General features: G+C 40.3%; 2 protein-coding genes across 3 annotated transcripts in view; one reads left to right on the top strand and one right to left on the bottom strand.

Annotated features, from left to right (window-relative positions):
* Nucleotides 1–3,193: 3,193 nt before the first annotated feature.
* On the bottom strand, nt 3,194–32,418 carry ILDR1 (immunoglobulin like domain containing receptor 1). 2 transcript variants are annotated; one of them, XM_015544799.2, is made up of 8 exons: nt 32,246–32,418; nt 20,898–21,068; nt 19,385–19,534; nt 15,648–15,767; nt 15,146–15,292; nt 8,652–8,783; nt 7,658–8,437; nt 3,194–3,437 (listed from the first exon to the last, which is right to left on the bottom strand). In XM_015544799.2, exons 1-8 carry the CDS (start codon nt 32,298–32,300, stop codon nt 3,418–3,420), a joined length of 1,575 nt encoding a protein of 524 aa, XP_015400285.1. In that variant the 5' UTR covers nt 32,301–32,418; the 3' UTR covers nt 3,194–3,417. The 2 variants fall into 2 exon arrangements, with proteins under 2 accessions (XP_015400285.1, XP_007098437.1); XM_007098375.3 differs by having other exon boundaries at nt 7,617–8,437.
* Nucleotides 32,419–49,985: 17,567 nt separating this feature from the next.
* The window catches only part of CD86 (CD86 molecule), a 67,099-nt gene continuing 44,995 nt past the window's right edge, over nt 49,986–72,089 (top strand). Inside the window, exon 1 of the mRNA XM_007098320.3 lies at nt 49,986–50,104. Coding sequence (XP_007098382.1) covers nt 50,091–50,104 — 14 coding nt within the window. The 5' untranslated portion in view covers nt 49,986–50,090. The remainder of the gene's footprint in view (nt 50,105–72,089) is intronic.

Raw genomic sequence — 72,089 nt, forward strand, 5'->3', positions numbered from 1 at the left:
GAGGACTTTAAGGGACAAAACAGATGAACATAAGGGAAGGGAAACAAAAATAATATAATAACAGGGAGGGAGACAAAACAGAAGAGACTCATAAGTACAGAGAACAAACTGAGGGTTACTGGAGGGGTTGTGGGGGGGGATGGGCTAAATGGGTAAGGGGCACTAAGGAATCTACTCCTGAAATCCTTGTTGCACTATATGCTAACTAATTTGGATGTAAATTAAAAAAAAAAAAAGTTAAAAAAAGAGAACTATTATCCATTTTCAATTATTTGTGTACATATGAAGGGTCTAAATATATTTTTTTACGTGTGGCCATCCAAATGACCTAGCTCCATTTGCAAAAAAGACATTCCCTTCCTCACCAAATTGCCTGAACGGTTTTGTAAAAAAATCAGTCTACCATAAATATAAGGATTTATTTCTGGACTCTCAATTCTGTTCCACTGACCAATAGGCCTATTCTTATGTTTGTACCACACTCTCTTAATTACTGTAGCTGTATAGTACTATTTATTTACTTATTTATTTTAAAGGGTATTTATTTATTTTGAGAGAATGATCAGGGGAGGGACAGAAAGAGAGAGAATCCCAGGTGGGCTCCACAATGCAGAGCTTGAATTCATGAACCATGAGATCATGACTTAAGCCAAAATCAAGAGTTGGAAGCTTAACCAACTGAGCCACCCAGGTGCTCCAATAGTACATTTTAAAATTGGAAGCTATAAGTTCTCCAATTTTGTTTTTCAAGATTACTTTTACTATGCTGCGAACCAGTCTTGCATATATGGGCCAAATCCCATTTATTCATGGTGTATAATTATTTTTAAGTATTAAAATATTTGGTAATAGTCTGTTAATGATTTTTGCATATAAGTTCAGAAGAGATATTTTTTTGTGGTTTTCTTTTTTTGTAATGACTTTTGCAGTGGCTTTGCACTGGTCTCCTTAAATGAGTTGGGAGTATTTCCTCCTTTCTATTTTCTGGAAGACACTGTACAAACTTAGTGTTAATTATACTTTTAAAGGTTTGCTATTATTCTCCAGTGAGACTATCTGGCCTGCATTGAGATTTCATTTCAGAGAGCTCTTAATTAAAAATCCAATTTCCTGAGGTAGCAGTTGTGGTGACTGAGCACAGCCCAGTGACAAGATGTTGGTGTTAGTATTAAGAGACATCACACACTGGTACAACATACTGCCAGCTAAATTAAAAAAAAAAACTGCTGGTGCCAGGAAAGGTTCAGCGCGTTCTGTGTACTGGAAACCTTTGCACCAAAGAGAGTTATGACTATCTTCAAGACTGCTGATTATGCTCATAATGTGAGAGGAGACTTTGATGAAGATCTGAATTATCCAGAACAGAAAGTTGTAACTGTTGGGCAGTCCAAAATCGGTTTGATCCAGGGGCATCAAGTTATTCCATGGGGAGATATGGCCAGTTTAGCCCTGTTGCAGAGGCAGTTCCGTGTGGACATTCTTATCTCAGGACACACACACACAAACTTCGGTTACTGAAATGACACCTTTCCTCATTAAAAAAAATTTTTTTTAATGTTTATTTTTGAGAGAGTCAGAAAGAGAGTGAGCAGGGGAGGACAGAGAGAGGAGGAGACACAGAATCCAAAGCAGGCTCCAGGTTCCGAGCTGTCAGCACAGAGCCTGACACAGGGCTTGAGCTCACGAACCGTGATATCATGACCTGAGCCAAAGTTGGATGCTCAGAAGAAGGGGGTTCAGGAGATCTGACAGCATGGAGTCTGACATGGGGCTCAAACCTGCTACCTGGGAGACCATGACCTGAGCTGAAGTCAGATGCTCAACCAACTGGGCCACCCAGGCATCCCTGAATTTTATGTCTTAACTGTTAATTTCTTTTTCTGTTTTGCTATTTTAGATCCAGTTACATTACAGACATCAAAAATCCCAAAGAAACCTTTGTCCAACACAGGCATTTAACCTATTTTCTCTAGATGTAATTAATGAGATTGGGGGAAAAAAATGGATGTGTCAACGCAACAGGATCTAAATTGAGCTTAAGGTCGTACACATAAAGATACTGTTGAGGAACACAGACACACCCCTCCTTTCAGACCACCTCCTTCCCTGCTCAAGGAGGGTGTCTACATCAAGCACAAATGGGTTCATGAAACCACCAAAGGGGCTGGAGAAAATGGGAGGGAGTAGTACAGCTTATTATAGGGAGGGCATAGCCCACTCCTCCTGGGGTTCTTGGAGTGGCAAAACCTACCTGGATGCTTCTGCTTGGGAAATCTCAAATCTGCAAGGCTGAGTGGTGCCAAGACAAAGGTGACTCCAAAACTATCCAAGTTGGCTTGGCTCTACTCTGAGCTTTAGTTGGGAAGAAAACTCAATTCAGTCAAGCACATCAAAGTAGATATTTATTTGGGGCAGAATCCTTAGGTCAGTATATTTTCTTTCTAATTTATTTATATACTGTGCTGTCCCCAAGAAGCATTCAAAGTGATTTTAATGGATACATAATATGTAAGAATATATAAATTAGATATAAGCAAAAAAAAAAAAAAGAGCAAAATGAAAATAAAAACAAGGGACAGGAACAAGTTTGGTGCAAAATTGCTTCTTGTGATTTTTGACACTTGCATAAATAACCCATGAGAGAACACGTTGCTGGAGTATTTCCCATGCTGACTTGACCCTCAAGAGCACTCAGGAATGGGCATAGGTGCAGCAAAGTGTACTCCTAATATGCAGGTATGCTATAGAGATAGAGACAAGTTCCCATGGAAATTTCCCACATACTATTCAATAAATTTCCTGCACCTGAAACATGTTTGATTTCTTCTTAAAGATTCCTGAGTTCTGTGAAAATGGCCACGGTTCTGAGCGTGTAACCTAGCTGAAGACTCCAGCTACTAAGTTTCTGAGGGATCACATCCCAGTTAGGGTCCATTACATGTCAGGTACTCTAAATGTGCAGAGTGTGAGCCAAAGCTAACGCTATAGTCATGAATTCCTCAAACTCTTGTTTTTTAAACAGGTTTTTAAATGTTTATTTTTGAGAGACAGAAAGAGACAGAGCATGAGAAGGGGAGGGGTACAGAGAGAGAGGCAGACACAGAATCTGAAGCAGGCTCCAGGCTCTGAGCTATCAGCACAGAGCCCAACACGGGGCTAGAACACAGAAGCCGTGAGATCATGACCTGAGCCGAAGTCAGACGCTCAACTGACTGAGCCACTCAGGCACCCCTCAAACTCTTGTTTTTAATATTCTTCTGTTTCATTCTCAGAATCTAAGCCAGAACTGTTAGAAACGGGTTGGTAGAGTCCGTCCCAATCAGCTGGACATCTAGGTGATGCTGATGACTTGCGGAGCTGAGAAGTAGCCAAAGAAGTAGTGCTGTGCCGGGTGACTAAATGACCACACTCCTTCCACTATGGGAGCTGTCTCTCTCCTGTGGAATAGAACACAAAAAAATCCAGTCAGCTGGGATCTATTGTCTATGCATAGAACACACAAGGTGCACTTGATTGTGTTCAAATCATAGATGAGTGGTGGATGCTGGGACAGCATGTATGAATCTAAAAATTATTTCTTGACTCTTCATAAAGCCAGTGTCTTCCCCAGGCTGAAGTTTCTCTTCTTTCATACCTCCCTGGAGGCTCCCTCAAACATCTTTAATTTTTGAAAGTTTTAGTCTCATTCACTTTGTCACCTGCTGATTTTAACATCTTTAAGTGTCCCTTAGACTGAAAAAAAGTACCCTGTCCATTCATCAGCCCATCACCCTACCATTTGTTTATGAAGACATGGCCAAGTTCTTTTCCTACTCATATTCTCCTGAACCATTCCTTCTCAGCCCTTCTAAAAAGTTTAGCTTCATACCTTAGTATTTCTCTCAAGTTATTTTTCAGAGATCATTAATTATCTCTTCCTGACCAAACTCAGTGGCTTTTCTTCAGTAGTTAGTCCACTTGATCTTTCGGCTTTTTCAACTTGTTCTATCAGGGCAAGGACTATGTCTACATTTCTCATATTTCTCTAACTATATATTGTAGGGGATTTCTATCTATGTTTTGAATATCTACAGCTGTAGTCCATGAATGTGACCGTTCTTATCTTACTTGAAATGGCAAAATAAGGTTATCTGTCCCAAAACATACTGTTCAAAATGCATTGTATATGTACATACATTCATGTTGCTATAGAAAAATTGTGTTTCCATTTTATTAGGAAAGTGATTTTTAGGGGGCATGACTTCTAATCAAAATGCTATGGGATAAATGTTCTCTGATACAAAGGAAAGTAATGAAATGGGACAAAAGGAAAGTTCCTTGTGCAGGGCTTGCTGAAGAAAAACCTACACATGATCAAGGAATAGGCATTGTATTAAAAGTAGAAGATTAAGTATACTGATCAAAAAAAGGTTTTATTAAATTGAGTCAAGAAAAATGAAAAAAAATCTTGGCTTCTCTACAGAAAGTTTGAGTTTAACTAGGAGAGGAAGGAATGCAGTTTTCTTTCATATTATAAGAGGTGTGTATAGGCCAAGCTTGCAACAAACCAGAAATGCCTTGGGAAGCCCTTTATGATAAGGCAAGATTGCAAAGAAAGATAATCAATTTGAAGGAGGTCAGGAACACATGGGGCAATGCAGTGTGAAACCACAGGAGTTTAAAGCTTGACATTATAATTTCTTAGATTTCTGAGGTTTGATGGAGTGGAAAAAACACCAGACCTGAGGTCAGATATCAACTGGTTTGGCAGTCAAACGGGAGACTCCTCAACATAACTTCCACTTTCTCATGGGCACTGTGTAAAGAACAGGGTAATATTTTGGATGGAAGCCCTTGTTCCTTGGTATATATTTGTTAAACATTAATGATTCTTTAGAGAGAAGGTTCCATGTGAGCAAAAGATTTTTCGATTAATGCATATTGCTCTGAATATTTAATGAACTATTTTTAAAAAGTATTTTGTAAAAAGTTATGGTAAAACTAACTGCCAAAAGCTTGATTTAAGAAAATGGTGAAAAATCAAGTCACGGAGCAAACAGAAACTTCCAGTTATACATAATCAAAGATTGCCATCTAGTGGTCTAATTGTATTATAAGTTCTGAGGTTAGCTGCAAACTCTGAAGACTTCAGAGGCTAGGAAAGTGTGTGGGAAGCAACCAGCCCCACTGAGGAAAGATGCAAAGAGATTTTGGCCCTGGATACTTTTGCTTCACTAAAGGCATTAAAAATTCCAACTATGAACAAAACACTGTGCCCTTTCAAACCAATCAATTTTCTAAAGCCAGCTTTGGCCCTGGGCCTCTAGTCACTCAGAATATGAGTAGACAGTTGAATGTGATAAAGTAAACTGATAACTCTTTGTGAGATAAACTCAGAGATCCAAAACAATGAAGGCTTTCAAAATGATCGTTAGTGAGATCTTTGGGTCTTGTGAGCAACTTTGCAATAGAAAATTTGGTTTGCCTGTGTTAGAATTAGTGGTGTGTACATCTTAATGATAAAGGAAGCTGTGATACTTTCAGAAAATAGGGAAGAAATAAAGTTACGAGGAAGAAATATAGAAGGAGAGCATCATTGCCCCAGACGATTCTTCTTTCTTTCAAATGAGGCATTATGAGTTACTGAAAGGGTACAGGCTTGAGAGTCAGAGAGCTGTCTGTGTTCAAATTCTGGTTTCACTCCCTACTGGCTTTGTGACTGAGGGCATGATACTTAATCTCACTGAGCCTCACCTAATGTTATAAAGATTAAGTGAAATAAGGTTTAGAAAGGGCTTACCCCAGTGTCTGGAACTTAATTAATGTTCCTTTTTCCCTTCTCTCACTTACAAGAAACCACATAATTGAACTTAAAGAGAAGAAAATGAAAAAAAGAAAAAATTAGAAGAAAACAGGGCTTGGATTTGAGGCCAAACATTGGCTTTTACATTACACTTTTTTTTTTTTTTTTCTGTTAAAATAAGAGACAGTTTAGTCACTAATGACTAAAGTAACAGCTGTTGTCCCAGCTCTAACTGGTTCCGGGTTTTCTTTCAGGATATAATTTTCTTACTGGTAACATGGAAGAAAGAGCTGTATCCACTGTAAAATGAAAATAATAGTAAAAACCTCACAGGGTGCTGTAAGGATTAAATTAGATAGTGCGTAAATGCCCATAGCTAGGTACCACTTAGTAAGGATACTAGTAAGTTTCATTGTTACTGGTCTTTGCCTCTCTCGTGGGACATCTGTGAGAATATGATATAATTGCCATTATTTCAGAAGTGCCTGCAGACCTTGCTCATGAATTACTCTCTCACCAAGGCTCTTTTCCTGAAAGACTAGCACCATAGCTTCCACAACGTCCCTGTTTCTTTGCACACTACATGTGATTGTTTTTTAAACAAATCACAGCAGTATTTGCATTTCCAAATGACAAATATATCCTTGAAGGTATATTAGAGACTAAAATTCTTCTTCCTATGATATCTTCTACTCTGGGAACTTCCCTCAGAGATATCTCTATCTCAACAGAAGCAAATAGAAGAGGATTTTGGTCAAATACAGAAATATATTTTCATGTAAATTGGTTCTAAAGGCAGTTCGTGAATATTTTTGAGCAACGGCAGCATAACTTTGCAAAGTGAAAACATTAAGGGAATATCATCATTTGGATATATTAATTATAAAATGATTTTTTAAGTCACATCTTAAAAAACAAATTAAGGCCAGGGCACCTGGGTGGCTCAGTCAGTTAAGTGTCTGACTTCAGCTCAGGTCATGATCTTGCAGTCTGTGAGTTGGAGCCCCACACTGGGCTCTGTGCTGACAGCTCAGAGCCTGGAGCCTGCTTTGGATTCTGTGTTCCCCTCTCTCTCTGCCCTTCCCTCACTTGTGCTCTGTCTCTCTCTCTCGCAAAAATAAATTAAAACAATTTTTTGTTAATTAAAAAAAACAAAACAAATTAAGGCCTATAATCCCTCTTTGTGCCCCTTTTAGGCTGGTAAGCTTTGACTAGCACCTTGCCTGTTCACAGAACCCTAAAGTTTTACCCATATTTGGGATATGAGGTATTTATTGTTTTGGTTTGGGGTTTTTTTCATCAGTTTAAGGATTCTTTCCAGGGGGTCTCAGAGGACCTCATCCTCGAATACAACAAGGCCTTGCACCCTGACTTGCAGCACTCAGAAGTGGCACAAATGTCCTCTCTCAGGCTGCATGTTCTAATTTGGGGTATGGAAATACGGTTGCTAAGTAAAGACAGGCAGGTATGACAGGAAGTAAAGCCTTAGCCATAAAGCCCGTATTTAAGTCTTAGCTCCACTACTCACAAGGCACTTAATTATTCTGAGCCTCATTTCTGAATCTGTGAAATGGGGAAGCCCTGCCTCACCAGACTGTGATGAGGGCTGGTCTGAGGATGAGAAGGCCCTGTTTTAAGCATCAAGCATCGAGCCCTTCCTGGCCCTCTGCACTCACCCGGCCCCTTCGAGCGAGGTCTCACCAAGCCCATGAGGCAAGCTGTGCAAAACAAGGAGGAGGTACTCTCACTGGTGGCACGTGGGGTGGCCTCTGCCAGCTGTGGCCAAGCCCCGCTCTGCCCATGCCCGACCCTCAGCAGGATGCCCCAGGCTCACCGAGCGCCTCTCCACACTCCCTTTTTTCCTGCCATTCTTGCCTGGCATGACATCCAGCGAGCGGTAGCTGGGTGGCTTCTCCTCAGGCCAGTGTGAGGGGTGTGAGCTGCGGCGGTGGGTTCCCCAGCTCCGGGACTGCCTCTCCTTCTCATCCTCCTCAGAGCTCCAGGAACTGAGGCCGGAAGGCAAGGGCGGGGAGTAGCTGCGGGGCCTGCGCCTCTGGGGCCTCTGGGCATTCTCCCAGGGGCCAGGCCTGTGAGGTCGGCCTGAGTAGTGGCTCCGAGCAGATACGTGGTTGGGCCACCAGCGGGCCTCACTGGACGAGGGGCCGTCACTGGGGCTGTCCCTGTCTGACCAGGGCGTGGGTAACCCACGCAGCCCAGAGCAGTGGCGCCTTCCCCTCCGAAGTTGGTTCAGCTCCCGTCCTTCCAATGCCCGGCGCTTAGGCTCCCTGTCCTGGAGCTCCTGGTGAAAAGCAGAGTAGTGGGGCTGCCTTCTCTCCTCCCTCAGATCCCAGGGTCCAGGGGGAATTGGAGTGAGCCACTGTTGGTGGGAGGAGTTGCTGGTCCTCTGGGAGGACGGCAGGTCTCTGATCAGTGGAGGCAGGTGGATGATTCTGCGTTCCACAACCTCAGAGCCCAGGGAGGACAGCATGCTGCAGGCTTGGCCAGATATGGCTTTGAGGTCAGGGGGCAGAGGCTGGGCTGGGTTGAGGTTCCGCAGCTCTTTCTCCAAATACTCTAGGACACCATTGGTGATGGGAGGGTGAGCAGTGGTCTGGCTCATTGGCATCTGTGGGAGGCTGGATCGCAGGGACAAATCTGAATGGAAACAAGGATAAGAACATACAGAATTGCTGGCCCAAAACATGGCTTCTCAGAACCATGGCACCAAAATGCCACATTTTTCAGCTTGCATCCATCCCGTCCCCTTGATCATAGATATCCACTATATTGTCATGAAGGCCCCAATGCAGCCCATATTCCTACCCTTACCCTCTGCCCTCTCCCACCCCAAATCTCTGGCAAGGTTTACCTCGCTGCAGCAGCGGGTTCATTGGATAAGATGAAACCTGGGAGCTCCTGTCCGCCCCCCAGTATAGGGGTTTTTCCATCATCTGAGGGCCTAGGGCCTGAGCCTGCTTCATGTACCGGTGGCGAGCCAGGGCTAGAGGGGAAAAAGGAGAAATGCGGACCCTCAGCCAGGACAAGCCCCACACCTCCCACCTCACTTTTCTTGCTAGGAGGCTTTGCTAAGAGGCCAGTTTCTGACCTATCTTACATAGGAGTGAAAGTTAAGGGAATAGTAACTAATTGGTCATCTTGCAAGGAGCTGGGACTCCTGGGGTACAGGATGCAACCCCTATTCCCAAGGAAAGCATACCTATAACCCTGACTTCCTAGTCTTGAAAATATTGTATCGTCCTGCCATTCCCAGTTTCACCTAAAATTTAGGTAGATACGTGGGTATTAGTAGGCAATGAAATCTTGGGTCCCAGGCCAACAAGGCCTTCAGCCACAGGCCAAATCTAGAAGGTGCAGACGCAAAGGACTTTAAGGCAGCTATGAGTCAGGGACTGCCAGGGAAGCTCAGGGCTGCCCACTCAGAGTGGAAAAAGCTAAAAAAAAAAAAAAAAAAAAAAAAAAAAAAAAAAAAAAAAAAAAAAAAAAAAAAGGATGTAGATGCTGAGGTCAATGGGCAGAATTACTGGTAAAGGGAGGGACACTGAAGAATTTTCTAGCTGGTACAACAGCCCTGCAACCCTGGGGGTGGAGAGGAGAAACTAGTGGAAGGGAGGCAAGAGATGCAAAAAGCTGAAGTAGATCCCAGTGGATCCTTTCTACTCTTCTCCTTATCCTAAGTAGGGGGAATCTCTAAGTGGTGCAGTGAAGGCAGAGAAGGGAGAAGGGAAATACCATTTCCTTTCAGGGCAAAGAAAATCATATAAAAAAAGCAAGAGGGATCAATAGAAATGTCACTCTGATACCCTAGTGCAGCTAGTCTGAAGCACACAATCCTTTCCTCTCTGCCCCCATGAGTGTAAATTAAAAACAAAATCATTTAGTTGGTTTGTTCATGAATTTCTATTTTAAGGTGATTCTGTCCCAAGGTCTCAGTCCGTCCATGCATGTAGGAAAAGGACTTGTGTGTTCAGGCAGGAAGTGCCTGCCTCAGGCCCCCCAGCTGGCACTCTCACCTCCTCCTGGGTTCCTCAAGCCTGTGGCCACCTCTAAAGCAGCAGGGCTCTGCCTCAGGCTTCCTCCTGGCACAGTAAGAGGGGCAGACAGGCACTCTGGACCCTACTGCAAAGGGCCGGGGATTTGCTGAGGCCAACAGCTAAGTGGCCATCTGGGCCCAATGACTCCAGTGTGAAACAAACTTCCAGCACAACAGGAAGTGGTTGCAGCAGAGCCTCCAGAAATGTCCGGAGCTCCAGCCCTGGTAGTGCGTCATAGCCCAGCCTGGAGGAAATCAGATGCAAACTTAGAGAAGCTCACCCAGCTGCCACACCTTCATGCCACTGGACAGCACTCTAGACCCTCCAAATGCTTCAGCACTTTCCTCTCCCTCTTGCTAACAGATGCCTTCCCTAGCTTCCTATATGTGCTACCATCAGCACACATAATGCCCTGCTTAATACGTATGTGCCAGTCACTTTATATAGGCTAACTAATCCTCAGAGCAATCTGTTAATGTGGGAATTAGATGAAGAAGCTGGGTGCAGGGAGGTTGACTTCCCAGTTCAAGGTCCCATAGCTGGTGATGGCCAGAGGTGCCATTCTGATGCCCAGGCCTGTGTCCTTTCTGTCAAATCAGTGAGTCCCCAGACTCCTTTATTTCTGTGATGAAAAACAAAACAAAAAACAAAAACCTTCCACAATTGTACCTCCTCCCTTTATTACTAACTCAGCTCTATACCTTTCAAAACCCACTCCAGACCTGCCTCTGCCTCTAAGGCCTGGGGACATCTGGCTCAATTGGGAACAACTCTATCCACCCCCCACCCCTCTAACTGAATCCTGGCCACTTCCTTCTCCTACTCTCTTAATTCAACAGTAGAGAAAGGGAAAGTTGGGCTTACTCCTTGCTCCCCAAATGACTTAACTAATGGGACCCTCTGCACAGATAACTCTCTAGAGACCCTTCCAGATCCTCCATCTGAGGATGAGGATCTCTGAGATCCTCTCTGAGAGATTAACCCACCTGCTCCCTTCTTAGCTGCCACATCCTTTTCCCCAGGGCCCCTCCCTTCCCTGATGCAATGGAACTGTTGAGATGGGAGTGGAAAACACAACCTATGAGCTTCTCCTATGCCCTCTTGTCCCCTAGGGATGTCAGGGTTTTCTGTTCACCTAGTGGGGAATCAGATAGGCAATAAAATAAGAGACATGGAGAAAGTAGCTACGCCTCAAAAAACTCCTAATAAGTTATCTCTGAACCTCAGTGGAGTAAAGTCTGCCTTGATCACTTTAATGAGCTACTTAAAAATACAGATTACTGGGTCCTGTTCCCAGATATCCTTCAGTCTCACGCAGAGCAAGCAGCAGCTGTGTTTTCAACAAGCTCCCTAATTCAAGTGCAGGAAGCTCAACTAGAGTTGTCTACTGAGGATTCTCAAGAATCTCCTGAGAACTATGGTCCTCAGGGTTTAGTTTCCTTAAATAAAAGCTTTCAGGGTCAATGGACTTCCACCTGAATCCCAGCATATACCAGGAGTCTGATTTTGAGTGACCTTCCAGAGTGTGCGGGCCCAGGCTCCTCATCTGTAAGCTAAGGATGGAAATACCTATTTCATAAAGTTGTTGAGGTTAAATGAAGCAATACATTTGAAATGCCTAACAGATGACAGACAGTCAAGAGACAGTGGCTCTCATTGTTATAAGTCACTTTTTTTGCTTTAGATCCCATAGGAAACAAAAGTATACATTTGGAGCCTAAACTACCAAAGGCATATTTATCTTCACTTCTGAGGAAAACCCAGGGCACGTTCTTTAAGACATCTCTTCCGTGACAGAAATGACACAGCACCTGCCTCTCCTTCCCTGCAGTCAAGATCATCTGTGGTGCCTTGAAGCCTTCCAACTGCACTTGCCTGTAACTGCTTATCAGCCATTCCCCACTCTTAAAGAACTCCTTCTTTACCCTCTTTTGAACCATGGTCACACAGTCCTTTCACTTTTTCCCATACACCAGTCCCCCTAACTTGGCTGGCTAATCATTTCAGTGACATCCTGAGGAGCTCCCTAGAATCCCATGCACTTGAACTCTTATCATTTCAGCTTTAGCTTCTGGCCCCATGCTGCCAGAGCTGACTGCAGTCAGACAACCGCCTTCAAGTAGCCCTGCTCAACTGGCTTCCCTTGACTGATCTATAGACCCCACTTCCCTCCTCTAGAGCAGCAGTTTAAATGGTCCCCACTTCTCATGTCTTCCCCTCCCCATGAACTTTCAGCTGATGACATCATCTTGGTTGAGGAAGAGGAACCAGCCCTGGGCATGGAATCAAGAGAACTATGTCTAGTCCAGGATCTGCCACTAACGAGCTGTGTGAAATTGTGCAAAAGTCTCTTTAGGCCTTACTTCCTTCAGCTGTAAGCAGAATGGGGAGGTGGGTGGGTAGATCAGAGATTCCCAGTGTGGCCTGTGGCCCTACTACACGGGATGCCTAGAGGCCCTGTGGGGAGGATGGCCAGTAACCGATGTAGGAATCAGTTTCAATCACTTTCATCTTTTAAGTTCTACTGTGGGTCATTTACCAGTACTAAGTGAAATATCAAGAGTTACTAATATCTGGTGTCATTTCATTTTTTCTCCTCGCTGGTCCTCCATTAACTCACTGTAAAGTGGGAGCAAGTTAGGGAGGTGAGCTGTGGTCAGAGAAGGTCAAGAAGCACTGATGTCATTCTCAAGCTCTGTTCTGCCTCTAGAATTCTGATTTGCTAAAATTGAGACAGGCTGGTATGAGATCCCTCAGCTTCTTCCCTTACACTTTGGATCATCCCCCACATTTTAATGACTTCCCCCCTTTCTCCAGAGGTCAGGCTGCCCTTCCCTTCCTTTCTACAGGTAGTTCTTTTGCTGTATACCTGATGTCAATCCCAACTGTTCCTCCTGCTCAGTGATCGCCTTGCCTCATAAGGCTTCATTTTAGGGGTGGGCACCTGGGTAGCTCAGTGGGTTAAGCGTCCGATTTAGGCTCAGGTCACAATCTCATGGTTAGTGGGTTCAAGCCCTGCGTTAGGCTCTGTGCTGACAGCTCAGAGCCTGGAGCCTGCTTTGGATTCTGTGTCTCCCTCTCTCACTGCCCCTCCCCCACTTGTGTTCTTTCAAAAAAAAAATACGTTAAAAAAATAAGGCTTCACTTTACTCATTTCCTACTGGCCTTGGTTCTTTGCCTACAAATACACTTGGGGTTTTCATATTCTAACCAACAGTCACACACACAAACCCTTCCCCATGCAAGAGCCCTCCTTAACAACTTCAATCCTCTCTATGTAATCTCCTCTTGTCATCAAAATTCTCAGGACAGTGTGCCTTAGTGACTCACTCTGAAAGTGACCTCATTTGCTCAAGTTCAGGGACCTTTATTTGTGGCCTGCATTTCTTTATTTTACCAGTTCTTCTAAATGAACTCTAACCACTTAAGAGAAATCATTCTCCCCCAGAACGTGTTTATCAGCTTACTGACAGTGGATACATTTATCATTTGTGCGGGCTTTGTCCCCGGTTCTGCCTGTTTTTAGTGCCCCACTGACTTAGGGATTCTAAGAAGGCATCTTGGGAGCAGTTTTCTCATCTCTTCATACATATTACTACTTCAGTGATAGTGATTTTTCCTTGGGATCTGTCCCAGAGGCTCTTGAAAGGTAGGGAGTTCTACAGCCCAGTATTGAGTCCTCTGCTATTTTCCCTCTCTTTCAGGAGGTCATTGGTTTCTCTGCCAAGCCCACTGTGATCTACGCACAGAGGCTGTGGCAGCCTCAACTGTGTGACATTCGGGCATTCATACGTCAGGTGAACATGGATTCAACACCACACTGCCACTGTTACTTACTAGCTGTGTGACTTCTCTGACCTTCAGTCTCCTCATCTGTTAAGCAGTGATAACACAGTCTTCTAGGGTTGTGAGGATTCACAGAGGGAAATATATGGAAGGGGCTTACGCATAGCAGACATCCAAAAAAAGTTAGTTCTCTTTTCCTATAAGACAAAAACCTCGGAACACAGACCTGAAACCAGACTCAGGCCATTAGCCTTCTTGACATTGTAGATTAAGGTTTTTTTTCTATCTTAAGAGGTAATTCCTTATATTTCCTTTTAAAAAATTTCCTTTCAAATGAACCAAACTGATAAAAGTGATTATCTCTGAGTGCTTAGTGTTTACACTTTCCCAAATTTCTCAAATTTTCTACAATGTCATACCTTACTTGTATCATCAGGAGAAAAGATGTTATTTTAAGAACACAAAATTCCTACCATTTAAAGCAGGTGATTCCACTCCATCTATTTATTAAGAAGTCATTATAGAATAATTTTCTATTAAAAAATTTGGCATTCCACAGCCAAATTTTTTAGGGTATATCATAATTTTGGTTTAAAATGTCAAATTTTAGGGGCACCTGGGTGGCTCAGTCAGTTAAGTGCCTGACTTCAGCTTAGGACAGGATCTCACAGTTCATGAGTTCGAGCCCGGCCTTGGACTCTGTGCTGACAGCTCAGAGTCTGAAGCCTGCTTCAGATTCTGTCTCCCTCTTTCTCTGCCCTTCCCCTGCTCATGCTCTGTCGCTCTCTCTCTCTCAAAAATAAATAAACATTTGAAAAAAATTAAAAAAAAAGTCAAATTTTAGCCCAAAGAAAGATCACATTAAGAGCAAGATCTTCTGTTCCCTCTCTCCTTCATCTAAACCTCTTTCCTTTATCTAAAAAGAGATATTCAAAGTGTGGCCCACAGCTCAGCAGCATCACATCACTTGGGAACTTTTGAGGAATACAAATTGTCGGGCTACCCCAAACCAATTAAACCAGAAACTCTGGACGTAGAGCCAGAAACTAAGTTTTAACAAGCCCTCTAGGTGATTCTTAAGTTTAAGAATCACTGCTTTAACTCCTTTCTCCTCTATCTGTTCTTTTCAAGTCCTCTCTAAGGGGTGGCCTTCTCTCTCACTGCTACATTCAAACCACTTGCTCTAGCCACTCCCTGTCCAAGCAAGGTGAGAGCTAGGAGCAAATACTGAAGCACAGGCATTTCAGGGCCACTGAGGAAATGCCATCAATAGGCAGAACCATTGGAAGGAGGCCTCAGGCAGGCTCGGATGTGGAGAGACAGAAATCTTCCCACTTGGGTCTAAAGCTTTCTCTAGCATTATATTCTGTGCTGGGGTCAAAGACCTCTGAGCCTGTGAGGGGAGAAGGGCATGGAGGAGAACCTGGAAGGACCCAAGGTTTTGATCTGTGTGTGTGAAGCTCATGTATTTGGGATACCAGGCTCCAGCATCACCCCATCCCACTGCCTATCTGTCCTCTCTCACCTTCCTCGGGGCAGCAGCAACGGGCAGGACAGCAGGGGCAGCGGATGTAGCAGCAGCAATACTGAGGACAGCACTGGCACCAGCACACTCCAATCAGCAGGAGCAGGAGGAGGGCTCCCAGAATGATGAAGATCACTGTCAGCCAGTCTGCAGGGGAGACACCAAGAGGAAGCTAACCAAATATGCAGGTGAATGCTTCCAGGTCTAACATTCTAGAGGTCTAATAAATATAGCTCTTGACCTATAGGTTAAGCTTGACCAATATACCAGCAAAAAAAAAAAAAAAAAAAAGACAAGGAAAGGAAAGGAAAAGGAAAAGGAAAAGGAAAAGGAAAAGGAAAAGAAAAAGGAAAAGGAAAAGAAAAAAAATAAAGTTTAGTTTTGGTAAGGGACCTTCAGAGGTTGGCAATCCAACAATAACCTGGGCTTGCTTGTTTCTGTGCTGTATGTAAAAGTGTCACAGCAATGAGGTGGCTAAATAGAAAGCTCCAACAGCACTTACGCAGAACAATGAGCTTCACCTCCTTATCTGGGTCTCCTGATGTGTCCCCTGGAGCCTCAATGGTGCAATAATACACTCCATGGTCCCACCACATCACTTCATTAATCACAAGGTCTGCTCCTGCAGGGAGGAGGGAAAAAGTACCAGGTGTTAAAGGAGAGGGCCCTAGTATGTGACCTATGGCTTAGGACTCAGCACTTAGTTCCACATCCTTAGGGCCCCCCTCATAGTTCTGTCTTTTTTCTGAGACCATCCTATTTCTCCAAACAGTCTAATAATGGTAGAACTCACCATTCATTGAACCCTACCAGGTGCTTTGAAAGGATTTTGGACATCACCTCATTTAATTCCCACCACAGCTCACAGTGGGTGAGATGACATTACACTGTCACCCAGGGTCTCTTCTCCCTTTTTCTCTGTCTTATAATTTTTGGTCATGTACATGGCCATCTAGAATAAAGTCACTACTTCCTGTCTTCTCTTACAGATGGACATGAACATGTGACTCAGTTCTGGTGGATAGAATGTAAGCAGAAGTGTTACAAGATGGCTCCCAGGAACTTTCTTAAAACAGTTGGGGAACATCTTTGTCCTTTTCTTCATCTTTTCTTTTATACTGTTATCAGTCAAGCACATGTGATGAATGCCATCTTGGACCATGCGGGAGAAAAAGACTTTCTTGGTGAGCTGGAGCTGGGGACCATCCCTCAGGACTTAATGGAACAGAGGCATCACACTAGTTTTGGACTATCTACCTCAAAATTTATACATGAGAAGAAAAAAACTTCTTTATTAAGTCACTAATATTTGGAGATTTTGCTTATTCACAATCAAACTCTACACAATCCTGATACACTAACCATGATTATTGGCTGCATTTCAGATGATCACATGAAGAAACCAAGACTCCAGGAGGCTAAGAAACTAGCCTAAGAACAGAGAAATAATGCTTAGCATAAGTAGGTTCAAATCCATGTCTCTCTGTTGCAAAGCTGGTGCTGTTAACCACTAAGTTCTGATGTCCTCTCCAAAGTGGGTAGAAAACTCCACAGCCTGGATCCCTCACTGGCTATGAATGGATCCCTCTGGATCTTGAAGGGATGGGTTATGAGATGAATTGAATGAGTAAGGATGAAATGCCACTATTTTAAGGGTAAATGTTATTCAATGCTCAAGAAAGGATTTTCAGTTCTCATGAGCACCAAGCGCTGTGCTACTTAAGATAGATGAATGGTATGTTCAAGTTTAGTAAATGCAACAAATCTTCACTAAAGACCTTTTGTGGGTCCAGCACTGAGTCAGACACTGGGAAGATCTGCAGAGGAACCAGACTCCTCTGTCCTAACAGGGCTTAAAGTCCAGTCAGAAGATCCAGGCAGCTTCCACATTCCTGCTATTTCACCCACAGTAAGTGCCAGGGGACATCTTCAAATTCTTTTAAAAAAAACCCAAAAAACCAAAAACAAAACAAAAAAACCCTTCGCATTATGGACTTGCTCCTGCTTAGCTGGCAGTCATATTTACAATTCTCCATTATCTGTTTGTCAAAAAATATTTATTGAGGAAATGAAACAGAAATGCAAGGTCACGCACCACTGGAGCTAACTTCAACTTTTGTTTCCTTCTCTTTCTACGTCAATCTCTACAATATTTTCCTCCCCATGATTTTCCAAACACACTACCTTTCCCAGAAAGAGCTTCCCCTAGACTTGGAAGAATGGGGAAAGTGTTTTGGAGGAGGTTCTCCCTCTAAGTTAATGTGTATCATAGGTCTGCCCCAGTTTTTATTAGAAACATAAACATGTTTTTCAGGGATGTCACAGTAATGAGGACATTCAGATATGTTAATATTTAAATTTCTTTATGTTTATTTATTTTTGAGAGAGAGAAACAGAGCACGAGTCGGGGAGGGGCAGAGAGAGACAGAGACCTAGATTTCAAAGCAGGCTCCAGGCTCTGAGTAATGTGGGCTCAAACTCATGAGCTGTGAGATCGTGACCTGAGCTGAAGTTGGACACTCAACCAACTGAGTCACCCAGGCACCCCTGGATATGTTTATATTTTAAATGGTCCAAGAACTGATTTGACAGGGTCATTTCAAATGACGCAAGCACAGGGCAAAGAAGTGTCAGAAAACAAGGGTTCTAGGAAGTCACAACAAGCATGGAGGTAGAATTAAAAACCAAGGGGGAAATAATGGTTTTCCATGGGAGTAAGGAAGAAGCAAAGTTTGATCCAAAAGTGACTGGGAGTGAAAATAGTGGATACTATTGTTCAAAATTAGATAAAAGGAAGAAAGAAAGAAAGAAAGAAAGAAAGAAAGAAAGAAAGAAAGAAAGAAAGAAAGAAAGAGAAAAGCAAGGACTGTCTGTCACCTTGTCACCTCTGGGGAATTTTATCCTTCAAAAACTAAATGAGACTTGCCAAAAGAGACTTTACATTTTCGAGTCAGATCAGGGCTCATTTTGCAGGTTCTGGGAAAAACAGAACCACCCTGAATCTTTGAGAATGTACCTAGAGACCAGAATAGGACAGATGTTCACTAAAGCTAAGAGTTTAAGGGCTGGCTTGGGGAAAGCAGAGATTGCATGTAAAAGGATCAGGTTTAAATATTACAGCTAAAGTATTAGACACCAATCTGGAAGGAAATATTAAATTGGCTCCCTTTAAATGATCTACCTTTAAATGGTCATCAAATATTCACTGATTTCCTCACATTGTTGCCACAGGTACCCTGAGTGGCCTGCTTAGTGTATTCTCTACCATTTTTCCCCTTTTAAGCAGCAAATATTTATTTAACACTGCACATGAAACTCACTGAAATAGGCTCTGAATTATGTGCCAATAACCCATCATGGCAATCCTGGATTACAAGGTAGGAATGTAGGGCTAACCCTCCGTCCAAAAGCGTGCTCAGTGATGGTAACTAAAGTTCACTGCACACTTAATATTTGCTAAGTGCTTTATGTATATCATCTCACTTAATCCTGACAAATCTCCACAAGATGGGGAGTACTATGGCAAGTCCCATTTTGTAGAAAAAAATCGAAGGGACTTACCCAAGTTCACATACCCTATAAGTGCAGAATGGGGACCCACACCAGAATCTGACTGCAGACTGAGGGTTCTAACCACCACTCCGTGTACTAGGCATAAAGAATAAACATGCTTTAGACATAGCTTTCAGATATCACGTTTGATACTTACTTCAGTGTAGGGAGACAGAGCCTATTATGTCCATCTTTCAGATGAGGTAACAGACGCCAGAGAAAAAAATCTGCTGCTGGTCAATGAACTAATGCTCTTGGTCAATGAACCCTAACGCTCTTTCCTCTACCAATGGGTGATGATGGTGTCAAGGTGGCCACCTACTTGAAAGCCCCTTAGATATATACAACAGGAGTGGTCAGAGGGAAACTCAGGGCCCTGGGGTTCACACAGGCCCTGAGGGCAATTTATGGGAGGGAGCAAACAAGACTGATCCACACCTTAGCCATGAAAAAGCAAAAGAAACCACCCACTCCCAGACCTTTAGCCAAAGCTGTAGGACATCTTCTCATCCAGACACCAACTTCCAGGGGAGTGACTTCAGATGGTGGTACAGCATTCTATGTATCTGGCAATTTCCTCAAACAAACAAATGGAAAGAAAAAAGGGAGGGGAATCCCCACAATGACTCAGCCTGTCAGGCCTGGTGTCCGCCACCCCCATTTCCCTGCTGCCTCCCCTGCACTCACGGTTCTGGATGGTGATCTTGCGCTGCCGGTAATCCACCCCCAGCACGGGCTCATTCTGCCCCCGCCTCTGAGCCACGATGCGAACCTCCCGCTGGCTGTCATTGCAGTCATTGGAGGGGTCCTGGCCCAGGGATAAAGCTGCCTGGTAAGCTGAGAAAAGGAGACACAGCTAAGTCACACAGCAGGGGGAATTCCCATGAATAAAGGCACCTTTAGTGTTCCCTGGAGCAGGGAAGCTTCTCAATTTTTCCTGAGCTCATGCATCTACTGGGAATCTCACTAAACATGAAATTTCTGAGTCTGCGGGTCCGGAGTGAGAATCTGAGAGTCTGCATTTCTAATGAACTCCCAGGTGATACTAATGAACTTTTGAGCAGCAAGACCCAGACCCCTCTAAAAGGCCATCATTTCTAAATCCTGGCTGCATGCCCCCATTTCCCAGCCCAACTACCCTTACCTCATTTTTGGTAACCCCAGATTCTGCCCCCACAGGGTTCATCTACCTGCCCTTACAATGCATTTTCTGGTGGCAAATGCCTACCACCCTGGTCTCTTTTCCCTGGCCCTTTATTTGAAGAGTAACCCCCTGAAAATCATGCCTTGATTTAGAGATGTGTCTTTTGGGAACGAGGCCAGGTTCTGTCAGTGACTCAGACATTTAGGTATCGGGGTTCATACTGTAAGATGTACTGTAAGTCAGGGCTGACAGAGGTAAAGCTCAGGCCTCCCCCCATTTTTCCTCATCTCAGGAAGCTCACTTCCTTCCTTATAGATGGCGTCTACTTCTACTCTCAAAAATTTCTACAAGGTTAATTGTAGAACCTCTCACAGGGCTGCCAGTGAGGATCTGCATTCCTTTGTTCCTTGAGAGAGGCAGAAGTAGACAGCTAGAAAGAGCTTTGCTTTCAGAGCACAGAACTGACATGAGTGGGGCAGCCACTACTGTGAGGTAGGACGTGGCTAAGCATAGGTAGGGGGAATTGTGCAGCCCGAGAATGTATTCCCTGGGGGCAGTGAGCTCTTGCTCACTCGCTCACTCGCTCACTCGGAGGGTTCAATCGGCCACCAGGAAGGCTGACCATAAAAGGGAGTGTGGCAGTGTGCGGAGGTTCACAAATGGCCACTCCTCAGCATCCTGGAGGGTGTAGGAGGCTTCTTGTCTACATTCTAAGGTGGTGAAGGTGATGGCGGCAGACTTCAGACTCATCTCAGTGTGCTGGCACGCAATCAAATGGGCTGGGAGGCAGGACTTGAGCTGCCTTTTAAAAAAAACTTAATGTCTGAGCTGCCTAAATCTTTTCAGGAACAAGGTAGGACATAAATTTTAAAATAAAATAGTATGTGACCAGGAATAAGTTAGTTCATCTGCCTGGGCCATTTATCTATCAAATGAGGGGGCCACATTAAGTGATCTTTGTGGCTTCTCATAAGGATTTGTGACCCTAAATAATTCCTATGCCTTCATGGCAATGCTTCACAGAGGGGCCTGGGCAGAGGGGGGGAGGGCACTCACATGCAGAGTAGTAGTCAAAGATAGGGTCCTTGCAGAAGGACTTGAAGCGCCACGTCACTACCACATCCTGGAGCTGGGCGGAGGTGGTGTAGTCACATTTGAGGACGACAGAGGCAAACAGGGTGACATAGCGCTCCGTGTGCTGGACGGTCACCAGCAAGGACAGGCACCCTGCAGCCAAGAGTGGAGAAAACACTGAAGGCATACTATGTCTCTGATAGGTGACCTACTTCTGTTCATGGAGCGATAAAAGCCATGCAAATAAGTGAACACACTGTCTGACTAGATGGGAGCTCACAGGCAGAGTTAGAGGCGGAGACTGCAGACACTCTGGGCGAGGTGGAGGACAGAGCAAGGATGACTTGCAAGGGTCTCATCCGTCCAGCAACAATACAGAAACTGTATGAAAAGAAGGCTGTATAGGTACTGGTCTGAGCCTGCTAATACATGCATACATTTTCTCATGTCACTTTTCTTAAAATGTTTCCCCACTTCCCCAAGGAAGGATTCTGTGTCTCCCTCTCTCTCTCTCTCTGCCCCTCCCCTGCTCATGCTCTGTCTCTCTCTCTCTCTTTCTCTCTCTCTCAAAAATAAGTGTTAAAAAAAAAAAAGAAGAAGAAGAAGAAGCCTTCCCTGACTGCAAACCTGGGAGAGGGGCCCTGTGTGTTTTCCTAAAGTGCCTCTTTCTACCCCCAGGCAACACTTTTCACATGCCTTGGTGATGGCCAGTTAAGTGCAGGCTCTGAGCAGGCTGAGTTTGTCTCTGACTCATCATTTAAGCACGAGCACCTCATCCTGCACTGTCACCTCCTTGGCACCCAACAGATGTTTGTTGAATAAATAATGGAATGAATGACCAAGAATACATCAACAGTAGAAACTGGCAGTACAGGTTGTAGACATAAGCATGACAACATAAATAAAAACGATCAGATTGTGACAAATTTTATCAAGAAAACTTGAAGAAATTAAGGTTTTTTTCTTTTCTCCTTTTTAAAACTCCTTCTCCCCAGCCTCCAAAGCTACAAATATACTTGCAGCTCCAGGTCTGCCTTGATGAGGAACCAGGTGGCACAGAAAGTCAGGTGGACTCTGGCGTGGTGAGGGGTCCACACATAACCAACATCTTAGAATGTTCCTATGTCAATATGGTTTCTAGGCCAAGTTATAAGGGATCTTCTTGTGGGAGGTTTAGCTCAGAATAGTAGTATTCAAACTTGAACATGCACCACCAGGACTTGTAACAGCCCAGATCACTGTCAGTAGGAGTTTCTGATTCAGCAGGACTTAGGTGGGGCCCAAGAACTTACATTTCTAACAAGTTTCCAGGAGACGCTGATACTACTGCTCTGGGCATCATACTCTGAGAACCACTGGTGTCGACTAAACTAAAAACAAAACAAACAGGCCTTGTACTCTGAGACAACTGGGTTCAAATAACACTTCGCTATTTATTTGGACATTATACAAGTTTTTTTTTTACTCTGAGTTTGTGTTTTCTCAGCTGTGGCTGGAGATTATAGTAGTCCTAACCTCATCGGGTCCTTGAAAGAACGCAGTGAGATCATTCTCTTCTGGCACTTGGCATGGTGCCTGGCACATATGCTGCTGTGTTAGTGTCGGAGTCGGAGTCTGAATCTGAGTCTCTTTCCCTCTTTTCCTTTATCATGAAGGCCAGAGAGAAAGGGGTTCAAGTTGGGGTTCTCTCCAGGAGAGTTCTCAGGTGGAATGGCTTCAAGGTGACTGTTTTACTCCCACAAACATTTAGCGCCACTCTCACCCCTTACAAAACAGCTGGGTGAGCCTGGCTCAAAGGCCAGAGCCATGTGGTTCTGAGTCCTTCCTCACCTGCTGGACACAGCCCTCGTGAAATAGTAAGTGGTGGCTTGTGACGGGCACATGCACCCACTTTTCTCACATCCACAGAGAAAGAGCAGAGTGCTGCTCAGGATAGGCCCTTGCCCCCAGAAATGACCTAAACTGTCTCTAGGGCTGGGCTGAAATGAGTATGTGCCTGTGACAGACCTGCTGTAAAGAGGATCTGCAGGGGAGACCTGTACCTGGGCAAGACTTCATGGAAGAAAAATATAAGCTGGACCTTAAGACTCAGGTAGGATTAAGATCACACGTGAAAAATAGGAAGAAGGCAGAGAAACTCATGGCTTCAAGGCAGAAGAAGAGAGTGAGCAAAAGCCCTTATCAGAAAGGAGCAGTTATTTACGGGGCTTGGAGGGAACCAAACTGGCTAGTATTCTGGCTTTATGGGAAGCAGAGGGATAAATAAGGTGGGGCTGGTGGTAGCGTGTGGGGGTGGAGTCTAAATCACACTGAAGCATGTATTTCTAGTTAATGGATAATCACTGGAGACTTTTCTGTAGAGTAATAGGGCAAAAGTGGTGTCTTTGGTAAGACTGATGACTTCCTTGTCCAGCTATAAAGATCATCATTTCAAAAATGAGCCTTGAGTAGTTTGGGAGAAAAACAGCTGCTGTCTTCTACCAGCTATTCCTGGACTAATTCCTGGAAATTAGTCCAATCAGAAATGGAAGAGCCAGTGACCAGCGTCTCAAGCCTAACATGGATTGCTTTGTAATCTGCTTTGTTAGTTTTGCTTCTCTACCCTCACCACCCTCCTTGTTTTTTTTCCAGAACTGACCTGACATAGACCTTGGAACTTTCCCCCAACACAGCTTTAACTGAAGAGAAGTCGCTACAGGTAAGCTTTTGACAATGTCCAGGATGGCACTGTCAACACCAGCTTATTTTGCTCAGCAGATACACGGATTGGAATGGAAATAAAAACACCTATTTGTGGTCTAAACAAAATCCTATGTCCACACAGTACTTTCAAATATTTTCTTTTACACATTAAAAATGATCCCTGGGAGGAGATGAGCAGTGCCCCTTCATACACCGCAAATCTGAGACTGGAAAAGGTGAGTGGCCTGTCTGTAGTCGCTTCACTTTCTAATAAGGTCAGAGTCAAGATTCCACCCCTGAGCAGTACTCTGGCCACTCTGCCTGGTTATTCTTTAAATAAAGGAAGATGTTCGGTACTCACTAGCCTGCAAATAATTGTGGAGTGTGGAGCCAGGCTATAATTGGCAGCAATCACTCTGATACTGTGATTGACTGATAACCTGCATGTTCTTTATTTTCCTGAATGGTAATGTGACATAAATAGCAATTTCTTCAGAGGACTGTAGTGAATATTATTTGTATAGAGGTGGAACATTTGGAGGGAGGGAGGGAGGTTTACTGGGAGTCAGAGAAAGGAATTTGGAGCTAGAAGTTACTTTCAGGTAGCTTTGAAGATTGCTGAATCTGACACTCTGAGGGAGAAGAATGGGGACAAGGGTGATCACCTTTATTGCCAGATTCCCATTCAGCACCCTTCCATGAATGCCTTTATTATGGCCAAAACATACCTGAGGTGACATGACTCACCTTTACCAACGTCAGCACTGGCTTTGCTGGCTGGGTATTTACTCCTTCATCCTCTCTCAGATTTCATCCCTTATGTGAATTTCAAGCCCTTGAAATAGATCAGGTTCCCACAATTTTGACTGAACTGAGCTCACTCCCACTCTCTCCAGGGTTCTTCCAGCCCCATAGCATATGCACTCTTGGACCTATACCCCTTGCCCTCCTCCACAAAGAGAGTAAGAGTCCCAGGACAAAAGGTACTGAGCAACCACCAACCCTCCCTCCCCTTTTCTCAGCTGTTGCTGTGAATCTTAGGATCTATTGTGTGCCAGGTGATGCACACACATTGCCTCTTATCTTCACAAAACCCTCTAGGGTGGGAATCCCTCTGCTCATATATGTGGGCCAAGCTTCAGAGACTATAATAAACCAAGCCCTCTCAGCCTCAGGATTTGGTTCTGCTGGCACCCAAACCTAATCTTTCCCAAGCAGGCAAGCTTGACTTTCCAAGTGGAAGTCAGGTGTTAAACTCAAAAAGTAGGAGGATTTTCCAGATTGGGAGGAGGACAGCCTATCTCAAAGGCAAAAACTTCCCATCCTTCTTGTTCTGTAGCCTCAGACTTCTCAGTAAAACTAACCACATTGGTCATGCACACTACTATGCAGGTAAAGTTTTCAAGAAGAGACTAAGAATAGAAGAATCTGGGCTGAAAATAGGGACAGATTCAAAAAGGTAGATGTCGATGTTGGATCTTTGCTTTTTTTTTTTTTTTTTGAGAGAGAGAGCAGGGGAGAGGGAGAGGGAGGGGGAGGGGGGAGAGAGGGAGAGAGGGGGAGAGAGAGAGAGAGAGAGAGAGAGGGAGAGAGGGAGAGAGGGAGGGAGGGAGGGAGGGAGGGAGGGAGAGAATATCTTAAGCAGTTTCATGCCCAACACAGAGCCCAAGGCAGGGCTCAATCTCACTATCCTGAGATCATGACCTGAGCCGAAATCAAAAGCCACCTAGGCACTCCGGATCTTTGCTCTTTAAATTGTTTTCAAATTCTTATATTTCTTTTCTTTTTTTTTTAAATTTTTAATTTTTATTAATTTTTGAAAGACAGAAAGAAACAGAAGGTGAGCAGAAGAGGGGCACAGAGAGGGAGACACAGAACCTGAAGCAGGCTCCAGGCTCTGAGCTATCAGCACAGAGCCTGACACAGGGCTCAAACCCACAAACCGTGAGATCGTGACCTGAGCTAAAGGCAGATGCTCAACTGACTGAGCCACCCAGGGGCCCCTCAAATTCTTATATATTTTTTCTATTTTTAAATTTCCTTCATCCTGTGGTATCCCCTTCATTTCCTAAATATCTCTATCATTTTCTTTTGAAACTTTAATTCTGGAGAGTGACTTCCTGAGTTCAGATTTTGTCTCCACTCTCCCACCAGCTAAAAGACCTAACAAATTATTTCCAAACTACAATTGCCTCTTTATGCGGAATTATAATAGTACTTCCTTGATAATGTTGTAGTAGGGATTAAATGAGATAATAAATGTCCAGCATTTAGCAAAGAGGGTGGGACATAACAGGCACTGAAGAAACATTAGCTGTTACTTGTCTCATTTGTACTTATCTTGCCTACTTTGGAGATTGAAGTCAACTGACAACAGCATGTAAAAGCATTTTGAAAGCATTAAAATGATACAAATGTAAACTGGCATTAAAAGCTCTTAAAGCTCCATCACTTTGTCCCCTGGCAAACCCATTCAGTTAGTCTCCTCTGGGAAAAAGGGAGAGAAACCTGTCATCTAAGGATTGAAAGGTAACTTCAGATGAGATATTGGAGTTTTCTGGAAGGAGGGAAATGGTAGAGGATTCTGTTTCCTACCATGAAGTACTTTTTAAGACTACGCTCAGGTGCCAGTGGGGACTACATCCTATATTAAAGTCAAAGGAAAACCAATGAAAGAAAATTATCTTTACAGCTAAATGATGTATGTTCCAAACATATGCATATCTCTGTATATTACTTTATTCAATGTCTTCCCTGTGTAATATCAGATTGGGCAAGATATTTTACAGTTTCTAGAACATATTATCCATACAGCATAGGGACAGAGGTATTCAGGGGATTGAATGGCATTTCCTCTCCTTTACACATGAAGGGCCCTGCCTGGACGGGTGTGGCAGGCAGCAGGGGAGCATGGTCTTTCCAGGCAAGGGGCTTGACCTAGTGCCAACACTTGATGGAAGGTCTTGATTCTTGAGTGATTTTTAGGCACCCAGGCACCTATGATCCACTAAGCAGGTTAACAAAAAGTACACAGGTTTAATCCTATCAGAGTTTATGTCTGAGCAAGCTATCTCCCCAAGTATATTTGCCGTCAGTACTTGTTACATTTCCTTAGATAACAGTGCAAATATAAAAGGAATCAAGGGGAAGAGGGAGTGGCCATGAGTGTGAACAAAAAGGGGTTGAGAGAATTAGGAGAGGAGAAAAGAGGACAAAGAGAAGGGGGCTGGGGCGGGGGTGGGGGTAGGAATTAGGTCTATGTATTACATGTTTAACAAAGGTCTGGTATCTGCTACTCAACAGTGTGAGGCTCAGGGTGGTGCTAAGCATGTGGCTACACAGGGGAGGAAACATATATACTGAGCACTTGCTATGTTGTTAGCCATGGTCTTGGGTGCTTTGTTATATAGTATCTCATTTAACCTTTGTAAAAACACCCATGAGATAAGCCTTATTTTATCTCAATTTCATAAATGAGAAAAATCCTCAGGGAGATGAAGTAACTGGTTCAGGACCACACAGCTAGTGTTTGCCAGCCTTATACATGGCTGGCCTTATACATTAATGCGTGCCTTATACATGGTATGCATTAAACATTTGCTGAGTAAAAACAAATTCATACAAGACAGGCTAAACTGCTTGGAACAAATTTTAAGTGCTCTAAAAGTATAGAAAACAAATAAAGTTAACCATTTGTAGGGTGGCAGACAAAAAAACAAAGAAGGGTGTGTATTGCTGGGAAAGGGGGTACAAGAGCATCCCCATATCAGCGGGAGAAGGCTGCCCAAAGTAGTGAGTGAGGCCAAGAATGAGTGAGCCCTGAAATCCAAACAAAGAGCTTTAATCCACTCTATAAGCTATGGGGATCTAATAGAGGTTCTTGGAGGAATAAAATGAAGGTGAAAAAGATGAACCCAGGTAGGTTAACCTATCGTCTGAGTAGAGGCTGGTTGGAAGTAGACAGAAAAGAGGCAAGATGGTTAAGGTGCTTAAAATAGGCTAGTGTGAGGTTTATCACCTGGAATAGAAAAGAAGGGGCAAAGCCTGGGATTAAGAAATAGAACAAGGTTTGGGAAATGAAGAAAGTGTCAAAACTGCTTTCTTCTGACCCCACCTTATCCTAAGATTCACAGATTGAAAGATACAGAAATAAAGATGAGGGAAATATGAGACATGACCTGAATCTTCCCAATTCTTTAAACACAAATTTAATTCTCCCCCAAGGATAAAATGAAACACACTACTGGGCTGAAAGAAACCCAGGCAGATGATACATTAATTATCAGCATCTCATTCCACTGCATTGTTGTTGGGGCAACATGTTTAATAAGTAGCATTTAGTTAGACAATCTATTTCTACTTCTGCATACTAGGATTCAATTAGACAAAACGAATTTAATCCATGGTATGAAACAGGGGAAAGAGCAATGTACTAAAAATGAGGATGCCAGGGTTCTGGTCCTAAGTCTACTATGTCAACCTGGCACTTGTGACTTTCCTGAACACAGATTTCCTTACCTGCAAAACTGGTCCAAAGAGGAAGACAGACAGAGACAGGGAGTGAGTTCTACTTGAGTTTGGCAGAGTCCTGGGATTCTGGGGAGGTACGTCAGGGATCCCATGGAGGTAAGGAAGGAGCCAAATGGACAGCTCCCAACCATCACCCACACCCTCCTCAGCCTGAGAAACTCCGCTTTCCTATCCACTACATTGTGAATCGAGATGTCATTCAGTCTTCAGTGTGATCCCACACTTTACCCCCATCACCAAGGGAAAATTGCTGGTCTATATGCTAAGAATCTTGTGTCTTAGAATCAGCCGGCTCATTTCGCAAAGAATGATAATACAAGTTGATAGTTGAGTGAATCTGTAAGTTAACACCACTCTATAATCTTTAAAAAATTCACAAAAGCCCAAATGAGACACACTCTTTTAGAATTTGGGTGGAAAACTAAACTTTCATTCCAGGCATAAACTTTGAGGCTCAATGGAGGTAACCAGAACTATCAGCCAATAATGCAAAAGGCTGCAGAACCTACTTTAGATTATCTTAATGTTTTGTTTTAAGGGGCAAGTATCACTTGTGTGCTAAACATTTCTTTTTAAAGAAAAAAAAACTTTGAAAAAGTACAAAAATGAACAAAAACAATGACAACTGATCTCTCCACAGCTCAGAGCACAGGGACTGGGGTTAACTTCCCAGGACTCCGGGACCTGAGAGGCTCCATCAGGGCCCCAGGCCACACTGACTAGACTTGCCAGTACCCAAATCTGACATGATTTCACTAATGGCCCACACTTAACAACTACAGAAGCCTGGATGCTAACTAGAAGCTTGGGTTAACTCTTCTTTAGAAACAGAAGAGAACAGCGTGCTGGATCAAAATGAACATACTCTAGGATTTTCCAAAGCTCATATTGCAATCTGCAGCAGACCTTGAGAAAATCAACTTACTGGATTTTTCTATTTAGTGTTAATTTGGAGACTATTTTCTACTTATTTAAATGTTATTAAAATAATATGTGATATCAATCTGTTATTCTTTTACCCAACATAGTAATGGGTTTGTGTGTGTGTGTGTGTGCTCGTTTCTGTTTTATAAATCTTATACATGTGTCCATGTCACAACATAAACTGTATTTCTGAGAGCTGTAAAAAAAGTTTGAAAAGCACTTCTTTGGTAGATACCGGAACTGAGAAAAGTAGTTTGATTTCTGTTTGATCTTAGGGAATTTTAGGAAGTTTCGTGTAAAAATGAAGAGGTGGGGGCAGTATTTCCTGAGTGATGACCATTTTGTAGACCCTGTGCTTGATGTTAAGCCATCCAACAAGAGCTGGCCTTATGGGGACTGGAGGGTGGGGGTTGTGAGGGGCTTATCAGGAATTTCACCTGTTTTCTGGATGAAGGGAATTGAATTCCTCCAAAGTCACAGCTAGTAAGAGGCAGATTCTGAATTCCAACCTGATAGTCCACTGACTATTAACTGCAGTTTCTTAGCTATAGGGGAAGGAGGAGGAGGGGAAACTTAAATTGCTTCATTCAAGCTAGCTCTAAAATATCCTACTTGGATCTAAATCATGAGTATCATCACCTCACCACCGTGGCTAACATTCATTAAACCCTCACTTTGTTTCAGCCACTATATTAAGTGCCTTAAAATCTTCATTTCACTTAATCCTCACAAAAACCTTATGAGATATGTACTATAATCATCCCTGTTTACTGCAGGCTTTCAGTAACTTGACCAGAGTCACACAAACATTGTGGATGCAAAATCCAAATGCACATTAAATAGCTGGATGAAGCTTTTTCTTTTATATATACCTTCTACACATATTCGGGGAAAATATCTGCTAAAATAGCTATTTCCCCTCAAACTGTTGGAGTCTGAAGAGTTGAAATCTCAATTTCTCACCTATGAAATAAAGTTGAAATCTGGGGCACCTGGGTGGCTCAGTCAGTTGAGTGTCTGACTCTTGATTTTGGCTCAGGTCATGATCTCACGGTTCATGAGATCAAGCCCTGCATCAGGCTCTGCACTGAGCATGGAGCCTGGTTAAGATCGTCTGTCTCTCTCTCTCTCTCTCTCTCTCTCTCTCTCACTCTCTCTCTCTCCCCGTGCCCCTCTCCCCACCCCCCCCTTGCATTCTGTCTCTCTAAAATAAAAAGGAAAAAAAAAAAAAGAAAAGTGAGATTAGATGTTACTTAGGACTTTTTGTGAATTCAGCTTTCTCTAGTTGGTCATGCAGGTAGGCTTCCGACTTCAGCTCAAGTAAGCGTCCGACTTCAGCTCAAGTCATATCTCACGGTTCGTGAGTTCGAGCCCCGCATCGGGCTCTGTGCTGACAGCTCAGAGCCTGGAGCCTGTTTCAGATTCTGTGTCTCTCTCTCTGACCCTCCCCCATTCATGCTCTGTCTCAAAAGTAAATAAATGTGACCAAAAAAATTTTTTTTAATAAAAAAAATAAAGAATGCCAGGCAAACACAGCAGTCTGTATAATTTTACCACCTCGGCATCCTGGCTACTAACACTGCATGGCTGGTTCCTGAACACTTGGAGCTCCACTTTCTAAAGCCCCTGTCCATTTAGCAATCTGCTTACTATAAAGAATATACCCTTTGGTTATAGTCGCTGTATTTGAAAATTTTTCAGTGTTCAATATTCTTCATAAAAATAGAACAGCTTTTAGAACAGTATGCTGATGATTTAAGGATTGGGGTTTATACCCTAATAAAATTTTTGTCTGTAAGGCTTCTTTTCTTATTCTATTGACCTGGATGACTGCTGGCTACAAAGTCCTAATCTGGGGATAGGGTGCTAAAGGGGGGAGATGGGAGTAGACCTCTATTTTCTTGAAAAGGTAGCTCAAGCAGCTTCAGAAATCCCTAGCTGCCATGGAACTTGAGCTGAACACATAACGCACAGGATAGAGGACTGTGAGAAGTTGGGATTTTTATGATTTTGCTGTCACAGTCCCAGTTGGTAACTACTCTGGTGGAATTTGGGGCACTTCAATTTAGGTGAGGTTTAGTCCATTTCCTTGTGTATCATGTGTCGGACACCTAGCCTTCTTAGCTTCAGACAACTGATAGAACATAGATCCTGCAGAAAACGGTGTGAGCCAGAGGGTCTTAGGGATACTGATTTTCCAGTTTTCTCACCCTTTTGCAATTCTCCCTCCTTTTTATTCTCAGCATTAAGCTTAAGCTATTGTAGAATCTTGTCTGAATGAGATTTAGTTACACCTAAGTGATTTTCATGTCCTATCAAGCTGGTAAAAATGAAACTCTGCCCATAACTTCAAATTACATCTCCTTCAGAAAAATACAAGACTCAAATTGGTCTGTGAGCAAACTGAGCTGACTTCCCACTGAGATAAGAGGGCAGTTATTCCTAAAAAGGGGACAAGGGATGGTAAAATGAAATGAAACAGGGAAGAATTTCCAAGGGCACTCATACATTCTTGTTTGCAAGGTCACACCTACATCCTACTTGAAAAGGGTTGAAAGTCCTGCAGTCATTCAGCTATCCTTTCACCTGATTTTACTCATGCAGATAGACACTCCTGCCATATTTCCAAGAGATACACTGAGACACAAAAACCATGCTTTCCAAAGCAGACAGGGTAGGAAAGTTAAGAGAAGGGAGGATAAAGGGTGGGTGGTTGGGCGCCTGGTGGGGAGATACTGAGCAAGGGGGAAGAGTTAGGAAAGTGAGTGGATACAAAGAAAGTAGAATAGGGACACTGACCATGGTTAGCAGACAGCCACATGGCTTAGTCCTATAAAATAAGCAAAGTAAATAGGAATCAAAAGAGTGGTGCTTCCACCTTTATCGATTCAGTTTTAAAGACTAAGATGTACCTAAAGACTGCTGGAGGAAGCCCAGGGGCTCTGGGTTTCTTTCTTAGTTGCACCTGTTTCAGAAGGGCCTAGGCCAATACATGAGGAAAACAACAGGTTCCCACAGGCAGAAACTCGAGCTACTCCCCGCACCTCCTGGTGCCTATGCCAAGAGCTACCAGAGCGCTGCCCCGGCCTCCACTACCCTGCCCTGTCCTGCCCGAGGCCAGCTCTGCAAGGCCAGGCAACAATGGCTTCCTGTCTCTCTGCGCCCAGGGTGAGACCCACTTTCCCAAGGCTCACCTGCTGGGAGCCAGGTGAAGAGGAGCAGCCAAGGTGCAGGCAGCTCGGGGCCCATGCCAGCCGGTCCCTGGCCCCTTTCTGCTCAGGGGCTCCGGGGGCACGTCAGCTCTCTTCCACAGCTTTCACCCCAGGACGCACCACTTCTCCAAGGAATCCCTCCGCCTTCCCCTCGCCCGGCGCGGCGCGGCGGAAGGGCCGGCCTCCGTCCCCGAGCAGGTGAGGTCCGGCTCATCCCCACCTGGGGCGCGCCCCTCAGCCCCGCCTCCCGCCCCGCGCACCGCCCTTTCCTGCTCCGCCCCCGGTCCCGGAGGACTGCGGCCACCTCTCCTACCTGCCACCGCCTCGCCTCTTCCACCGCAAGACTCCAGGTAGTTCTCCCTGGAACCCCATCTCTTGCCACACCTTTCCCGCTTATAAAGAACGTTACCATTTTACCCCCCATAAGTTCTTGGGAAATCTCACCCCTAGCAACTTTCTTACCCCTCTTTGGAGAATTTATGTGGACATAATTGTCTAGGTGCATTTCCTGCGTTATATTTCCATTCCCTCATGCGTGTTTGGAAAACTTTTTTTCCCCACTGAAAACACACTAATATGACTTTTGCACATAATGTTTGCTCAGGTTTTCTAGAAACTAAAGTGTATGGTATAAACTAGACAAATAGGTCTAATTTTCCACAAATATAAAACTCATAGATGCTTATTACAGAAAAGTTAGAAAAATATAAATTATTAGAAATAAGAAAAAAATCCTGCTCCCACCACCCATAGTTAGGCATTGTTAATGTTGGTGTATTCCTTTTTATTAGTTTCCATCCTTCATGAAGTGCAGCTCCACAGCCCCTCACTGACTCAGCCCCCCCAAAGTCAAAGATTCTAGGTCACTTTGCACCAGGTCAACTAAGATATAATCCAGTCCTTCCTTCCTTGGCAGGAACCCACTAGGGAACCATAAAACACAGGAAGAAGACACACTTGCCTTCGGGAACCAACCAACGACATTAACCTGGAAAGTCACCTATACACTGGTCAATAGAAACAACAAGCTATTTTATACACCTCTCCCTTATTAGGGATTGTTCATTGTGCTCTCCCTCCTAGCCACCGTCTTTTTCCTCAAGAAAAGAATTATAAAGGTGCATTAAACATGGTTTCTGCCCCTCAGGAAGCTCCCATTCTCATCAGTGAGCTTAGAAGTCAATATTATTTCTCTTAAGATTGTCTCCTCCTCTGCTGTGAAGGGTTCTCTTCACTAGAGCTACTCGTGTCCCTCATCTCACTTCAGCCCAGAGGAACATCCTTGTCCTGAGACTAATTGGTGGTCAACCCAGTCCCTTCTCCCAATTTCCCCTCCTTCCCCTTTAGTCTGCCCTCTAGTTCCCCAATTGGCCTCTCCCCTTTAAATGTTTTTTCCTGTAGCCACTTCTCTTCAAGAAAGTAGGAAGTAAATTCAGGCAGTAAGTACATGGCCAAAGGCAGATGGTACAGAATGTTCAGGGGCCTTTAGACCTTCCACAGTGGGATCTTAGCACAGCAGCAGAAGCAGGATATAATATGAGGGATGCTCCCCCTACCCCCTCCAGAGACTGTGCACATGCTGTCAGGAACATTGTATGTATCTGAGTGTTTGTGACCCTGAGGGATTTGTGTGGCTCCTGGATTTGTAAATTGCTCTAGGCAAATGTTAAATCCCAGTCTAAAAAAGTATGAGCCCTCACTTTCCCAAACCTGCCTCCTACGCCCTTCAGTCCTTGTTTTGATATAAAGGTCAGTTTAATACTACACGCATCTTTTTTCTTTACTACCTATATTCTATATTCCACCTGTATGAAGCAATGATCTAAGAGCCTTCTGTGCATTATCTCATTACATTTCTACAATAACTATATAAAATAGGGACTGTTATTCTGTTATTATCAATCCCATTTTATAGATGTAGAAGCTGAGGTACAAAGAAGTAACTTGACCAAGGTAACAAAGCTAGTAAGTGGTGGAGTTATGAATCTAAATGAGGCAGTCTGATTCCAGACCTTCTGCTGTTAGCTATTACACCATACACTCTCACCTAGCCATGTCTCAATCTGTGTTTACAGTTATCAGCTAAGGCAGTTTGTTTCCACATATATCATTTAGCTCTACAGAAAGTAAAACTCCATTCCACTACCGTGAGCTCTCCTGGACCAGTTATTCTGCCAACATGTACCATTGATTCAATAAAGATTTGATAAGAATATACATTTGGCTCAGAACAACAAACAATTCTTTCATTACTAAATATAGAAGTAAAAATCACTTGACCTGCTGATAGTGACTGAGACAAAAGTGTCCTCATATACAAAGTAACAATAGGTAGTATTTATTAAATGCTTATATTGTGCTGGGCACTATTCTCAGCACTTCAATAATTCTCTCAACAACATTCTGAAGCAGGTATTATTATTGTCCCCATTTTACAGCTAAGGAACTTGAGGCACAAAGATTCAGTTACTTGGGGTCACCCAGCTTGTAATACAGCAGAAAAGCTGAGAGGTAAACTCAGGCAATCTGCCTTTGGAGAACACACCCTTAATTATTACCCTAGCCATATTGTGTTTCTTGGTGTTCACTCGTCTAGGGTCTAACCACAAAGTACCGAGCTTATGATTTCATCATTTATAATCATACTTTCTAGTTAAAACTGTCCATAAATATTTCTGAATACTGTGTCTATATATACATATGCATCTCTGCTCGAGAATAGTTTGATATTTGTACATGTGTGTATTTATCAAGAATGGAAGAAAGAAAATAAAGAAATATGTAATTAAAAATCCTGCTCCAGTTAAACCTAAAGGGACGCAAGAAATGAAAGTAGCTAACTGATGCTGCAACATTTGGAAATATCTTTGTATGTCTGGCATACAAAGAGCATAGCACCTGGCATATTGGTAGTGCTCAATAGATATAGTTGAGTTCTTTATCTATAGTTGCTGGAGTAAGTGACATGTAAGCTGGGTTTGAAAATGAACAAGACTTTGTCAGAGCAATCCAAGCAGAGAGACTATGTGCGAAAATCATAGCACCAGGAAACAGCATAGTTTAACTATAAGCACTTCAGTTTTGCCAGGGCAAGGTGGGGAGTGGTAGGAAAATTTGTTAGAGAGCCAGGGTAAATAAAGGGCCTTGCATGACCAGCTGGAGAACTAAGACTTTATACAGTAGACGTTAGGGAGGCAGCAAAGGGTTTTAAGCTGGACAAGACATGATCAGACTTGCGTGTTAGGAAGATAAACTTGTCAGCAATGAGAAGAATGGTAAGCAAGGATTGAGATGAAAGGCAGGGAGATCAGTTAGGAAACTGTTACTGTGGTCAAGATGGAAATACTGAAGGCTCAACCCAGTCATTGGTGTTGAGAATGGGGAAGAAAAAATACTTTGGCAGACATTTAGAATGTAGAATTGACAAGACTGATGGTAAATTAGATGTGGGAATTGAGAGAATATATATTTCTGATTATTAAGTCTGTGTAGATGGTGTTGCCATTCTACACAGATATACAGAAAAAATTTTGAATCATTTTAGACACATTTGCACCTGACAGAATAGTGGAGTATCCAAATGAAACCCTCATGGATGGTTCGACACCTTTATTAAGTACAGTTGTTTGAGTGGGGTTGGTAGGAACTACATGCTTAATAAGAGAGGTCTGGGTCAGATGGGACTGGGAGACCTACTTTTTGGTCAGTGGAATATAATCCAAGATACAATTCATCTGGGAGTAGGGCTAAAAGCAGGAGGTGAAAAAATCTGGGGAAAGGAGTTTCAGAACAAATATGTTCATTATTACTACTCCTATTCAACATTATACTGAATCTTCTAATTAGCATAATAAGAAAATTTAAAAGGCTGAAAATGAATAAAGATATTGTTATCAGTGTTTTGATTACATAGACTACTGAAGAGAATCTATATACACAAGGACTAACAAGAAGTTGCTGAAAACAAGGTCAATATGTTAATGTCACTGGAACATCCATTTGGAAGATATAACTTTAAAATATACATTTGTGGGGAACCTGGTTGGCTTAGTCGGTTAAGTGTCCAACTCTTGGTCTCGGCTCAGGTCATGATCTCACAGTTTGTGGGATTGAACCCTGTGTCATAAGGCTCTCCATTAACAGTGTGGAGCCTGCTTGGGATTCTCTCTCTCTCTCTCTCTCTCTCTCTCTCTCTCTCTCTCTCTCTCTCTCCCCCTCCCCGCCCCCCTGCTTCAAAATAAATAAATAAACTTTAAAAAATAAAAATAAAATATACATTTGTAATAGCAGTAAATCTATAAAGTAGGAATAAATCTAACAATATATGTGAAATAGCTCGATGGAGAAAATTGTAAGAAGTTAATAAAAACACTTTTCAAAGATGTAAATAAATGCAAAGATGTACCATACTCATAGATAAAAACAATATCACTAAAGACAGTATTTTTTCTGAGTTAATTCTAAATATTTCTAACAAAAACCTGAAAAATCTCCGCAGAACTTCCTAAGATATTCTTAAAATCAAATGGAATACAGTGGTAAATAGCTAAGATAATTTTGAAGAAAAATAAGAAGGAAGAGAGAAATTTGCCTCTTTAAATGAAAAAGCTAGAGCACTTAAAACCATGTGGCAGTGGCATAGATAAGCAAACAGACAAGTGGAACGAAGACAAAAGAGATTCTGGAAACAGATACCCATATAGACGGGAACTTGATACATTACAGAGATTGCATTATACTTCAATGGGAGGATAGGGATAACCATAAACTATTCAATAAGTGATGCTAGGACAATTAGTGTTTGTTATGTTAAAAGTTAAGATATTGTTTCTTCATACTACATACAAAATTCCAAACTGATTGAAATCTAAACATTAAAAGCAAAAATTTCAAGCTTTTAGGAGAAAATATGGTAGAATACTTATATGACCTTGAAGAAAAGAATCATTTCTTAAACAGAAAACAAGAAGAATAATTCATTAAGGAAGACTGATACAGAAGACTATGTTAAATTTTAAAATTCTGTAATCAAAGACAATGTATACAAAATGAAAAAACGAAGCACAAACTGGAGAAAAATGTTTGCTGTGCATTTAAAAGGCAAAAAAATATGACCAGCATATTTAAAAAATAACAACAACAACAACAACAACAACTCCTAAATAGTAAGTAGGGGACAACCCAATAGCAAGGGAGACAAATAGCCAATTCACGTAAGAGGAAATCTGATTCACTATTAATTATATTAAAAGATGCTCAACCTGACTAATAATCAGAAATTGTAAATTTAAAACAAAGCTATTTCATGTGTGACAAATTGGTTAAAATGTAAAAGTCTGAGCAAACTAAGTGTTGGTAAAGATGTGAGAAGTTTAAATTGGTTCAACTACTTTGGAGAACAATTTGGCAAAATCTCATGAAATTGAAGGTGCGTATATCCCTGCACCTTTTGATTTCCCTTCTAGGTCTCCAATCTATAAAAAGTCTCACTCTTGTGCACACAGATACATGGATGTTGGCTGCAAAACAGTTTGTGCAAAACCTGGAAACAACTTCCCAACAGAGAGGAGTAAATAAATAAAATGGGGCTTATCAATGGAATGAGATAATATGACACTGTTAAAATGAATTAACTAAATCTATACCATGGATGAATATTAAAAACATGTTATATGAATAAAGAAGTTGCAAGATATTATTTACAGTATTTTGTCAAATGTTAAGACAAAAACAATATATATAAGATTCACATATATGTAGAACAAAATACAAAAACATTCCAGGGAATAGGATTCACCAATCTTGGAGGGTTGTTACTCCTGAGAGGGAGGGAGGAGAGGTATGGGTTAGGAGGGACGTCAGCTGAATCTATAACATTTTATTTAAAAATATATATATCTTGGGGTGCCTGGGTGGCTCAGTTGGTTGAGCATCCAACTCAGGCTCAGGTCATGATCTCACGGCTTGTGAGTTAGAGCCCTGTGTTGTCAGTTTGAGCCCTGTTTGGGGGGTGAGGGGGCTTGGCACTGACAGCTCAGAGCCTGGAGCCTGCTTCTGATTCTGTGTCTCCTCTCTCTCTGCCCCTCCCCCGTTCATTCTCTCCCTCACGTGCGTGCTCTCTCTCTCTCTCTCTCTCACAAAAATAAACATTAAAAAAAATTTTTTTAATATCTGAAATTAATACGCTAAAAATGTAAAATCCGTTACATTTAGGTGGTATAAATGGTGCTGACTGTATTATTTTGTATGCTTTTCTGTATCTTTGGCTTATTTTGTAATTAAAAATGCTTTAAAGACAAAAAAGAGTAGCACTGAATGAGACTATGTGTGTTTGGGCTATGACATTTCCACTGACATCCAGTGTGACTTTAGGTAAGTCACTTTGGCCAAGAATGTTTTTATCTATCAAATGGGAAACTGGATGAGATAACTTCTTTGGTTCTTCCCACCTCTGGCATTCTACAAAAGTGAGAATGACCCAGATTAGGAAGATACCAGGGTTCTTTAGCTGGACAGAGGAATACAGAACTAATGCATCTCTAAGGGTGACTTTCCTCAGAGAATGGGCTCTACCCATTCTAAGCAGAGATGTAGACTCCATGTTCTGCCAAAGCCATGCATGGAACCAAGGTACTTTAACTGCACTTTTCATGGAAGGCCTAAGAATCTGGTTTTCTGACTATTTTATTGTAAGAAGAAAATCTAAGGACAATTGGGGGGGGGGGGCTTGTCCAATTCTTGAGGCTGGAGAAGAGGCCCAAGTCCTCATAGCAAAGCAAAGGTAGGCAGCCTGGAGTTTTGCTACCAACAGAGGGATTTTTTTCTCTCTCTAGTGTTTTTCATCTTGTGTCAAGGCCCAATTTGTTATTCAGACTCAGAGCTTCTCTGAAATGATGAGCTCAGTCCATACACATCTCAGTGAAGCTCAGTAGGGGTCAGAATATCCAGTTCTTTCCAGCCCACTCCAGAGAATCTGATTCAGTTAGTCTATGGGGAGACCCAGGAAGCAGTATTTTTTCAAAAGTTCCCAGGTGGTTCTAATGTACAGCCAGAGTTGAGAAGCTACTTGAAGAGTGAGCTGGATGAGAGAATGCCCCACATCTTTGTTAGCAAATAGGGCATTCCCCAGGGCAGTCCCTAAACAGAACACTTTCCAACACATTTCTTGTCTCAGTTTATCTTTGATAATTCTGTTTTGCCACCACCTTGAATGACAGAATAACAGAGTTTCTACTCCAAAGACCAAGATCCTGAGGTATGTAACTTTTCCGATGTTAGGTTTCTTCACCAGGACAGCACAACATACTCATGGTACCTTCACATGGGAATGAGGCTAAGGACATCGTCACCAAGCAGCTGTTTGACTCTAAACAAATAACAGTCTCTCTAAGCCTCAGTTTTTTGTTTTAACACAACGGACTTAGGCAAGATCAGTGGTTTTTACACTGTATTCTGAGAAGCTCTTGCATTCTGTGGAGTACCTAAGGATTTGCCTCTGCCAGAAAGGTCGGTTTGAAAAAATCACTGGATTGAATGATCCAGAAAGGCTTTTCCATAGCCAACAGTTGACAATTCTAAATTCTACAGGAATAGATTTATGCTACCACCAAAGTCTAACATAACCCATATGCTTTGAGGCCTTTTGAAGATCATATTTACCAACCTGGTCTAAAGCAGATATTACAAACTGGCTACTTGCAGACCAAATTCAGTGCACAGTCATGTTTGGGTTTTGCCTGAAGAATACTATTTTTTCTTTCTTTGGCGTCTTTTTAAAAAATTTTTCGGGGCGCCTGGGTGGCTCAGTCGGTTAAGTGTCCGACTTCAGCTCAGGTCACGATCTCACGGTCTGTGAGTCCGTGAGTTCGAGCCCCGTGTCGGGCTCTGGGCTGATGGCTCAGAGCCTGGAGCCTGCTTCCGATTCTGTGTCTCCCTCTCTCTCTGCCCCTCCCCCGTTCATGCTCTGTCTCTGTCTCGAAAATAAATAAACGTTAAAAAAAAAAAATTTTTTTTTTAAATTTAAAAAATTTTTTCTAAATTTGAAATATAAGACAATTCTGAAACCTGTACAAATCAGAGGTGTATGGTTCAATGAACTATCACAATGTAAACATATCTTTACAATTATTCTGGGCAAGTTATAGATCAGTAATGAAATGGTGATTTCCTCATAACCCCTCTAAATCATTCCCTCCCTTTTCCTCCCCAAAGGTAACCACCATCTTGACTTCTTACATTATAGATTGGTCTTGCCTCTTTTAACATTTACATAAAGAAAATAATGTAGTACACATTTTTGGAGCTTGTCTCTTTTGCTCAATATTAGCAAGATTCATCTGTAGTTTTGCATGTATCTGTAAGTTTGTTAACTCTTATTTATGAATAGAATTATATTGATAGAATATACCATAATTTATTTAATGTATTGTTGATAAGGATTTTGTTTCTACTATTTGGCTACTATGAATAATGACGCTATAAACATTGTTGTAAATGTTTGGAGAACCATACACTAACCCATTTTTGCTTCTATAACTTAAGGTAAAGTTATCTGGTCATCGGGTATGTGTGGTGATTTTAATATATGTACCCAAATTCTCTGACCCTCCTCTCTTCAAAAGAGACCCTCAAGTATAGGCTGAACTTAGTGACTCACTTCTAATGAAAAGAACAGCAAAAGTGATAGTGTGTTACCACCAAGACCAGATCATAAAAGGCATTACAGCTTCTTCCTTGCCCAGTATGGGGAGGCCAGCTGCAATATCATGAGGATACTAAGGCAATCCTATGGAGAGGTCCACATGGCAAGGGACTGCCAATGATCATATGAGTGAACCATCTTGGAAGGAAATATTCTAGCTGCAATCAAGTCTTCAGAAGAGTTGACATTTGGCTATTAACTCATGAGAGACCCTGAGACAAAACCCACACAGCTAAGCTACTGTCAGATTCCTGACCCACAGGAAGAGAGAGAATATGTTTGTTGTTTTAAGCAACAAACTACTGTTTAAACTATTGTTTAAAACAATAGTGCTATTATGCCGCATTAGATTATCAGTATAGTAAGCATATGTTCAACCTTAGATTTTTCCAAATTTACCTATATACCACTAGTGTATGAAAGTTTTAATGTTTCACATCCTTGGCTATATTTGGGGTTGACAGTCTTCAATTATAGCTCTACTGTGGGTATGCAATGGTATTGCATTGTGGTTTAATTTGCATTTCCCTGATGACTAATGTGTTGAGCACTTTTTCATATGTTTATTGGCTTTTGGGACTTTTGGATATTCTTTTTTTTTTTTTTTTGGCTTTAGTAGAATCTTTTGCTTTTTTTTTCTATTCAATTTTCTATTCTTTTCTTGATTTATAGGAGTTTCTTATGGTATTCTGGATATGGTCCTTTTTGTGATTTTCATGGGTTAAAAATACCTCCTCCCAATTTGTGACTTGGTTTTTTGCTCTCTTAATGATATTGTTTGCTGAACAAATATATTTATTACTTATTTTAAAGAAGTTTAATTTATCAATATTTTAATGTCTTTAAGATTTTAGTGTCTTATTTAATATATACTTGCCTTTCCTAAGGTCATGAAAATATTCTCGTCTGTAATCTAGTAGCATTATATTTTGCTTTTTACATTTAGATCTACAATCCACATAGAACTGATGTATGAAGTAGGGAGTTAAGTTCCATTTTTTTCCTCAGATATCCAATTAACCAAACCTAATTATCGAAAATTAATTTCTATGCTTGCTTCAGCAGCACGTATGCCACCACCCCCCCCCAAAAAAAAGGAAGAAAGAAAGAAAGAGAAAGAAAGAGGGAAAAAGAAAAAAATAATTTCTTTCCTTTCTGCTCAACAATGTCAGCTTTTCCAAAAGTGAACTGTCCATACATGTGTATATTTGATTCTGGATTCTCTACTTTCTTTCCTTAGTCTTTCTATTTGTTTGCCTATCTTTGTGCCAATACCACATTTTTAAAATTATGATAGCCTTATAACAGGTCTTCATATCTACTAGAACAAGTCCTTCCATTTCATTTTCTTCTTTAAGAATGACTTGGCTATTCTCAGCCAGTTGCATTTCCACGCACATTTTAGAATCAACTTGCTAATTTACACAAAAATCTGCTAGGATCTTAATTGGGATTGCCTTACCCATCTACCCGATAGATGAATTTGGGAGGAATTGCCATTTTTATATTTTTGAGCCTTCCAATTTATGAACTTAGTATATACCTCCAATTGTTTTTATATTCTTCCATTTTTCTTAAATTTTTTTAGGTTTTCATTTTTTTGGTAGAAATACATCTCCATGAGGCTAATTTGTAGGTATTTATATAATTTGATGGTAAATTACATCAATTTAAAAATCATTTTAAAAATTGTATTTTCTGTTGTTTATGGCTAGTGTATAGACTTTCAGTTGATTTCATATATTGACCTTGTATTCAGCAAAATTGTGTGTCTGGTTATTTTGGTTGAGTCCCAGAAATTGTATGAAATACATGAAAAGGTATAGAAATTACTTCTGGTTTCACCTCAGAGGTATAGAGAGCTATAAAGAGCTGTTCCCACCCTTACATTAAGAAAATGCTGGACAAACTGCAAAACTAATAAAGATTCTTTAACCCTTAAGAAGGTTGCTGTCACTGGACAAAAATGTAACCCAAATTTGGGAGACAAGCTCCTATATAGAAAAACAGAATCAGAGCATTTGCTTATCTGGGGGAGATGCCTCCTGATGCCATATAAGCCAGTCACAAGAATAGCTGGAAAACTAATAAATTGCTAAAGGCTGAGTGTGGACCAGTGTTATACATTGAAGCCCCCGTGGGTCTGTCTGTACCTTTTTTCAGGGTTTTTCTGTGAGAACCTCACCAGGAGCTCACAAGGAAAATTGGAGAAAACTCTAAGGACATTTTCCTTACAGGAATGGCTGCATGAGAGGGACTAGAAATCATTGCCAAAACTCTGCTCTAACCCATCTATTCTAGCTCCTCTGTGAAACAAAAGGCTCAATCTGCAGAGTTAATGGAAACAAAAACTATATTTTTAAGGTACTGATGGAAGCCCGTTGCTACTGGGGAAGGAAAACAGGAAAATAAATGTTTACCCCTGGGAGAAAGTCAAGAATAGGTTCTGGCCCAGCACTAAGTCCGGTGGAAGGCAGGAACACAAGTGAAGATTCACAATGTCTGCCGAAAACTGAAGCAATTAAAACACAGAGAACTAGGCCTTGCCTACCCTCCTCCCCACAACCATTCTGATAAACATTAAGTAAAAATAAGAATGGAATACAGCTAGGAGAACAGCAAAAGACAGATTATTTTGGGGAACCAGTTCAAAGGGAAGACTCAAAAGAAAGCAGAAAGACATGAAACCAAGAGTAGAGAAGACACCAAGAAAAACATTCTGGCAAATAGCTCACACAAGGTATCGCTAGAGAAATTTGAAGCCTGTGTACACTGAGGTAACCATAGTAACAACAAACTTCCAGCCCAACTCAACTCCAGACAAACTTAACACCAGTCCTCATGTCACTAAGTGCCTAGCAAAAGGAAAAGCATGCTTATCTCTAAGCATGAAAGATGTATACTCAGTGTCTATTATCTTGTAGAACACATCTTACTTTGAACCAAAAATCATGAGGCTGTCAGTCTGCTCAGGCTGTCTAACAAAATACCATGGACTTGGAGGTATAAACAGCAGAAATTTATTTCCTTACAGTTCTGGAGGCTGAGAAGTCCAAGATCAGGGTGCCAACATGGCTGGTTTCTGTTGAGAATTCTTTCTGGCTTTCAGATGACTGCCTTTTCACTGTGTGCTTATATGGTGGAGACAGAAGGAGAGCAAACTTCCTGGTGTCTCATCTTATATGAGCATTAATCCTCATGAAATCTCCACCCTCATGACCTCATTTAAACCCAAATGCATGTCAAAGGCCTCATCTCCAAGTACCATCACATTGGGGGGTTAGAGCCTCAGCATATGAATTTGTGAGAAGATACAATTCAATCTATAGCAGAGGAATACAAAATGACAAGAAAAATCAAAATCTGAAAAGACAAAACAATCATCAGAACAGAACCAGGCACAAATATGACCCATGTTGGAACTATCTTACAGGGAATTTAAAAAATTAAAATTAATATGTTAAAGGGTCTAATTGACAAGGAAGATAATATACAGGATCAGAAAGATAATTTCAGCAGAGAATATAAACTATAAACAAAAGAATCAAATTGAAATGCAAGAAATTAAAAAATGTAGTAAAGAGATGAAAAATGCCTTAAACAGGCCCATCAGTAGACCTGACACAGCAAAAGAAAAAAACATGGAACTTGAAAATAGGTCAATAAAAATTATATAAACTGACAAACAAGAGGAAAAAAACTAAAATGGGGGAAAATAAACAGAACAGAGCAACCAAGAGCTGAAGGAAAATATCAAATGTTATAATATACATGTAACTGGAATCTCAGAAGGGACAGAGAAAAAGAATAACAAGATAGAAGAAATATTCAAAGAAATAATGGCCAAGAATTTCCTAGAATTAGTGCCATACCTCAAACCACAGATCTAAGAAGCTTAGAAAACATCATGAAGGATAAATACCAAAACCAAAACCAAACAAAATAAACTCCACTCCTAGGCATATCATATTTGTAGTAGTTTCCTAGGGCTACCATAACAAAATATTATAGACTGGGTGGCTTAAATAAAAAATTTATTTCTCACAGTTCTGAATGCTGCCTGTTCAAGATCAAGGTGCTGGCAGTGTTGGTTTCTTCTGAGGCATCTCCTCTTGGCTTTTACATGGCCACCTGTTTGCTGTATCTATACCTGTCCATGGGTGTCATCCATGATGTCTTTTTTTGTGTCCAAACTTTCTCTTCTTATAAAGACACCAATCAGATTGGATTAGGGGCCACCATATCAGCCTCATTTTAACTTCATCATTGCTTTAAAGGCCATATCTCCAAATACAGTCACATTCTGATGTACTTGGGATTATGACTTCAGTGTATGAATTTTGGAGGGACACAACTCAGTCTATATCAAAATCAAACTTCTGGAAACTAAAGCCAAAAAGTACACAGAGGAGGGACGCCTGAGTGGCTCAGTTGGTTGAGTGCAGACTCTTACATTTTTTTTTTTACATTTACTTATTTTTGAGAGAGAGAGTGAGACAAAGTGAGAGTGGGGGAGGGACAGAAAGAAAGGGAGACACAGAACCTGAAACAGGATCCAGGCTCTGAGCTGTCAGCACACAGCCCGACATGGGGCTCAAACCCACAAACCATGAGATCATAACCTGAGCCAGAGTCAGACGCTCAACCGACTGAGCCACCCAGGAGCTCCAGCAGACTCTTTGATTTTCAACTCAGGTCATGCTCTCATGGTTCATGAGATAGAGCCCCACATCAGGTTCTACACTGACAGGGCATGGAGCCTGCTTCTGATTCTCTCTCTCCCTTTCTCTCTGCCCCTCCCCAGCTTGTGCTCACTCTCTCTCAAAATAAATTTAAAAAACTTTTTTAAAGAAGAAAATACACAGAAGAGAAATAAAATTACCTCCAGGAGAAAAAGGATAACAATTACATGGACTCTTTGTCCCAGAAACAATGCCAGTAAGAAGACAGTGGAGTGACATATTTAAAGTGCTGAAAGAAACACTGTAATATAGTTTGAAATTAGGAAGTGTGATGCTTCCATCTTTTGTTTTTCTTCCTCAAGATTGGCTATTCAGAGTCTTTGTGGTTCCATAAAAATTTTAGGATTTCAGTGAGAATAGGCATCTTTATCTATTCCTGATCTTAGAGAAAAAGCTTCCATCTTTGTATTGTTGAGCATAACAATGGACCTTTATTATGTTGAGGCACATTTCTTCTATACCAATTTGTCAAGAGTTTTCTTTTTTTGAAATCAAGATTATGTGATATTTACCCTTCATTCTGTTAATGCAGTATATCATGTTTATTGATTTGCTGTGGTGAATCATCCTCAAAACCCACTGATCGTGGTGTATGATCTTTTTAATGTGCTGCTGAAGTCACTTTGCTAGTATTTTACTAAGAATTTTTGCATCTATATTCATCAGGAGTATCAGCGTGTAATTTTTTTTTTATGACAGTGCCCTTATCTGGCTTTATAATGAGAGTAAAGGGGGCCTTGTAAAATGACTTTGAAATTGTTCCCTCCTCTCCAATTTTTGGGAAGAGATTGAGGAGGATTGGCATTATTCCTCTTTAAGTGTTTGGTAGAACCTTGTGAAGCCATCAGGTCCTGGGCATTTTTTTGGATGCAGTTTTTGATTACTGCTTCAATATTCTTAATCATTATTGGTCTGTTCAGATTTTCTATTCTTCCTGATTCAACCTTGGTAGGTTATATGTTTCCAGAATTGTATCAATTTCTTCTAAGTTACCCAGTTTGTTGGTGTATAATTTTTTTGCCAATTCTATCTATTCATTTTAATTGAAGTATATTTGATATACAATGTTACATTAGTTTCAACTATGTACAACATAGTGATTTAACTAGCTTATATATTATGCCATGCTCACCAGAAATATAGCTACCATCTGTCCTTATATATTGCTATTACAGTATCTATTGACTATATTCTTATGCTGTGATTTTTATTCCTGTGACTTATTCATTACATAACTGGAAGCCTGTATCTCCCACTCTCTTCCAGCCATTTTTCCCAGCCCTCCACTATCCTTCCCTCTGGCAACCATCAGTTTGTTCTGTGTGTTTATGGGTAAGCTTTCTGCTTTTTGTTTATTTATTCATTTGTTTTTTAGGTTCCACATATAAGTGAAATAATATGATATTTATCTTTCTCTGTCTGACTTATTTCACTTAGCAAAATATCCTCTAGGTCCATTCATGTTGTCGCAAATGGGAAGATCTCATCCTTTTTATGGCTGAGTAATATTCTATTGTGTATGTATACAGTATCTTCTTTATCCATTCATCTATGGATGGACACTTGTGTTGGTTCCATATCTTGGCTGTAATAAATAATACTGCAATAAACACAGGGATGCATATATCTTTTCAAATCAATATTTTCCTTTTCTTTATATAAATACCCAGTAGTGGAATTAATGGATTATATAGTATTTCTATTTTTAATTTCATGAGAAGTCTCTATACTGTTTTCCACAGTGGCTGTACCAATTTACCTTCCCAGCAACGGTGCCACAATGATTCCTTTTTCTCCATGTCCTCACCAACACTTACTATTTCTTGTCTTTTGATTTTAGCTGTTGGAACAGGTGTAAGGTGGTATCTCATTGTGATTTTGGTTTCCAGAAATTTGATTTTGGTATAGACTGAATTGTGTCCCTCCAAAATTTATATGTTGGAGCCCTAACCCCAAGTACCTCAGAATATGACTGTATTTGGAGATATGGCCTTTATTTTTATTTTTATTTTTTTAGGAAGTATTTTATTTTATTTTTTTTCCAATATGAAGTTTATTGTCAAACTGGTTTCCATACAACACCCAGTGCTCATCCCAAAAGGTGCCCTTCTCAATACGCATCACCCACCCTCCCCTCCCTCCCACCCCCCAGCAACCCTCAGTTTGTTCTCAGTTTTTAAGAGTCTCTTATGCTTTAGCTCTCTTCCACTCTAACCTCTGAGATATGGTCTTTAAAGCAGTGATGATTAGTGATGTTGAGCTCCTTTTCATGTGCCTGTCTTATTGGCATATAATTGTTCATTGTATTATTTTACTATCTTTTGTACTTCTGTGGTATCAGTTGTAATGTCTCCTCTTTCATTTATAATGTTATTGATTTGAGTGTTCTCTCTGTTGGTCTTAATCTAGTTAAAGGTTTGTCAATTTTGTTTATCTTTTTGAAACCAACTGTTAATTTTGATTATTTTTTTAATTGTCTTTCTGGTCTCCATTTCATTTATTTATGCTTTAATCTTTGTTATTTCCTTCCTTCTTTTAACTTTTGGCTTAGTTTGTTCTTTTTCTAGGTCCTTGTCATGCAAAGTTAGATTGTTTATTTGAGATTTTACTTTTTTTCTCAATGTAGGCATTTATTTGTATGAACTTCCCTCTTAGAAGTACTTTACTACATCCCATAAGTTTCGGTAATTTCTGTCTTCATTTTTGTCTGCCTCAAGATTCTTTTAGAAGGAAATCAAAAGGGAAACTTTTGATTTCTTCTTTGATCCATTGGTCACTTCTGATTTTACTAATTTGAGTCTTCTCTCTTATTTTCCTTGTCCATCTGGCAGCTAAAGGTTTTGATTTTTTCAAAGAGCCAACTTTGGGGTTCATTGATTTTCTCTATTGTTTTTCTATTCTCTATTTCATTTATCTGCTTTAATTTTTATAATTTCCTTCCTTCTGCTATCTTTGGGTTTAGTGTGTTCTTCTTTTTCTAGTTCCTTAAGTTGTAAAGTTAAGTTGTTGGTTTGAGATCTTTCTTTTTGTTTCTTTGTTTTTTTGTTTTTTGAGATCTTTCTTAATTCTTAAAGTTAGTGTTTACATCTATAAATTTCCACCTTAGCTCTTGCTTTCCTTGTGCCCTTCCTACCACTCCATTTTTCTCTTTTTCCCCTTTTTGGAGCCAGACAATGAGACAATAACTTCTCCATCTTTATGTTTTCAACTTTAATTCTTTTTTTTTTCTTTCTTTTTTTTTTTTTTTTTACTATTCTGGAACACTCTAGGTAATTTATTTAGGAAGTTTATCTTTGTAGTGGCATTTTTGTTGTTATTGTTCTGTCTGATTGGTAATATATTTCTATTGACCTTCCTACTTAATTGTCATCTTCTCTAGGTAGAGAATGCTACCTCAAAACTCTCAAGATATTATGCTGTGTTTTTTTGACATGCAGGGTTTAGTAAGAGGTCAAACTGGTTTATTTTTCTCTGTAGCCATCCTACTTTTTCATTTTGCTTTTAGCTTTCAATGTCTTTATAATTTAAAATGCTTACAATTATTTATCTGTAGGAATATCCATTTTCTTACTTTTTTTTTTTTTTGGACAATTTGAATCCTTTGAGTTCCTTAATAGTGTCCTTTTCAGTTCATGTATGGAAATTTCATTTCTTCTGAAAATAGTTTCTACTTAATGAATTTTATGTTTTTCTCTCAAGTACATCTCTTAATTTTAGGATGCTGCTTTTTTTTCAGGCCTCTATTTCAGGAACCTTCTCTTTGGCCAATTTAATCTTTGGCTACAGTAAGAATGAAATAATAAAATCTGTAGTTTTTGTTTGTCCTCCTTGATTATGCAGCTCTCACAGGAGGACTTTCCCTTGCCCCCAAAGTTCAGTGAAATCCTCTGTTGTCTCTGTGATGGAAATCAGTAGGAGGAGGTTACTGACTCCAAATCCAAGTCCATAATAAATCATACTTTTTCTCATCTTAACAAAACTTTAAAATACTTTTTATTCTATTTATATATACAGATATTTTTTCTTTTTAATTATTTTATTTTCTAGATTTTTTGAGGGAATTTCAAGAGGGGGAGTTTTAGTCAGCATCATCTTAATGTCATGTCTGGAACTCAAGCCACTGAATTATTTTTAAAAACATGTTTAGATCTAGGTCAGTGAATTCAAATGCAAGGAAAGAGTTAAATTTCTTCCACAAGTGTTGGCAAAATCTGTAGAAAAAAGAGGAACGGCCTTTATTAAAGAAAGTTACAGGATATACAGTCATTGAGGAAGAAGGCTTTTCACAGGGGTAGAAGAGATTGCTCCTCCTTCCACTGTAACGCAGACTCTACAGACAGACAAGAGTCATTCCCAGACGTTAGCACAATAGCAGACAGTCAAGATGGATCTCGGGTGGTGAGTGATCATTCTTACTATTCTTTGAAAGGCAATTAAGGATTATGTAACCTCAGTAGCAGGCTGAGGTTGAGGATGGTGCTCATTCTCTGTTTTCTGTCCTTCCTGCTCAAGAATGCTAATATGTATTAAGGGCATAATTATGCACAAGCCAAAAGCATGAATGCTTGGGATAATGAATGATCTATGTTGTGAAAAATTGGATAAAGTCCCAAAGCCATTCTCGCCTTCTGAGAGCATCTCCTTAGGTTGATCTTATAGCTCCAAGGCAGGGGATCTTTTAAAGAAATTTCTAGCAAGGACATTTGACTGCCACTCAAAGGTAAAAATTATTTAAGGTGCCAAAAAGTTTACTGGTTGTTGTTTTTTTTTTTTTTTCAAGTGATTAACTTTAATTTTATAAATTTGTTTTTTGAATATTTCAATGTTGCAGTTGTTGGTTTTAAGAATCAGAAAAATTTTAAATGTCTGCATAAGTAGTACCATAGACTAGAGAGTAAATTTTCCTTTGTAAGGAAAAGTAAGAGGGAGAAGAGGTGTAAGAAGAAAACGCAGAACCCAGAAAATGAGTCACAAATAGGCCATGAGAGATTCTGAACAGAGTGAGGTAGTAGAAAGAAGGAGAGTAGTAATTCAATTAGCTCTCTGGTATTGAACATACATGATGTATTATGTGCTTTATTCATGTTATTTCACGCATTTTAATCTTCACAGTGACTCTTGGACAGATAATATCTGTTTTATAGATGAGATAACTGTGGCTTGAAGAGCCTAAATAACTTGTTAAGGTCACACTGCTCATAAGGAATAGAACTAAAATCTTTCTTGCTGCTCTGCTCTGTACCACAAGGTTTCTTCATGTGTGGCACGCCCCCATGGCAGAACTTACTGGAAGCAGTAACATACACCCTCCTCTTGGTTGGTGGCAGCTGGAATCAGTCATCATTTGTTATTGTTGTTTGAAAATCTAAGTAACCCTCATCTACACAGTGCTTACTGGTTAGGGAAACAGCTTTGCTGATTTCATTTCAGAAGATTAGAATTTAATTTCCAAGTAAAGAGTCTTGCTTCCTTGCTGTAGAATTTTGAAATATTACACGTGTATGAAAAAAATTTAGAATTTATAATTTTTGTGGAACTAGAGGTGATACTGTTTAATTATGCTAATGCTGCCTGCAGACATCTATAGAACCACAGGCCACTGTCTATATTGTTTTTGTTAAGATTCTCTGTTTCACAGTGCCTGAAAATTGATAATAAACAAAATTTTTAAATATAAGTGACAAATAATGTTTAATCGCCTCAGAAATAAAAGAAATGTGAATTAAAACCACAAAATATCATTTTTATTTATCAAAATGGCAGATTTCTCTTTTTTTTAGTTTATTTATTTTGAGAGCACAAGTGGAGGAAGGTGCAGAAAGGGAGGGAAAGAGAGAATCCCAAGCAGGCTCTATGCTGTCAGCCCGAAGCCCAACACAGGGCTCAATCCCAAAAACCGCGAGATCATGACCTGTGCCGAAATCAAGAGTAAGACATTTAACTGACTGAGCCACCCAGGCACCCCTAAATGGCAGATTTCTTTTTACGAAGTAACTACCATTCATACAATAAGCCTACATGTTTCTAAGAAGAGAGGAATATTTATGCTCTTATTACCTAATATAATCTTTCTGGACAAAAGTTTGGTGATACAAATCAAACCCTTAAAATTTATATGCCCTTTAACCAAGATATTCAATTTTTAGAAATTTTTTGTAGGGGCACCTGGGTGACTCAGTCGGTTAAGCATTCAGCGTCAGCTCAGGTCATGATCTCACATTTTGTGAGCTTGAGCCCTGTGTCAGGCTCTGTTCTGACAGCTCAGATCCTGGAACCTGTTTTGGATTCTGTCCCCCTCTCTCTCTGCCCCTCCCCTGCTTACACTCTGTCTCTCTCACTCTCAAAAATGAATAAACTTAAAAATTTTTATTAATTAAAAAAATTTAAAAAGAAATTTATTGTAAAGACATAATCATATGTTTGTAAAGTTTTAGTGACATGAACATTTTTCTTGTCATTGTGTCTAATAGTGAAAACCTTAGAAACAACTTCAATGTCTTAAAATAGGTAATTGGTTAATTATGGAACATCCATAATGAAATACTATGAAATCATTAAAAATTCTATTGTAGAACAATTTTTAATGTGTTTTGCTAAAGAAAAAAGCAGAATGTACAGTACTATGACGTTTATACATAATACCTTTATACAAACAATGTTAATCAGAAATACAGATGATTTTTATTTTCTACTTTGTGCTTTTGAACTTGGATCATATCTGTAGGCAGAAAAATAAAACTAGATTATTAAAAAAATAAATCAATACTTAGCTTCTCTCAGAAAACCAGACAGCTGTCTAGTACTATGAGATCACTCATAATTTGTGGAATTCTATTTTTAGGCTTTGGCCCTTTGTGTCTAACTTTTTCTCTCTTAACTCTTCTTCAGAATATACTCACTAATGGGGCATCTGGGTGGCTCAGTCGGTTGAGTGTCCAACTTCAGTTCACGTCATGATCTCACAGTTCGTGGGTTCGAGCCCCGCATCAGGCTCAGTGCTGACAGCTCACAGCCTGGAGCCTGCTTCAAATTCTGTGTCTCCTTCCTCTCTATCCCCACCCCCCCCAACTCATGCTCTGTCTCTCTCTCTCTCAAAAATAAATGAACATTTAAAAAAAATTTTTTTTAACGTTTAAAATATACTCACTAGATCCTAATAAGCCTGTTTTCATAGAAGTTCTGTGCGGAAAGACCAGAGTGCTCATGTCATTTTACAGATGTGATGGGATGGCTCTTGAGTGAGCTACATATTGGGAGGAAGAACAGGGCAGTGGTTAAGTGGCCATGCTTTGGAACCAGAGTGTTGGGGCTTGAATCCTAGCTTCTCCTTCTTCCTAGCTATGTGACCTTGGACAAATTGCCTAAAAATTGTGATCCTTAGTTTCTTATCTGTACAATAGAGATAATTGTGATATGTCATAAGGTGGTTGTGAGAGATAACCCATGTAAATGCTTAGAATCTTGCTCTGATAAGTACTCAGTAATTATTATTAGTTGTTATTATTATTACTGTTAGTATTAATTATTAGTTATTATTATTAGTTGTTATTATTACTATTACTGTTAGTATTAAGAAATAGAGGGGAAGTGATTTGTCCAAGGTTACACAATTATTTGATGACAATGCTAGGACTAAAATTCAGGAAGGTTTTTTCCAATAGAAGTGTGTTGTACCCTCTGAAGCCTGTTAAGACAACCCCAAGCTGGGCTCCCGGTGAAGCTGACATGAAAAAGACGGAGCCCCAGGACAAAGCCAGCCACTCTAGGGAGTGACTCTAATTACAATGGGAAGCCAAATGCTGGAAAAGGAGGGTGAGGCTAAGAAAGCAGAGAGTCAATTTGGATGCAGGGAGCAGCCAGGAGCAGAGATAGGGCAGAAGAGAAGAGATGGCTCAGAGATCTGCTGAGACTTTTATAGACCACCAGCTGTGGGCTTCATGGGGGCTCAACATGGTTTAAAGACCCAAGGTGTGGGTGATTAAATAGACATATGGGGTGTGTGGGGTGGGGAGGGACTGCAAATATAGCTGTGAGAAGATCCTCGACAGATAGTAATAATAAAGGAAGAGGTGGAAACTAGGAGGGGCCAGGCATCCAGCTGTGATTATCCTAAAATTACAGCCTAAGTTTGAAAATTAATAAACAAAAGATATGATAATATCTGCTTTAAAGAAATACCTCTGTCAGCAGAGTGCAGAACTGATCTGGGCTAACAAGGAGATTATTTAGGAAACTATTGGAATAATCCAAGGAGAGGTGTTGAGGACATGAAACCAGTACAGTTATGGCAGGATCAGAGAGGAGAGGATGCTTTTAGAAGATGTTTAAGCACAAGAATTGACAGGATTTGGTTTCTGAAAGATGTGGAGCTTGGAAGGAGAGATCTAAGTATACAGTGGCATCTTTCATAAAATGGGGCATATATGAAGTGGATTGGGTTTGAGCTGGGGAAAAGAGAGGACTAAAGGTGAGTTCATTTTTGAGCATGCTGAATTTGAGATCCTATGGAGTAGGTGGATGGTGATGCGTAAGTAGACAAGTGAATATACAGGTACAAAGCTCAAAAAGGAGGTATGGGCTTGGAATAGATTCAACATAGCTGCAATTCTCATTGTGGGTAAGATCACTAGGGAGAGAGGATGATGGAGTGAGAAAAAGCCAGGGATAGAACCTGGAAAACCATGACATTTAAGGAGGGAGATGAAGATGAAGAGTCCAAAATAGACACACCAACGAGGGACTAGAGAGATTGAATTAAAGCAGGAGAAAAGTGATGTCCTAGAAACCAAGGGAGGAGATAGATGAAACAAAGAACAGAACATGCCTAGGGAAAGACAAAGCATATTTACCAAACTTCTACGTTGAACACATGAGATACAACAGAAAAAGTGAGTCTAAGGGCTGAATTGTGTCCCCTCAAAATTAATATGTTGAAGTCTTAACCCCAGTAGCTCAGAATGTGACCGTATTTGGAGAGAGGGTCTTCACGATGATAATCAAGTTAAAATGAAGTCATTAGGGTGGACCCTAATCCAAGATGATTGGTGTGCTGATAAAGAAGAGAAAATTTAGAGAAATATGCATAGAGAGAAGACAATGTGAAAAGACATGGAGAAGAAGGCAATTTACAAGCCAAGGAGAGACACCTGGAGCAGACCTGTCTGTCACAGCCTTCAGAAGGAAGCAATGCTGCTGACACCTTCATTTAAGACTTCTGGCTTCCAGAACTGTGAGACAATAAACCTCTGTTGTTTAAGCCACAATTTGTGGTACTTTGTTACTATCTCCAACAAACTAATACACTTGGTGAGTGTGCATAATACCTTGGTGAGAAGAGTGCACACAGCCAGAGAAAGAAACCGGGCATAAGCGAATGGGGGAGGGAGGGAGGAAAAAGGATTGGTCACCTGAGCTAAGAGAAGGAAAATATTTCACAATGCAGAGGGTAGTCATAGTGTCAAATTCTGCAGAAAGGTGAAGTAGGAGAATGACTAAAAATGTCAGTCCAGAGGCCCTTGGTGACCTTTGCAGAGATCTCCTAGTTGAGTAGAGGGAGTAAATTGTAGAGAGCCGAGAATACAGAGACAGAACAGGGACCACTCCTGCAAAATGTCTGGCAATGAAAAGGGACCTCCTCTCTGGATCAAAACTCACCTCTGCTGTCCATAACAGCCACATGGAAACAACCTAGAGTCCAGACAGCCAGACCTGGAGTTTTCCTTCCTCTACTCTAATAGCTAAACAGAGGAGAGAAAAGCAGATACAGGTATTCCTTTTCCACCCAAACTGGTTTGGGAAGGATTTCAGGAAGAAAAGGATTTTTGTAGCTAACATTTTGGCACATCAGATTTTTATTTATTTTTTTAATGTTTATTTATTTTTCTGAGAGACAGAGATAGAGCACGAGCAAGGGAGAGGCAGAGAGAAAGAGAGAGAGAGAGAATCCAAAGCAGGCCCCAGGCTCTGAGCCACCAGCACAGAACCTGACGTGGGGCTCGAACTCACGAACCACAAGATCGTGACCTGAGCTGAAGTCAGAGGCTTAACTGACTGAGCCACCCAGGTGCCCCACAAGGTAGATTTTTAGTACTAACACAGATTCTATTCTGTTTTGTAAAGCCATAAGAAAGTTGTTTTTTGAAACTTCTCAGAGATGAAGACTTGTGGTGAATCTGATGATGTCGAATTTGGGGGATCGCTTATCATTTAAGCAGAAAAATATAGTAGAATTGGAATGAAGAAGTATTAAAGCATCTTCTTAGAAAGCTCTGAAGCCAATGGGATGCCTGAGTGGCTCAGTTGGTTAAGCGATCGACTTTTGATTTTAGCTCAGGTTTGTGGATTCGAGCTCTGCATCAGGCTCTACACATGTACAGACAGTGTGGAACTTGCTGGGGATTCTCTCTCTCTGTCTCTCTGCCCCTCCTGCATGTGCGCTCAATCTCTCTCTTTATCTCTCTCTCAAAATAAATAAATAAACTTTTAAAAAAGATTTTAAAAAAAGAGAAAGCTCTGAAGTCAAAATGAGTCTAAAATTTGCTTTCTGTAGTCTCAGAGACATTATCAGCCAAACAACTCAGAAGTCACAGTTCTGTATTTTAGGGGATGAAATCAATCCAATTTGGCTGTACTGAAAGATCTAATAAAAATAAAAAAGAATGAATAGTTAGTTAAGTAAACCAATTAGTCAATACCAGCCAGAAACTAACCATGGGGTAAAACCTGAGAAAGTAACTACCCATAAGATAAACCTAGATCATCACTTTCATCTTTATGACTGTTTTCAACCAACAAAACAATAACTCTTCATCAAGAAACTGATTGTCTTCAGGAACTGTGTAGAATACAGAAAAAAATAGCCAACATGTAATCTTTACAGTGTAATTAGGAAGATAAACCAACAATTATAAAATGACAAAAGCAATCCAATGCAGTTAATAATTAAGCAATTTTTTAAAATAAATGTAAATGACAAAAATTGTTCATTTCACTACATATTAAAGAAATGCCAATTCAAGCTCCAATGAGATATCTTCATTTACCAGATTAAACAGTAAACAAACAATCCAATTATAAAATAGGAAAAAGATATAAAAAGACATTTTCTCAAAGAGGATGCACAGATGACAGGCACATGAAAAGATGTTCAACATCATTAGCTATGATGAGAATAAAAATTAAGCCCACAGTGAGATGAGATATCACTACACACCTATCAGAATAGCTTTAAAAAATAATAATAATGGTAACATCACGCTGGCAGGATGCAGAGAAACTGGATCACCTATATTTTGCTGTTGGGATTGTAAAATGGTGCAGCCACTCTGGAAAACAGTTTGACAGTTTCTTGAGAAACTAAACATACACTTACTATATGACTCACAAGTTGCATTCTTGGGCATTTATCCCAAAGAAATGAAAAAACTATGTTCACACAAAACCAATACATGAATATTCATACCAGATTTATTCCTAGTAGTCAAAACGGGGAAAAATATCCTTCACTGAGTGAATGGTTAAACAAACTATGGTACATATATACTATGGAATACCACTCAGCAATAAAAGGGAAGAACTATTGATACCCACACAAACTTGGATACATCTCCAGAGACTTATGCTATGTGAAAATGCCAATCTCAAAATGTTACATACCATATGATTCCATTTATATGTCATTCTTGAAATAATAAAATCATAAAGACAAGAAAGCAGACTGATGGTTGCCATGGTTATGAGTGGTGGAGAAAGGAGGAGGTATGCCTCCATAAAGGGATAGTACAAGGGAGCCTTGTGGTAATGGAATATTTCCTTATTACACTAGAGTGACAGTTTTTACATAAATTTATACACATGACAAAGTTGCATAGAACTATACACATGCACATAAAACATAAAACTGGTGAAATATAAATAAGCTCTGTGGGTTATACCAATCTCAATTTCCTAGTTTTAACTGTTATACTGCAGCTGTAAAAGATGTTACCACTGAGGGAAAGTGGGTGAAAGTCACACAAGACCTCCTTTACAGTTTTACCAACTTCCTTTGAATCTTAAATTATTTCAAAATAAAACATTTAAAAAGTAAAGATACAACTCATTACCCCCAAAACAAATAATCCAGTTAAAAAATGAGCAGAGGACATGAACAGACATTTCTCCAAAGACATGAAAATGGCCAACAGACACATGAAAAGATGTTCAACATCACTCATCATCAGGGAAATGCACATCAAAACTACAATGAGATATCACCTCACACCTGTCAGAATGGCTACAATCAAAAACCAAAGCGGTTCCTCACAAAGTTAAAAATAGAAATACCCTATGATTTACTAATTGTAGTACTGGGTATTTATGCCCAAAACACAAAAACACTAATTCAAAGGAATACATGTGCCTCTGTGTTTATTGCAGCATTATTTATAGTTAAAGCCAAATTATGGAAGCAGTCCAAGTGTCCATTGGTAGATGAACGGATAAAGAAGGTGTGGTATATACATATTCAGTGGAATATTATTCAGCCATGAAAAAGAATTAAATCTTGCCATTTGCAACATGGATGGAAGAAGTGAATATAATGCTAAGTGAAATAAATCAGATAAAGATAAATGCCATATAATTTCACTCACAATGCAGAATTTAAGAAACAAAACAACTGAGCAAGGGAAAAAAAGAGAGAAACCAAGAAACAGATTTTTAACTACAGGTTATCAGAGGGGAGGTGGATGGGGGGATGGATGAAATAGGTGAAGGGGATTAAGAGTACACTTAGCACAATGAGCACTGAATAATGTATAGAATTGTTGAATTGTATACATTGTATTGTATACGTGAAACTAATGTAACACTGTACATTAACAATACTGGAATTAAAATCAAAAACTTAATTTTAAAAAGTAATGGGAAAAAACCCAAAATGTTAATCTTCACTGAATATTAAACAAATACTAATTCAAACACCAATGAGGTATTTTTATTAACCAAATTAACAATTTATGTTTTGTTGGAGTGGGGATAATAATGCTACTGAGTATACAAGAAGAACAGTACATTCATATGGTATTGATTGGAGGATTATGAATGGCTATAACCTTTCTGGAAAGCAATTTTCCCACTGTAAAAAGCTTAAGAATGCTTAAAAACACCCATTCTAGCCAACTGCTTATTTCTCTATGTTCTTAGTAATTTCTCAGTTCATTCAGCACCTTTGTTTCCAGGCTCTGGGCTACGTGTTAGAAATTGCCAAAATGAGTGACATGATTTCTCAAGGAGCTCAGTTTAGTGGTAAATATATCAAATATGATGATTTTTTAAAAATAGCAGTGAAGCGTGTGAGGTTCCAATATGTTTTCTATTTGTCTGTAGGCAGTATGTCTTGAATAAGTGCCAGAGTTTTGAGTCAGTCTGGCTGGTGTCAAATAATAAGTAGTTAATAAGTAGTTTTCTGTTTACCAGCCATGTCACCTTGGGGAAGCTATCTACTTGTCTGAACTTCAGTGCCCTCATCTAAAAAATGTGGTTATGAGTACTTTTTAATGCCATGAGACTTATAGGAATTTATAGTGGATATGAAGTCTCATGGAAATAACATGTTTTAGTCTTCATATTTTTTCTTTAAAATCTATTATTTTCTATATTTTAAATTGTCTTCACTTTCTTTAGCTCTGCCTTTTCTTATTTAGTTCTAGCAAATGGTTTTTTTTAAGTTTGTTTATTTATTTTAAGAGAGAGAGAATTCCAAGCAGGCTCCTCACTGCCAGCACAGAGCCTGACATGGGGCTCAAACTCACAAACTGTGAGATCATGACCTGGGCTGAAACCAAGAAGTTGGACGCTTAACTCTGAGCCACCCAGGCGCCCCATAGCAAGTGGATTCTTACCTAAAACCCCGAAGTCACTATAGTAAACCTCTAATTACAGATACGAGAAGGGCAGGCTCAATGCAAGTGAATAAGGTGAAAGCCAAACAACAAAGCCACTTAAAATATATTTTATGTAAGGTAGGATGCCAAAAACATTAAAATAAAGTCCTGTCCTATAATTGGTAATTATATGTACCTTCATGAAGCTATGAAGCCCCCTTTTTAGCCTTCTGGATTTCCAATATGGTACATTTGGTAATGTCTGCTCTTAATTTATAAAGACTTGTTTGCCTATTAGTCATCATGGGTAACATATTCAAATTTGCACTTCTAATTCTAGAAGATATATAAACTACCACTTTTGCTTATTGTGAAAATGCTTATTCCTCTTCTGCAATAATTTCACTTTTAAGGATATAGATAAATAGTATGAGACATGAAAAAGATTTGTGCACACAAATGTCTATTATTGCATTATTTAATATAATGAAAAATAAGAATCAACCTGAATTTTTCATAGTAGGTGAATGGTTAAGTAAATTAAAGATGAAGTTGTTGATAACGTGTGTGTGTGTGTGTGTGTGTGTGTGTGTGTGTGTGTTGATGACTTTTTAATGACAGAGAAAACATAAAGCTATGGAATTATAAAGAAAATAACGCATGGAAACAACATAGCAAGTATGTCAAAACAGTCATAGTGGTTACCTCTAGGTTGGCAGGATCATAGGAATAGGGTTTTTTTTTTCTTTGAAATTGCTAAATCTACAGTGAATTTATATTGCTCTGCTAAGCAGGATAAAATCAAGATAAAAAGCAACCTAGTAGTGAGGTACAGTCTCTGAGTCGGGAAGAGTAAACACAGAATGCCTACAGAGATCCTCAGATAATAGAATGTGATGCAGGCATATAGTTTATTATACCCTCATGACGCCTGAATGGTGGAAGCTTCGTTACACAGCAGATGAACCCCATCTTTTTTTGTTTGTTTGTTTGTTTTAAAAATTTTTAATGTTTATTTTTGAGAGAGAAAGAGAGAGAGGTGGGGCAGAGAGAGACAGAGACACAGAATCCGAAGCAGGCTCCAGGCTCTGAGCTGTCAGCACAGAGCCCAATGCAGGACTCGAACTCCCAAACCATGAGATCATGACCTGAACTGAAGTCTGACACTTAACCGACTAAGCCACCCAGGTGCCCCACAGATGAGCCCCATCTTGAGCAATGCTGCTGGTCCCCACTCTGTTGTCTTGTGTGCTGGAATGTGGTCCAGTACAACCTAATCTCATTTTTTGGAGAGAAGTTAGGGAGGTAGACTTATATGTGATATCTCCTGATTTTTATGTAATGCCTCAATGTCTGGAGGGGCTTGCTTGGCTCAGGCCTCCAATTTTGACCTCTGTTCTCTAGTGCAACAGAGGTTCAGAGGAGTGTGAGAACACTATGGATGGAAAGGTTTAAGAATATATTAAATTCCAGGCTATAGTGAATCAGGGCTAGAAAAGAGGGGGCTGAGAAAATTTGTTTATTAACTCATTCAGTAAAGTTTTATTTAATGTTGAGAAAATGAAGATGAATCACATAGAGATCCTATTTAGCAGCTATGAAGGGAGAAGGTTACATTATAGCTAGCATTTCTTATCACATGGCAGGCATTATGGCACATTCTATCATATATTATTTCACTTAATCCTTACAATTCCTGGAGGTAGGTACTATTATTATCCCCTATTTTCCACAACTGAAAACTAAATCTTAGAGATGTTAAATAACTTGTCCAGGTCGCATAGCTGATACAGAGCCAGGAGTCCAGCCACCAATCTAATTCTAGACCAAAGCTCTGAACAGCATTATGGGAGCATCTATTATGGCAGACCAAGACAGATTTGTGGGTAGAAATATTTGTGCTTGGAGAGAGCTGTGTTGTATCAGGGCACAAAACAAGCTCTGGCAGCCAAGTAATAAAGGTAAGAACTAGGGAGCAAGTGGTCTGGGACAGAGATTGAAAACTAAAGATTGGTAGACCAAAAATAGCATATAGATAGACAGTAATTTTTAAAAATTAAAAAAAATTAACTATAACTAGTTGCCAGTACTTTAAAAATCTGGAGAATTCACATAAATTTGGATTTCCACCTCCTCTGGGAAATCAGAATAACCAGTAACAATGGGCCCTCATTCCCATATGGTAACAACAGGTGAATCTGGAAGAGGCTGCTCAACTTCTAAGGGTGGGTAAAAGCTCTCCTTTTCCTACATGGCCTACTTTGCTCATTTATTTACATTAACTGCCAGGACCATGTACACACTTGAGTCTAAAAGCCTTGGTGTAAATAGTGAGGCATCAACAGGTGGGAAGGAATAACCAAATGGAATGAAGGCAAGTGAGAGCTGGGAGTTACAAAAGCTAGGGAAGTTTGAAAATATAGACCCAGCAAGATACTTCCCCCAGGGCACCAAATTTTAAGGCAGAAGCCATTTACATCTTCCCTTCTGACTGGGCTGGAAAGTGGTCCCAAGATCTTTGCTTGCAGGTTAGAAGGAAGTAGATTGGTAGAGAAGGGGGAACTTGATTGAAGGTTCAGTGGAAAAGGTGGGAATTTGAGGGACATGGAGAATTGAGACAGCAGGGAGTAGAAAAGTTAATACACCTATGCAGTGGCTCACCCAAAATTCAGTTTTCAAGAGGATTCTCTGACTTGTTAAGTGTTCATGGTCACTAGGAAAAAAAAAGTTAAAAAAAAAAGGGAAAACAAACCCAAACTCAGTTTCTTTAATGTCTCTAGTTGTGTTTTCACACATACAGGCAGAGTGATCCCTTTACACACACTTAGGTATTGATCTGAGGGTCCCATTCAGTTCTGGGGGAGTTTAGGAAAAACGTTTACTTGGATTAGAAGAATTTGGGGCAGGTTACTTATTTCTCTAAGCCTGTTTATTCATCTGTTAGAAGGTTTCATAGTTTCCAATTTTCAGAGAGTAAGGATTAAGTGAGTGAATGGAGGAATATGAAGTGCATGGCTGACAGCAGGAAGGAAGAAATGATTGCTGTGATGAGCAGGGATGGGGCTAGGAACCTCACATAGGTGTAGTCCCTGAATCTTTATAATGACCATGTAAATTAGGTATTATTTTCCCCCACCGAAAAAAAAAAATGAGGAAATTGAGGTTTGGAGAGGTTTAGTAATTTACTCAAGGTTGCATAATTAGTAAAAGGTAGAGTGGAGAGACTTAAAAAGAGCCAAACCACACCAAAAAAGTACGCTGACATCTATCTGACATTCTAATGATAGTCATATAGCAAAATCAGCTAGAAATTGAAACAGATTCAATTCTATATCCTGCTAAAACTTGAGGTCACCAGCTGTGTGTCCCTAGGCAAGTGTCCTAACTTCTTTGAAACTCAGTTTCCTCATCTGTAAAATTCCTACATTTATTGTGGAGATTAAATGAAGCAATACACTTAAAGTACCTGGCAGAATACCTAGCTTATAAGTCATCAGTTAACAGATATTAACTTTAATGACGTTTGTTGGACCTGTTACTGCACTAAGCATCAGGAATGCAAAGGGAACTAAACATGTTCCCTGCTCTTGTGGAAGTCAGGATAGGACATCTATATAAGCAGGGAAATTTTAACACAAGGAGGAAACTGTTATAATGAAAGAATAAATGATGTGATTTGGGAGCGAGAAAGATATAGATATAGTGGAAAAGGAGGGAAGGATGGCAGGGAAGGTTCCAGCTGTGACGTACAGAGTGACCTGGATCTCAAAGGAACAGTGGATGGAGTTCTGCATACAGAAAAGGCAGGAAAGGCATTCCAGGCAGAAGGAATAGCTTGTGCAAAGACAAAGACGGCAAAAAGTCCTGAAAGGTCTAGGAGGGTCAAGGGTCAGTGAACAGTTCTGGTGTGACTAGAAGGTAAGTTATGTGGGTTGACTGATAGAAGCAGAAGAGAAAAGTTGGGTTCAGGCTGTGAAGGCCTTTGTGTGTCTTGCTAAGAAGTATGACCACTAGTCCATGAGGAAAAGGGAGCAAGTCTTCAAAGCAAGGAAGTTTCATAGTCAGATTGCTTCTGGTGAAAAATAATGATAGGGTAAAGGATAGTGTAAGGGATCCAGCCAGGAGATTGTTGCAGTAGTCTGGACAGGAGGTGACAGAGACCCCAAAACTGGCCACCAATGAAATGGAAGTGGGTGGTAAGGAAGAGGAAGTGAAGGATGACATAAACATAGTGTGTGAAGTCCATGGTATGAAAATGGCTTGGTCCCTTACTTACCAAAGGACCAAAACAAAAACACAGAAAACCTCTTTTAAAAATAATCTCTTTTGTTTGTATGCAAATAGGCCATGCATAGTGAAAATGCAACTCAAGTATGATGACAAATACAATATTTTGTCTCCAATCCTTGAATTGCAAAGATCAAATTGGTTTACAAATGCTGTCCTTCTTAAGAATTCCAACTCCTCACATTAAAACCGTAGCCAACAAGTACAAGGTTTATTTGAGATCATTTCTGATATTAAACCAGATTTGAGGAAAGCTATTTAAGGCACTTTTCAAAAGAGACCATCCTTTACTCACATGGCAGAAGAGTAGGAGGAGCGACATCTTATTTTACTGGAAATTTTGTTGTTGTTGTTCTTAAAATGCAGGGTGCTAGTTTATTTTATAGATTTAGAAATTAATTAGCACTTAGTATTTATCTTCAGTATTTAGAATTATTCAAGAAATATCAAAGGAATCTGAATTTATTAGTAAAAGGTTTAATGTCATTTGCCAAATGGTATGTTTACTTTTTATTTTTTTATTTTTTAAATACAATTTATTGTTAAGTTAGCTAACATACAGTGTATACAGTGTGCTCTTGGCTTCAGGAGTAGATTCCCATAATTCATCACTTACATACAACACCCAGTACTCATCCCAACAAGTGCCCTCCTCAATGCCCATCACCCATTGTCCTCTCTCCCCTGCCCACCCCCATCAACCCTCAGTTTGTTCTCTGCATTTAAGAGTCCCTTATGGTTTGCCTCCCTCTCTGTTTGAAACTATTTTTCCCCTTCCCTTCCCCCCTGATGTTCTGTTAAGACTCTCAAACTCCACATATGAGTGAAAACATATGACCTCTATCTTTCTCTGCCTAACTTATTTCATTTAGCATAATACCCTCCAGTTCCATCCACGTTGTTGCAAATGGCAAATTTCATTCTTTCTCATTGCCAAGTAGTATTCCATTGTATCAAAAACAAATAATCCTGTGAAGAAAAGGGCAGAAGACATGAATAGACACTTTTCCAAAGCAGACATCCAGATGGCTAACAGACACATGAAAAGATACTCAATATCGCTCATCATCAGGGAAATACAAATCAAAACCATTGAGATACCACCTCACACCAGTCAGAGTGGCTAAAATTAACAACTCACACAACAATAGATACTGGCGAGGATGTGGAAAACAGGAACCCTCTTGCACTGTTGGTGGGAATGCAAACTGGTGCAGCCACTCTGGATAACAGTGTGGAGTTTCCTCAAAAAATTAAAAATAGAATTACCCTATGACCCAGCAATAGCACTAGTAGGAATTCATCCAAAGGATTTAGGAGTGCTGACTCATAGGAGCATATGTACCCCAATGTTTAGAGCAGTGCTGTTAACAATAGCCAAACTATGGACAGAGCCCAAATGTCCATCACTGATGAATAGATATGGAAAATTTCTTGTAAGTGGCAACATGTCTAAGTGGTGGTGGACCTTTAGAATCTTCCAGATAAAGGCATGTGAAGGGAGCTACAAAATTACACCTGGTGGTTCTGTACCACCAACTTGAAAATTGCAAATCCAGGTTGATAAATACGTATTTTCAGGGTTCCCAGAAGTCTTATGTTCATTGCTTTTGGTTACAAAGATGCCACAGGGAAGTGAGCCTTTGTGTGTGCAATGCCCCCTCCTTCGACCCTATTGTGAAATGGAAGCTTTAAAAAATCCAGTGGTTTTGGTTTTTTGTTTTTTGTTTAACAAGCTTAGTCATATTGGCTGTGTTCTATATGCCCCAATATATTTTATTTTACTTTGTAGAGCACATTTTATTTATGTTCTTATATAAATATTTTGCATAAAAAGGTGCTTTCTCAGATTATGCTTCCCTAAAATTGAAATATGCTGCCATTTATTAAAATGTGTTAGTTTTGTTATGTATTATATTCCCTCCTCTGCACAAATAGGAAAAAGCATATGGACTTTACTCTTTAAGCAACTTTTATACTTAGAATATTACCTCATTTTATTTCTTCTAACTAAGGTTTAAAGGAAATGGCAAATGTCAGATGCTTTGTGAAAGAGATGACAGTTTCTCAGAATGCGTAAGGGCATATCTTTAAGCAAATGGGCCACTTTAAATTCAGAGATCACAATCTTGTGAATTTGGGTTTAATGTTCCCAGGTAACACTAAAGATCGAAATAATATGTTTGGAATCATATATTTACTTTGTTGAATTCTGAAAAGTGCCATCACTGATGTTGGTAGTTTATTGGCATCAATTTTTAAACTTGCTGCTGTATGTATTTCATTCATCTTGGAAAGATTTTACGTGGTTTTGTTATTTGTTAACTAACAGGCCATCTTTTGTATAAACTCTCAGAAGTCCTGAGATTCCCCAATCCTGAGATTCTCGTATTGTAAACATTACTAAATAGCTAGAATATAGAATTATTAAATTAGAAGTTAAGTATCACTTTCATCTACCCTTCTCTCAGAGTGAGTTCTCTGCTGTGCCATCTGTGACTGACAGTCATGCAGACACAGTGACCATTTAAAATATGAACCGAAGGAGAACCAATATTTCTTAGAGAAGTCTATTCCTGAGTCAGAGGGCCTGGGGAAATTTTTCTTAATTGTGACCTATACAACCTAGTTAATATCTACCACATGCTCTTCAGATGTTACTTAATCATTAGTAACTGAAGCTGTTTTTGTTGAAAATCACTTGTTGGCAGGCCCCTTGATATTACCAGTTTGGTGTCGGTCTCCTGCACTCACCTTCAGGCTCTTGCAGAGCAGGGACCCTCTGCTTTTCCTTGTATCCCAGGACCAGCCCAAGTCCTATACTTAGTTAGGGCTGGATAAGCATTTGTTGAATGAATGAAGGCAAATTAAAAAGTAGAAATTGCAAATGGTGCAATTACATCAGTGGATTTTAAAGTATTATTAGAAAGTGGGAAATAATGTTAAGATACAAAGATGGGTGGAAACAAAGGTAAAGAATAAAAATATGTGCTTTTCTGTGTCACTAGAGTCTATAGTATTACTAGTTTCCATGAGCATCCTGGAACCACTCCTGAAGCTCTGCCCAGTCCCTTTTATGAAGTGTCTGTACACATAGCTGGTGGGAGGGGGGCTCCAGATGTGGTCTTGCTGCTATAATTCTGATCTCTAGTGTCCAAGGGGGCGAATGGTGAGTTCCTCAGTTCTCCAGGCTGTAGTCCTTCTCTGGCTTGGCCTTATTTCCTGATCTGTGGCCCCAGTTCCCCATTGCTCCTTAGGGCCTGTCCCCCAGTGTCCCCCAGGACACTTATTTCACAGGGGCAAACAATGCCCCTTATTTCACAGGGGCAAACAATGAAGTATCTCCACTCACCACACTGTAGATATCACACTTCCCAGAAACTCCCAATTCTGACTGTGCCACAGCACACCTCCACCCCACTCCGCCATGTCTCCACCAGACCACTGACCACTCTCAGACCCTGGGTTTGGGATGGCTGGCTCCGTACTAGCTGGGGTTGCTGTCCTTAGCCTGAGCTCTACACAGAGCCACATTCTTAATCTTCTCCACTTGCCCATACAGCTAAAGTAACAGATCATGTAAATGCCACAGTCATCCCAGGTACAACATTACTTGTTTTTCTAAAATGTGCACATCCTGATACTTAGCCTTTTGACAATTTTTCCTTACCCTACCTTTTACAACATGCAAATGTAATTTTCAACCCACATAAATTTTGTTGCCGAAGTTTAGGTATGTTTTATTAAGCCACCATTTGGTTTTGAGAGAAAATGCAGACAAGGATCTTAAGTAGGATCTTGTAAATAACTGTTAGTGTCCTTTACCTTTCTGACTTCTCCTTAGAGGACATCTAGGCAAAAGTGTGTCACTGAGTCCTAGTTTCTGTGTTCAGAAGTTGATCGAATATAAATTAAGAAACAATACACGTTCCCTCTTTCTTAACATGCATGAATGATGGGTGTGAATTTGCATCATGAGAAAGTGAATAAAATAAGATACCCCAGGGCAGCCAAGGAGACCAAACAAACCAACTCAGGACTAGAGAGGAGACTGCGCTAGAGGTTGTAAGAGTGAGGATCTCCCCCAACCTTGGTGACCCTCTTATAGGATGTAAATATGGAGGCTGTAAAAGTTTGGCTGAAAGAAAAAGACTCAACCTCCAATGCTTAACTATATAAAATTGCTTTTAAGTGTAGGTCAACATTGTATCTCCGCCTCAAAGAAAAAAAGAAGCTTACTACATTTCTAAGAATGTTCCTCCAGAAACATGGAACTGAAAGCTATTTTTTTATTGATCTGGCCCTTAGAAAACAATGGGACTTTTTAATGTACGCAAGGAACTGACATGAAAATTTATGATTCTGCACCAGAAAGATGCAAAAAATGTCAAAATAGAGGGCAGAAATACAAAACTAGAGATGTTTCGCAGCAATGTCTTATGTATGGCATTTAATTACAAGTGTGCAACATGGAGAAGCGAACCTCTGGACTGTGAAATTGATGCTAATTTTTTTACCCACGGGGTAGAAGCCCTCTAAAATGTCATGTTATTAACTTAGTTGCTTTACCAGGAATCAGTGCTTATGTAGTATGTGTGTATGTGTGTGTGTATGTTTTTAATTAATAGACTTTATTTTTGTGACAGTTTTAAATTTATAGAAAAATTGAGCAGACCATACAGAGAATTCCCATATACCCTCTCCCCTGCACATAGTTCCCTCTGTTATTATGATCTTGCATTGGTGTGGTATATTTGTTAATGAACCAATATTGTTAATTAAAACTCACACTTTACATTAAAGTCCCCTCTTTAGGTTCTACAGTTCTGTGGGTTTTGACAAATTTATAACATATATACACCATTAATTACAGTATCATGCAGAAAGTTTCACTGCCCTAAAAATCCCTTGTGCTCCTCTATTCATCCCTCTTCACATCCTCTGGCAACCACTGATCTTTTTACTGTCTCAATGATTTTGCGTTTTGCAGAATGTTATCTAGTTGGAAACATACAGTATGTAGCCTTTTGAGGTTGGCTTCTTTCATTAAGCAACATGCATTTAAAGTTTGTCCATGTCTTTTCATGGGTTGATAGCTCATTTCTATTTATTACTGAATAATATTCCATTGTATGGACATACCACAGTTTGTCTATCTATTCACTTATTGAAGGCCATCTCAGTTGCTTCTACTTTGGGGCAATTATGAATAAAGGTGGTATAAATATGCATGCACAGGTTTTTGTGTGGACATAAGTTTTAAACTCATTTGGGTAAATACCTAGGAGCATTATTGATGGTTCATCTGGTAGGCTTATGTTAAGTGCTGTAAGAACCTGCCACAATGAGTTCCAGAGTCCCTACATCATTTTCCATTCCCACCAGCAATGAATGAGAGTTGCCATTGTTCCACATCCCTGTCAGCATTTGGTATTGTCAGGAGTTTTGTTTTTTTGTTTTTTGGGGTTTTTTTAGCCATTCTAATAGGTATTTAGTAGTAGCTCATTATGGTTTTGATTAGCAATTCCCTAATGACATATGATACTGAGCATCTTTTAATATGTATATCTGTACCATCTGTATATCTTCTTTGGTATGGTGTATGATCAGATCTTTTGCCCATTTTTAGACTGAATTGTTTGTTTTCTTGAGTTTTAAGAGTTCTTTGTACATTTTGGATATCAGTCCTTTATCAGTTATGTGTTTTGCAAATATTTTCTTACAGTCTGTGGCTTCTCTTTTCATCCTCTCAGCAGTTAGTGTGTTTATGTTTTAAGGATGAAGGATTTTCGAAATACAATTTTATAACAGCAGTAAAATAAAAAATTCATAGCAAATGTTTTATGTTCTCTCTCAAGCAGTATCAGAGAACCCTGTTTATGGACCCAGAAGAGTTTCATTAAAAGGGAAAAGTCAGGTTCTGGGGACAGTGGTTGTGGCTTCCTGCACTCTGAGAGGTTGTGCAGCAGGGCTGGGAATAAGAACAGGACCACCCTGTGCTGCATCACTTCTAAATTAAAAATAACTTAGGAACTATGAATAGGGCATGAATTTCTGTCCATGAATCCAAGTATGTAAGAGATGGTCACTTCCCATGTTTCCTTTAATTCAACCTAATCTCACCTGTGAAACCTATTCTACCAGTTGGATAGGGGATTCCATCTTGATCATACAGGGATGCCCTTTCCTTCTTACAGCCCAGTCATAATTCAGGAAGCTTACCTAGTGCCTAGAAGGAGGAAGGGCCTCAAATCCCAAGACCATTTTGGTTGCTATTGGCAACCTCACTATCTAAACCACGGTGGTCTGTGAAGTCTGGAAGCTCTCCACCCCTATGTCACAGTGGGAAATGAGGTTATCTCCTGAGGCCCATGAACCAAGTGCACTGCCCCTGTAGGCACGAGCCATCACTCCCAAAACTGTTATCCCCTTGGGAGCACTGAGAGAGAGTGCTTTGTTTGATCCCTCTGCTCACAGGACCCAAACAACTCTGCCCTTCCTTCCTCTTGCATCTCAAAAACACTCTCTTTTCTCTTCCCTTTTAGGACATCTATATTATCTCTTCCATGAGCTTTCACAAAAGTCCAAAAGTGCCTTTGACTTTAAGTCACTTCTGCTTTCTCCCCTGCAAAAATCTATGTGTCAAGAAATCTCAGAAAACAAATGCTAATTAACATTTCGATAAGTAATGCCTCTATAATTATTTGTGGAAATTATTTTGTCCTATATTAGAACCACCACCACCTAGAATATTTTTAGAGTGCTTCTTGACTGGTGGCCACGGGAAGCCATTTATGTATAGCAAACAAATATATAGCTGGAATTGGAAAATTCAGCTAAGTGTTTGGATCTTTCCAAATGCCCACAAGTTTCTAGCTTTGCCCCTCCACCCTCAGAGTAAATCCTAACCATGTGGTCCCAGGGGAATATCTCTTCCCCCCAACCCAGCTACCATCTATAGCCACTCCCCTCCGGCTGCTTTTTCTTGTAGCCTTGGCCTCCTCAGACATGAGAACATCTGGGAGTGAGGCATGGAGGAAGCAGCCCCACACAGAAAGCAACTTTCTGAGGTTACTGGTAACTTCCTCTTCACTAAACACAAGGAACTGATTTTCTTCATTTTGCTTAACCTCATCTCAGCATTTGATACTGTTGACCACCATCACTGCTGAACCCCGTCCATGCTTGGCTCTGATGACTCTTGGGTAGGCCTCCTTATCAGCTTTTTGAGTGACACAGGATTGGAGGGATGACTAGTACAATGAAAGACATAAAGAGGATTCAGAGTAATTCTGATTGGCTGAACACTGACATACAAATAAGATGGGGCCAAGAGGTGGTGATGTGACATGATATTTGAAAAAAAAAAATCATGGTCAGCCACTCCAGTACAACTGTGTACAGGCTAATTTGATCTCTGACTCATTAGTGAAAGTGATCTTGTCACTATCCATTTCATTCTGTAAGCCCTTTCTGCAAAGAGGTATGTTGACACATTCAGGGAGACAGGTGCCAGTGAGAGAACCACCAAGCTGGTTAGGGTTCTAGAGACCACATTATATGAGGAACAGTTGAGGACACTGATAATATGTAGCTGAGAGAAAAGACTACTGAGGAAACTTATGATATATCTGTTTTCAATTATTTGGAGGGTTCCATGTGAAGGGGTAAAAATACATATCCTGGCAGTTTTAGAAAACAGGACAGGGACACTTAGGGGACTGGGGAGTGAGTGGTGGGAGATTTGGGATTATTATAAAGAAGACCTTTCTCTCATAACTGTCATATCAGGTAGTGAGTTTTCCAACATAAGTAAGAAAGCAAAGACTGGACATCCATCTATTACAGATAACACCGAGGGGAGTCCTTGCTTCAGTGAGAGACTAAAATGACTTTTGAGGTCCCTGAAACAACCTTGCAATGCTAATTAGTTCATAGAATTAGAGAATTCCGTGACCCCGAATTGTCCTTTATTTCTGCTGCCTGCCTCACTACTTATCTTCCATTACTTCTGTTACAGTGCATTGGATACTACTCTAATCAGGACCTGAAATAAGGAGATGAGAGAAGGGATACGGAAAAGAGAAAACAATAAAACTTTTTTTTAAAATAACCTACCGTATGCCAGGATCTGTGTGAGGCACCATATACGTGTCTTCCTATTTAATCCTCACAACAAGCTTATGAGACATTTAATATTACCTCTGTGAGGAAACTAAGGCTCAGAAATT

Source organism: Panthera tigris, chromosome C2 (assembly GCF_018350195.1).
Source record: "Panthera tigris isolate Pti1 chromosome C2, P.tigris_Pti1_mat1.1, whole genome shotgun sequence".
Lineage (NCBI taxonomy): Eukaryota > Metazoa > Chordata > Mammalia > Carnivora > Felidae > Panthera > Panthera tigris.

Excerpts from the sequence above, each read along its gene's own strand:
- ILDR1 (XM_007098375.3), bottom strand. The coding sequence starts at position 32,300 with ATGGGCCCCGAGCTGCCTGCACCTTGGCTGCTCCTCTTCACCTGGCTC. Across the intron at positions 15,768-19,384 it reads CAAGATCACCATCCAGAACC|GAGCAGACCTTGTGATTAAT; the intron begins GTGAGTGCAGGG and ends TCCTCCCTGCAG. Across the intron at positions 3,438-7,616 it reads GGAGTGTGGAGAGGCGCTCG|GAGAGAGACAGCTCCCATAG; the intron begins GTGAGCCTGGGG and ends TCTATTCCACAG.